The following is a 72089-nucleotide window of genomic DNA, read 5'->3' as shown; positions in this document are numbered from 1 at the left end:
AAAAGCCCACCCTTGACTGTTTTATTCATGTGCTCTATCTGCCAATCTGAAGACATTTGGAATTAAAAATGGAGTCTGTTTTTTAGTTTCAGTATTTTTGTCAATAACTACTAATTAACATCTGTAAGACACCCATAATGTTGATTTATGAAAAAAATCTGCTGGAGCTCTATTGGACTTCTATAGTAAAAAACATTTTCAATTCACTGAGGCCTTTAAAAAACGTTCTTGTTAGTTACAAAGGTGTCAGAATATGCTTAAGTGACATTTAATTTACGTGGAGGTGACAGAAGAAAAAGCAAACCTTAAGAGATGTGGAAGTGTTTTCCCCAGGAACACATATCTGACTGCCAATGTGCAGTGCACAGGTTTCACTAATGTGTGAAAGTGTCTTTGATTCTACATCAAAATTTGCCAAGAAACTTACCTATAATCAAAGATTTTAGTTAGAACTAGAGAGCAAGGTGAAATATATCATATGACTGCACAGTCCTTGGAACTATTACTTTCAAATAAACCTCTAGAATTTTTTTTTATATCCCATGCTGTGATTTATTTCTTGAAAAGCTTAACACATGTCACTGCATTCTTTCCCTTATGATCAGACCTTGTTCCTGAATTTCAAGTTTCAGAATAAGAAATTAACTACTCTTACACGACAGAAATGGTGGCAGATGAGATAGCTTTGCTAATTCAAGCCAATTATACATGCAATTTGAAAGAGAAAAAAATCACTTTGTAACCTGCACTCATTGAAGTCAATCACCAGGTAGATCTGTGTTCTGCTGAAGAAGCTTTTCACTGATTTTGGTGTAACCAACATTTATTTAATTAGCTTTTATTTATTTTAGGAAAATAAAAACTAATTTTGCAATATATTTAAAAGAATTCTTCTTTTAGAACAATAAAGTGGGAGTTGCTTCACATAACTGCATTAGTAAACAGATTAATTTACATTTTAATTCACATTAGTAGTGTAATTGATATCCTAAAGTGTAATATACAGGAAAGAATGAAAGTAGGCACAAAGTCCTCAAGCTACTAAAAGATACAGATACCAGGCTCCAATTAAGACATTCTTTTGTCAATTCTTATCTCTCAGGTTTGCAAGATTAATTTAAAATAAAATGACTAGCTTTTATCTGCCCTGTTATTGGTTTTAATTCCACAACTTAAAAGGATTCTTTTTGAAATTAATGTTAAGAAGGCAGTTTCTTCAGCTGTGTCTTACCAGTAATACTGTCCATCTTTCGGGATAAATTGCATAGTTCAGAGGAATTTTAATTTTGCCTCAGTGTCCAGTGTCATGATAATTTGTGTAAAAATTACAGTCCTGTCTCTGAAGCTTGAAGTGAATGTTTGTACAGAGCATACAACAGCAACATGAAAGAGCCTCCTTCTTAGTTCATTCATAGTCTTGCATCTAAAGTAACCTTAGCGAAGTCAATTAGCTCCTAGGAGAGTAGAAACTGAAAGGAAGAAAAATTCCTGCTCAGTAGTATAATAAACCTAAGGTGGGAAATTACTGGTTTTGATCACAAAAACGTGAATTTGACAGGTACCCAGAGGGTGCATAACAAATGACTCAACAACAAGGCCAAAGCCAAACAAAGTGTTATCCTGAAGACCCAGAACTACATATTATACTGATACCACTACAGACTTTGAAGTAGTTATAGCTTTTTTTGCAATAACAGAAACTAGATGTTCATCTGTGTAAATCAGTCCTTACAGGCCTAAGTCAGTTATCATACTTGAAATTCTAAAAAACCAAGGAGTCTAACTAAAACAGTTGTGCCTCAGACTGTCTTAATTCAAAGCTATTTTTAATCTAGAGGTTTTAGTAAATTTACTGCAGATGGATGTACATATTGTATGAAATACATTCCCAGGAAGCATGTCAAGTGCTTACACTGAATCGGTGTCTTACCAAGTTATTAGGATTATAATATTTTCCAAATAACTCAGTTCTGATTTCTTCTAATTGCTAACAACCTTACAGCTCTTTCACAAGAAGGGTTTTTTCTGAACAACAGTGCTTTGAATTTGACATTGTTTTTCTTTGTATTTTCATAGAATCATACAATTGTTAGTGTTGGAAAGGACCTTAAGATCATCTAGTTCCAACCCCCCTGCCGTGGGCAGGGACACCTTACATTAAATCATATCACCCAAGGCCTCGTCCAACCTGGCCTTGAACACTGCCAGGGATGCAGCATTCACAACCTCCCTGGGCAACCCATTCCAGTGCCTCACCACCCTAACAGCAAAGAATTTCCTTCTTATATCCAACCTAAACTTACCCTGTTTAAGTTTTAACCCATTACCCCTTGTCCTGTCACTACAGTCTCTAATGAAGAGTCCCTCCCCAGCATCCCTATAGGCCCCCTTCAGATACTGAAAGGCTGCTATGAGGTCCAGGCTGAACAGCCCCAAGTTTCTCAGCCTACCTTCATGCAGGAAGTGCTCCAGTCCCCTGATCATCCTTGTGGCCCTTCTCTGGACTTGTTCCAACAGTTCCATGCCCATTTTATGTTGAGGACACCAGAACTGCATACAATACTCCAGGTGAGGTCTCACAAGAGCAGAGTAGAGGGGCAGGATCACCTCCTTCGACCTGCTGGTCACGCTCCTTTTGATGCAGCCCAGGATACGGTTGGCTTTCTGGGCTGAAAGCTCACACTGCCAGCTCATGTTCATTTTCTCGTCAACCAACACCCCCAAGTCCTTCTCCACAGGGCTGCTTTGAATCTCTTCTCTGCCCAACCTGTAGCTGTGCCTGGGATTGCTCCGACCCAGGTGTAGGACCTTGCACTTGGCATGGTTAAACTTCATGAGGTTGGCATCAGCCCACCTCACAAGTGTGTCAAGGTCCCTCTGGATGGCATTCCTTCCCTCCAGCGTATCAACCGAACCACACAGCTTGGTGTCATCGGCAAACTTGCTGAGGGCGCACTCAATCCCACTGTCCATGTCAGCGACAAAGATGTTAAACAAGACTGGTCCCAAGACCAATCCCTGAGGGACACCACTTGTTACTGGTCTCCAGCCAGACATTGAGCCATTGACCACAACTCTTTGCATGTGGCCACCCAGCCAGTTCTTTATCCACCGAGTGGTCCACCTCTCAAATTGATGTCTCTCCAATTTAGAGACAAGGATGTCATGCGGGACAGTGTCGAACGCTTTACACAAGTCCAGGTAGATAACATCAACTGCTCTACCCCTGTCCATCAGTTCTGTAGCCCCATCATAGAAGGCCACCAAATTGGTCAGGCAGGATTTCCCCTTAGTGAAGCCATGCTGACTGTCACCAAGCACCTTGTTGTTTTTCATGTGCCTTAGCATGCCATCGAGGAGAATCTGCTCCAAGATTTTGCCAGGCACAGAGGTGAGACTGACTGGTCTGTAGTTCCCCGAGTCATCCATTTTCCCCTTCTTGACAATGGGGGTTATATTTCCCTTTTTCCAGTTATCGGGACTTTACCTGACTGCCATGATTTCTCAAATATGATGGCCAGGGGCTTCGCAACTTCATTCGCCAGCTCCTTCAGGACCCACGGATGGATCTCATCAAGACCTATGGACTTGTTTCAGTGAAGATATTTGCTTATCTTGCATAGAATATCTCAGTGATAAAGACTTTGTGAAGCATAATCATTGCCAAACATCTGGGATCACTGAGTATAACAGAAGTGGAAAACTGCATGAACAGTTGCTAAGATTGCAATTGTTTGTCGTGAAAGCCTCAGACAACCCTTAAAGAATTGCACAGAGCCTGGATGACCATGAGCCAACACTGTGCCCTTGTGGCTAAGAAGGCCAATGGCATCCTGGGGTGTATTAGAAGGGGGGTGGTTAGTAGGTCGAGAGAGGTCCTCCTTCCCCTCTACTCTGCCCTGGTGAGACCGCATCTGGAATATTGTGTCCAGTTCTGGGCCCCTCAGTTCAAGAAGGACAGGGAGCTGCTGGAGAGAGTCCAGCGCAGGGCAACTAAGATGATTAAGGGAGTGGAGCATTTCCCTTATGAGGAAAGACTGAGGGAGCTGGGTCTCTATAGTTTGGAGAAGAGGAGACTGAGGGGTGACCTTATTAGTGTATATAAATATATAAAGGGGGAGTGTCACGAGGATGGAGCCAGGCTCTACTCAGTGGCAAACAATGATAGGACAAGGGGTAATGGGTACAAACTGGAACACAAGAGGTTCCACTTAAACTTGAGAAGAAACTTCTTCTCAGTGAGGGTGACGGAACACTGGAACAGGCTGCCCAGGGAGGTTGTGGAGTCTCCTTCCCTGGAGACATTCAAAACCCGCCTGGACACATTCCTGTGTAACATTATCTAGGTGTTCCTGCTCCGGCAGGGGGATTGGACTAGATGACCTTTTGAGGTCCCTTCCAATCTCTAGCATACTGTGATACTGTGATACTGTGAGCCTGTATCGTGTGATAAAGTTGCAGAAGTTCAGACTTCTGAGGTCAAATCTAGCTTGAAAAAATTGATTAAGAATCCTATAAACAGATTGCTATAGTGCTGCAGACCTACATGAGATTTGTGCAGTGCCCTGCTATTGGCCAAGCACAATACCAAATGATTAAGAGGGCATGAAAAAATCCTGGTGTAAAAAGGCACACAGAAACTGAACTGCCATTCTAAGTCTCATTGTGAGTTCTGTCAAATAGGTAAGCTTAAACAAAAAACATAGTCTTATATATTTGTATCCACAATCTGGTTACAAATTTGGGAGTAATATTCTCTTTGGCTATTTCAGTGTCCAGTCTTTTGAATATTTTAAGGAATTGGTTTCATTAACTGTATAAGGCAGTCCCATGGTTAAACTGCAGTGAACATATGGATCATTATTGAGTTTTCTTCTTTCAAGTTCACTGACTGCTGCTTCAGCATTGATACAAAACCTGGTAGAGATACTTGCCATCTAATTTCTTAAGTGTCCATTATTACCCTACCTTGTTTCTTTTTTCTGCATTTTATATTTTCCATAATGTTCTAATACTCTATCGTCTACATTTATCTGATCAGTGTTTTTGCACAGTACTTGCTTTCACCATCACTTTCTGAAACCTCCACATTCCACAATATCTTATTGGAAGAGGGGAGATGGGGGAGGTTGAGTACTTTAAATAAGACTTCATGCATATAATGATGATCTTATTGTTCACAGCTTTTCCATTCCCACTGCATATTCAATAAAGGACTTAAAAAAATCATTACCTGGCTATAAGAAATAGTTTGATAGAAAACTTTCACAAGAGAATTACTCTCAATAGCAAACTCAGTTATCATAAGATATTAGAATTAGTTATCCCAAGATATTAGAATTAGCTTGCAAAATGAAGTAAGTTAACTGCTCTGCTATAATCCAACACTATCTTGAAATTTCTCTCTTCCGTTGAGTTAAAAAAGTGTAATGGTTAATGCAGTGTACTGCAGTATTGAGATTTCAATTTGTTTAGTCTTTAAAAAACACCTTTATGAGCTTTTCAATAAGGCTTAAGGCATGTCTTGCTTTGACTTAACCTTATTGACTCATGAAAAAGCATCAATGAAAAGAAATGCCCTGTGCAAAATCCAACTAGACTAAACTACAAGACTAAAGAAAAAATTCTAAGAAACTGCTATTGGCACTCATACTCTGCTAGCAGCATCTCCTAAGACACTTCCAATGTTTACTGTATTTCCTATAGTGACCTCAAATACTTTTTTCTTAGGCCATAAAATGGAATTAACTCATAAATCACACTGTGATACAAACCTTTCTCTTGGATAGTAAAACTTGATTTTTGAAGAGAAGTATTTAGATATTCTAACTTAATTAAATTCAAAATTCATCTGGGGGAATTAATTTTTCTGTATTTATGTCAGGCCACATTGCATGCTGGCTGCTCCCCAAGAGCCAGAATCCAGGTACATCTATGCTGGGCTGTCTGAGCAGGGTATGTTCCACCACCCCAACCAGGGAGTAGGGCAGCTGGGGAAGGTGGGGCAATTCCAGGCCCAGATGTTGGATACCTCCATGAGGATGGGAACAGCCTAGGCCCAGGGTAGAACATCAAACTACAGATCAGGCCTGGTTCATCAGGGCACAATGTAGCATAATGGTAGTGGTGTTGGGGAAGGACATCTTCACTGGGGCCAGACTTAGGGCCTTAGGGAATCTGACACGGGGTTGTGGGCTATGGACAGATGACAGATCAGGGCTAGTGCAGACTACGAGTGCCCACAGGGCCCTGAAGTTGGAAAAGGAAAGTCAGCTCTATTCAAAGTGCACATACTTGAGTAATTTTCCTTTTGAATTTGCAAATTTTTCTTTGGCTGTGGTGTAACAAAGCATGTATATGTATATTATATAAAATATTTAGTCATACATCTGTGTTTCTTTTGCTATAAATCTCTCATTGGCTTCTGACTTTTCAGTGACGTAAGAATATTTTTCTTGTGGGCCATTTGACTTTATCTGAATCTTATCAAGATACACAGCTAATGGCAGAAATACTATGTCATGCATGCATGAAACTTATACTAAATAATTCCTAAAAATCTTTGAAAAATTCTTTTTTGTATAATTCAAAAAATTCAATATGCCATAAAATAACTGGATTACCTGCAAGTTATCAAATGTGATTTAATCAGCAAATGAATGTTGGTATTATAAAATCATCATGATCACGTTTAGGCCTACAGTAGTTAGCAAACTAAAAATGAACCACTGAGTATGATACAAACAGCACTTGTTGATATAGCAACCCAGAGTCATATTGCTGAGAGAAGCTTTAAGTTTAATTTATTTGGAGTAAATATTTATTAGCTGTACATATGAGCTTACTTACGATTATTATGAAGCCTGGTCTATATTTAGTGATGCCTTGTAGAGCGTTGTGTTTAGCTGTAAATGTTGTAAGTGCAAGAAAGAAGTCGCAGTTCTTCAGGCCTCTGCACAGACTAGTACCTTTACAAGTAATCCTAATATATTTGAAGAAACAAGCGACAAAACAAATGTTACTTGACAAAATTTGATATGTTTATGAGATTTGTGTGATATCTTTTTATACAGAATGAGTTTGCTGTATTGGGTATAGCCTAGGTGACCTACAGACTCTCTTCCAGACCAGTGAACTGTTGCACAGTAAGCCTTCTTACCTTTTGTTACAGGTGATAGTTTCAGTAGGGCTTTTAAAGTGCTGCAAATAACTGTGTATTCTGGATGCTTTCGAAAACTTCCTTTGAAAAGTCATCTGTTAAAAAATGATATCTCCCTCTTCATCCCCAAGGATGTGAACCGTTCATTGAGCTTAACTTGGATACAGCATTATTATTTCATCTCTAGTCTTCCAGCTCTCTTTCCCATAGTAACCAAATACTTGATCATTTCATAACAGAACTGTCAGCCTGTTCCACTGAAATGTTGCTTAGGGGACTTGATTCTCATTAACTCTTCATGAGAGTCAAAATCTTTCATAATACATCTCTAAGCACCTACTGGTGTTACTTTGGTAAAAGTGTTACTCTATGGAACACAACTGACATACAGACATTGTTTGCAGTTTCCCTTATCCCATTACTCTTACCTCAACTCTGCTTTTACCTATGCTCTGGTGTAACAAATACTGATTAAGGTATTTTACAATGAGAAATAAATAATAGTTTACTTGAAATAAGCTTACATTTTCTATCTTGAGTAGCCTTTGAATTGTTTTGCAGTTGTGTGTACTTAAAATGTAATTGTCCGTGAACACCAAAGACTAACTTTATTATTGACTTCTAAAGAAAAGGAAAAGGTTCAAACACTAGACATTTCCTCTAAATTCTCATTCTAGTAAATCTGCTTTACTAGTATCAAAACTATTCCTCATGATTGCTCTCAAGTAGAACAAATCTTTAAATGTATCAAATGCCAGCATATATAGATACTAACAGTAGAAAGATTCATTCTCTGAGAGCCCAGAAAACTTTAACCTTTTCAGGTGCTAACACCCAGTATTAGTTCTGCTAACATAAAATTCATGTTTGTAACAAGAATTCGGTTTTTGTGTTACCTGCTTTTGAACGTAAAACTCTGGAAAACACCCCCAAAAAACTGTCATTTAAAGCTTAGAGCTTTAAATGATTTGTAAATGTTTATGTATGCTTAAATGTTTTTTTTAAACATCCAAATATCAGACCTAGTGTACAATCCCAGTAAGTGGATAAACAAGATCAGTCTTCAGATGGACAAAGAAAAAAGGAAATAGTCACAAACTCTATCCACCACTATGAGCCTGGGTTGAATGTTTCTATCATGATTACTTCAGCTATTGCTATCAAAACATCTGTTTTAAGTAATTCATCCACAAACTTAAAGCACAATTGCTGTATGCACAGATAAACTCTCACTAGCTATTTTCTAAATGACATTTAAATTAGGTCCTTGAAGGAGACAGTATGCACATAGAATCATAGAATAGAATAAAATAGGGTTGGAAAGGACCTTAAGATTATCTAGTTCCAACCCCCCTGCCATGGCCAGGGACACCTCACACTAAACCATATCACCCAATGACTCGTCCAACCTGGTCTTGAACGCTGCCAGGGATGGAGCATTCACAACCTCCCAGAGCAACCCATTCCAGTGCCTCACCACCCTAACAGCAAAGAATTTCCTTCTTACATCCAACCTAAACTTACCCTGTTTAAGTTTGGACCCACTACCTTTTGCCCTATCACTACAGTCCCTGATGAAGAGTCCATCCCCAGCATCCTTACAGGCCTCCTTCAGATACTGGAAGGTTGCTATGAGGTCTCCATGCAGCCTTCTCTTCTCCAGGCTGAACAGCCCCAACTTTCGCAACCTGTCTTCATACAGGAGGTGCTCCAGTCCCCTGATCAGCCTCGTGGCCCTTCTCTGGACTTGTTCCAACAGTTCCATGTCCTTTTTATGTTGAGGACAGCAGAACTGTACACAATACTCCAGGTGAGGTCTCACAAGAGCAAAGATGAAAAAAGTAAAAAAAGAAAAGTAAACATGAAACTTTAAATGTTATAAATATGACTTGTGAAAAGTATTCATCTGGTCTGTGCTGACTTTAAGGTTAAGCAAAGACAACCGGTGTTTGAATCAGTCCTACAAACTACTTCTGAGAATAGATTGTATCTCCTCAGAAGGGAATGGTAATGTCTGGAAAAGACTAACACCTAAGCTGAATTTAGAAGTGTTATTCACCAAATTCTGCAGCGGTAGAAGGTGGCTTTCATTGAAATTACTGGGAGATTAGTTTAAGACTGATAGTAGTAATTTCATATTCCAGAGTTGGTGAACTTCTGGAATTTCCTGGCACTAGAAGTAAGATAGCAGAAATATCATGTTCTTTTTTCAAGCTGCTGATTCTGTTAATGAACAGGTCTTTAAACAGATATGGGGGACAACAGACAGAAAGATGCCCTCTAGTATCGCTCATAAAAAGTTGTGGATGCTGTGAAAGTGTGAGTGAAAATGACCACATTTAGATTTTTATTTTTTTTTTGTACCTGTTTCCCTCCCCTCCCACCTAATTTTGGTATCTAATGACATTATTGACAGAGTTCAATACCGGGTTCTTTCACATATTCCATATATGGAAAGTATAATTTATTATAAAATTTAATTATTTGTTGCTATCTGGGCTTTTGGATTTAGCAGACTTATGTAAAATACACTGAAAACACAACTATAAGTAATACTTGGCAAAATATAGCAATTACAGTGTACAGTTCAAACACAATACCGGTGTCATGTCCATTAGCCGTCTCTATGATATGCTCGCTGTCATGACAGTGGGCATTCCCAGTCACCTGGAAGGAATTTAAAAAAAGCCAATTCAAGCCCCTTGCTGTCTTTGAAGTTATTCTGTAAGTTTTTCAGTTTTTATACTCTAGGTTGGGCTGAGCCACGTATTCATTCCCCCTATGCTCATTCTGGCTAACCCAGTGAGACATTCACACTCTTTAATGAACTCGGGGAGAAACAATTACACCACCAATTGATCCTATTCAACTGTTGATAGCTGTTCATCTAAAACAAAGGCCAACCTCTGATCCTGTTTGTGTTGAGATAAAGTCAACTCCTTTGCAACAGCTGTGGTCAGTCATACCCTGCATTATTCCCTGAATTTCACATTTCCCTTGCCGATTTCCTCTAAGCCTTATTCCATTATTGGCTGGTCAGAACTATAAAGAATTGTAGTTTTTCTCCAACACAGAAAATTTGCATAGAACTTTGGAAAAGATTTGGTAGAAATTTGTACTGTATCTGAATGCAGAAGCCGTTGATCACTCATCACTATTAGCCTCTTCTATATGGATTCAAAGGTTAAGTGATTTCAGAAGAATTATCCTGTTTTTTTTAAATTATCAGAAATACAGTAATCCTGGACAAGAACCAAGATTTGATTTGACCTGAAGAGGTAGGTAAATAATTCTCCAGTGGCTGCAAAAAGGGGAAAGTTACATCTGTTTTAAAGAACACTAAAAGGAAGGACCATGGGAACTAGCAACCAGTCAGCCTTACCTCCATGACTGTTAAGATCATGGAGCAGATTCTCCTGGAACATATGTCAAAACATATAGGACACAGGTAGGTGATTAGAGACAACCAGAATGGCTTCACCTCAGGCATATTGTGCCTCGTTAGTCTAATGACCTTCTGTGGTGAACTGAGTGTATCAGTGAACAAAGGAAGAGCTGCAGAGATAATTTACCTGGACTTCTTAAGGCCTTTGATATGATCCTCCATAACATTTCTGTAGCTAAATGAGTTCTGTGGATGGACTGCTAGATGGATAAGTATTTGACTGGATGTCCGTGTCAATGGCTGGGTGTCCAAGTGGATACCAGTAATGAGTGGTGTACCTCAAAAGTCCATACTGGGACCAACAGTATTCAGTGTCTTTAGCAGTGATATGGGTAATGGGATTGAGTAAGTTATCAGATAGTTTGCAGGTGACACTGACCTCATTGGTGGACCTCTTCTGGAGCATGACTAAACTACTGCTAGTTTGGCAAAGGAATCAAGTGCATCCATCACAGAAAAGCAAGTTGGTCTAGCAGAAACAAGGGTAGAATCTCCTGAGCCTTGCAGTCTGCAGAACCAGGTGTTCCCTAAATACTGGTGTGCCACAATTTGGTTCCAGATACATTGAACTGGAGTTTTAGTCACTGTATGCTTAGTAATTCTTATGCTTTTCAAAAGCAGGAATTGTCATAAATTCTGCCTTCAAAAAAGAAAAGGAGCTCCGTTTGAAAGTGTCATCAAAGGTGGGCTTTAAATTGTGATAAACCCTTAAAATGTTATTGCTTATATTGGAGAAGAGATAATGTCTGGATATAAATAACAAGCAGTTGTTGCAAAGATGAGGTTAATGTTGTGTAGATGAAATTACTCTGATAGTACAAAGTGCTCTAGTAGTTTGACATTGCCTCTCTAATTAGATTTAATAATCCATTTAATAATTTCAACGTAATGCACTCCACTCCAAAATATTCCAAGTGGTAATAGTAATTACATTGTTTAAATATAGTATTTAATTTATAATACTATATAAATTATATAAATTATAATGTAAATTTAAGCATAATAGAAACTTTATTACTGTATATTTTTATAACTAATGTATATTATCATATATGCATTATTAGTATTTATTTATATTATTATTTATATTTATATTACAGTTGCACTTGATGATCTTGAAGGTCTTTTCCCACCTAGTTTATTCTATGATTTACTTCCTTATATTAAAAATATTTACTTGGAAACACTTTTGTGCACTTCTGAGAAAATCATAAGTTGCAAAACTTGCAGACAGACCAGTTCAGTGAAAGATGGATATCATTATCAGTATTGCACTTACCTTACTAAAATAGAAACACATTTTATAAAATGACAGTCTATTACCTAAGCAACTAAAATATCATGCGTGATATGATGCGACTCATCTTTTTACATCTTTTGCTGTCCCCTCCTTTGCCAAAATCCACACTGTTACCTCTCCCTTTTTATTTTAGCAAGTCACTAATTCTGTCATTATATTCTAATTTAATTCATACAAATTCTACAGCTCATTTGATATTATTAATGTCAAGATTGAATGGTCTCTTACAATCAATGATTCATTAACATCGCACATTCATTATGATGTTTGTCTTTCTACAGAATTTTCATCATTTATCTATCAACACTAAAAGTTTGCCATGAAAATCTATTGTATATTAGTTCAGTGTTTAATAGATCTGTGAACACAGGCTTTTTTATTTGGTGGTAATGTCAGAAACAGTTCCTAAGCAGGTTCAGATTTTTCCAACACAAAATGGGAGCTGTCTGCTGATGCTTGATACTTATGTGCATGCTCTACTCATTCTTGCTTTCTTTTTCTTTTTTTTTTTTGTGTATTGCATTTCCTCTGTCTTTGATTAAAAAATGTAACTTAAAACATCAAAATCAAGGTTTTCATAAATTTAGAGGCTACTTATATCTATGTTGGGGCTGTTCAGCCTGGAGAAGAGAAGGCTGCATGGAGACCTCATAGCAGCCTTCCAGTATCTGAAGGGGGCCTATAGGGATGCTGGGGAGGGACTCTTCATCAGGGAGTGCAGTGACAGGACAAGGGGTAATGGGCTAAAACTTAAACAGGGTAAGTTTAGATTGGATATAAGGAAGAAATTCTTTCCTGTTAGGGTGGTGAGGCACTGGAATAGGTTGCCCAGGGAGGTTGTGAATGCTCCATCCCTGGCAGTGTTCAAGACCAGGTTGGGCAAGTCCTTGGGTGATGTGTTTTAGTGTGAGGTGTCCCTGCCCATGGCAATGGGGGTTGAAACTAGATGATCTTAAGGTCCTTTCCGACCCTAACTAGTCTATGATTCTATGATATATGATTCTAATTAGGCAGTATTGAGCAATAAGATCAGATTTGAATAATGCAATAGCTTTAGCGGGAAGATTTTACTTCTCTAAAATGTATATATTAAAGAGTCTTTATTTTGGTCCATCTCTATTCTGGTGATGTCAGATGAACGTCCATTAGTAAAGCACATTCATTTCACCCTAAAGGATATCTTGTGGTTACCTGCCATCTGAAGAGAATCCAGCCACCTGTCTTAGATACTCCACGATGTGAACTGAAAAACAGTAACTTGGGAGAAAACCTGTTCACTTGGAAAACACACTGTTAAACAGGAAGTAAAGGATGATTTAAGTGCATCTTTAGGGTCTAAGCCGCTATCAAAACTGACTACTTGTGTAGCTTATCAGTAAAACCTGAGGAAAAATTAAATGAAATGTGACTATGTCCTTTTGCTTTTCCCAGAACTATTGCAAAAGATACTAGCTAATGATAGTTAAGTGCATACATGAGTATCATCTATTGTTTTAAAGAACTTGCACAATTTCAGTAGCAAAAATCTATCACTTTACACCAATAAAATTCTATGTAATTTTAACTGGTAATGCTACTGAAAATTTGTGATTTTGTTAGCAAGGTGATTTCTCTAAGCATAGACTTTATTATTTGGGTAAGTCTAAAAATCTGTAGGTTAGAACCCAAACATTCTCACAGTTCACATTTTGCCAAAGCTCATTCACACTGAATTCCAGTCCTAAACCGTCTTTATAGATCTACCCTGTGTCATGGTAGAAATATTTTATGGAAGAGATATTAATCCTTGTTGACGTGGGAGTCACGGACAACGCAGAGACGATCAATGTGATCAAGCGATTGCCAAATTTATTACAAAGCCTTAACTCCTTATATACTATTTCTTACATGCACTTACAGTGATTTGGCATATTATGATTGGATACATGTCTTGAAGACCCTTAGTGACTAACATATAATTGGTTAAGCACAGGTGTGAGAACTTGACCTCAAAAGCTTGCCAACAGTCCACAGTTCTCATTAACTCAGTGAATTCCAGCTTCTTCTTATCTTGCTTGCTTAAGTTTCTTCTGGCCTCTCATGGCCTTGCTGTATCTTTCAGGATTATTCAGAGTTTATGTACTAATTATGCATTCTCCTGTGAGAACACTGTCTCCACAAATCCTCCTTAAAAACAGCTCAAACTTGAATTCTAGAAATAAACAAGAACTCTTGTGTTTTAATAAAAAAATGTTATACACGTATCTGCTATTGTAAAATCTGTCTCCTCAAATCCATAACAAAAGCAGTAGGCAGTCTTCCAGTTCTTCTGCAATAACAAAGAGCTACTGAAACCGAAGATTGTTTTACAAGGTGACGTCTTCTCATGAAAGCAGGACATGTCTTGGACTACTTAATACAATTGCCTCAGATTGGGCAAAGCCTGTAGTAATTTAGCACTAGCAACTTTCTTATAAAGTCATCTTTAAATACTAAATGTTACTCTATTTTGCTCATTTCTTAAAACAAGTATTAACTACTATCAATCTGAGCTTCTTATATGTATCAATGAAATGCTATGTGTTTGCAGTGTCTTCAACAGATGATTGCTTGAGTTAGCTACTCTAGTGGAGCCCTAAGTGCAATTCACAATCAGTTCTGAGCATAAAACACCTCTAACCAGTAACAGATGAGAAATTAAAGTCAAAATTAAGTGAATTATCTTTCTCTTTTCTTTTTTCTTTTTTTTTTAATTTTTATTTTTAGTCAGAGTTTATTGTAGACAGAAAGAATGTAATTTCAAAGGTATTATGGGTAAAATTACACTTTTGTTGTATTTTATCCAATCTGTACATGAAGGGCTTTTACCAGCAAAAACTGAACTGGATTAACACAACAAAGGAATAACCAATCTATTCTATTCAAAGTCGCAGTTCTTCCCCAAGTAGCAACTGAGAAAATCTTGTAGCTATCTGTGTAAGGGTATGTGGAAGCAGAGAGTCTGCTCTCTTGAACACATCTGCTCAAAAGCCTTTTCAATACAAAAAATGATAAATGAAAAGAAATAGGAAATAAACAAGAACATTCAGGGACAAACCCCTGATTATTAGCAGTGAACAGAAAAAATCGGTCAGTCACACTAACTGGTAAAGAGGTGTATTGTGAGAATCTTTATTTTTCAGTAGGATTATCTGGCAACCTTGTCAAATTGGGATTAAGGACAAAAGAAGGGAGACAAACACACAGAGACAGGAAACCTGACCTGACTTGGGTGCCCACTGTTCAACTAAGCCATTGCCTTTTAGAAATCACTACCTGATCTGTGGGGAAATATTGCCTTGTAACAAACTAATTCTCTGTTGTTGCTCACTTTCAGGACAAGATTCTTAGACTTAAGTGTTAAAGAGCCTTTGTGATAGTTTAAAGCTGATTGTCCATTGCATTTGGTGCCAGGCAGCTTAAAGAAGAAAGAACAAAAATCCCACGATATTAAGAAAAGACTGGTTCTGTAAAAAATGTTGGTCTTCCAATAGAATTATATAACTGTGAGTCATAGAATAGTTTGGGTTGGAAGGGACCTTAGATATTATTTTGTTCCACCAGTTCTAGAGGAAGGTGATTTGAACCACCAACAAGCCAGGTTGCTTAAACCTTGCTATGAACACTTCCTGGCATGTGGCATCTACAACTTCTCTGGGCAACTTCTGCCAGTATCTCACCACCCTCACAGTAAATAATTTCCTCCTAATGTCTAATCTAAATCTATTCTCTGCCAGTTTTAAAGCCATTCCCCCCTGTCCTGTCACTACATGTCCTTGTAAAAAGTCCCTCTCTGCATTTCTTGTCAGCCCCTATAGGCACTGGACGCTGGTCTGTCTTCCTGGTGCTGCCTTTTCCCCAGGATGAAGCAGGCCAGCTCTCTCAGCCTGTCTCCATAGGAGAGGTGCATCTGCCCTCAGAGCATCTTTGTGGACCTCCTTTGGACTCAATCCATCTCCATATCCTTTGGTGGAATGTTTAAAACTAATTCTATCATATCAAGAAGGGGGACTTTGTAAGATGTGATAAGATGTTAAGGAGAAGGACTGATGGTAGGGAAAAAAGAGAGATCATGGTGGGCTGGTGATGGAACAAGGATGGAGAATAGAGGGAAAAGGAGATAAAAGGGGCAATCATGTGCAGACAGGCTGCTTCTCAGGACACTAAGGGAGTCATCCCCTGCATTCCCAAATCCAACAAATCCAGCTACCTGTAATACTTTCCTGTGTTTTAGCTGTCCAGAACAAAACACACTTCAAGCAAAAGTTATTATTAACAGTGGGTCCCGGAGTTGAAGACACAGTGAATTAAGGGTGAAAAGTATAAGCTTGCATAATTTAAGAATAAGCTCAATATTGCTTCCTCTATCCTGCCTTGTAGAATTTTTCTCACTCCCATTTTCAGACATATCTTTTTGAAGCTGCCAAAGGTGTCAGCTCAGAGCCTTTTCCAACTCAGTTGTTTTAACATACTATCAGCATTCCCAATGACATTTTATGACCCTTATATCACTGGGAATTTTGGAACTTAATTTGTCCTGTCAAGACTATTGCTTGAGGGAAATACTTTAGAATTTATAGGGAAAAATCAGCTTCATCTTAAAATATGAGGTCAAAGAATAAACAATACTGTGTTGCTAATGATTAAGGAAGAGCAGGACTTTTATCATGAAGTTAGAGAGAATCTGGCAGTTGTTAGTGAAGAGCAGATAAATGTAGTCTGAGAATTTTCAGAATCTATAACATATTCTGGTATAAACAAGCAACAAGTTTTCAAAAACAAGATAAGTGTTCAAATTTGGGGTATTTTTTAAGTGTTAGAATTTAAAGAAAGAGGAGGAAGGACCTTTTCAACAGTCCTGTTTCAGAGCAGTTGAAAGAGCAAATACAATTTTAAAGCATTTTTTTTTAAATTTTTGAAGTTTTTTTTCCCCTCAAAAAAAAGTTCAAGAGGACTGATATTGATCACACTTAAAATGACTGGCACAAATCAGGACTGAGAAAAAAGAAAAATGTTTAGATATATGCGTATGTGTTTATTTTCCCCTCCCAGTCTGCTCAGTCTGGTTTTGTATTTGCCCTTCATTTCATAACAGAAGGCATTTCTCTTGGGATGAGCAACCATTAAAACATTTCAATATATGATATACTTGACAATTTTACTTTTTGGTAACAGCAGATATGGAATAAATTTATTTATATTCTTGGTTTTCAAGTTTGCATGTGTTGAAAATAAGCTATGCATCCATTTCTTGATGTTACTTTCTATTTCAGATTTATATTTCATGCATTTAACCAAAAAGAAAATGAACTACACTGAACAACTCTCAACTATCAGGAAGACTTGGAAATGGTGTTTGGCATTGCAAATTTTCTGCTTCATTAAATTGAATATTTAAATTCATTAAACTGAATACCCTGTGGACCAGCAAAATTGTATCTGGAGAGTGATACTCAGATGGCAAACATTTTCTTACAGTGTTCAGTTGCCATGAAGGATTCTGATGAGTGTATATAGCTCTACTTCAGTAGGGGAACTGTGCGTTTGAAGGACTAATTCCTTTTGCTGTTTTTTTTGTTTATTCTAAACTGAAAATAAGCCAATAGTAGGAAAGTAAGTATAGATGATAATTAAGTACTTATAACCTAATGTATCCAGACAAAAAGGTGAATGGAAATGTGATGTATTCCTTTTCAGGTTATCTATCTGTCTGTACCACTCAGAAACAGAATAGAAATTTTTACATTGGAGTTAATGAAAATAAAGAACAAGGGGTGACCACAGAGTCCAGTCAGTAATTTAAGATTTCAAGGAAGCAGTATGGGCAGTTTCTGGATATATGGAGACAAATTTGGTCTAGTAACCCTCTCAAAATTTGTGGCTGTACTTCTGCTCTAATAGTTCTTTTAATTTTTCTCACTTCTTGAATCATGGGTAATAAAACATGATGTAATCCCTGATGTAATCCATTAGTCCCCATGTGAAGGAAAGAAAAAAAAACTTTAAACTGCAATTTCAGAAAAAAGGGATTAGACTTCCTTAGAGCGGTTGCATTACCATTCCCGTAGTTGACATTCAGTAGGACTCTTCACACTGAAATGATTTGTGTACTGGTGGTGAGAGCTCAGTAACTCCTGCAGCACTAATGCAGTGGTGAGAAATGTGTTATTTGAGATGATGAAAGCTAGTTAGTAGAGCTGTAGAGAGCTACAGCAACTGAAATTTGACACAGTAGACTTAAGAGAGCTTTTTGCTGGAAATTCAGCATGTCTGTGTCCATGGAAGATTAACAATTTTGTGGCGACAAATTCACTTAAAGGATACATATACATAGACATATCTCCATGTGCATCTGGTAGTGTATACTGTAGGAGAACATGTATTATTTTTAACAGATGACAAAAACCAGTAATGATCATTAGTGCAGAAAAAGAAATAACAATCCTTAGTTTTGAGGATACACAGCAGCCTTGGAAACAGAAAGAGAGGAGTAAAAGTATAATTTGTAAATACTCTCAACTGGAATTTCATTGAAAATAGTTTCTGCATTTAGGAAAGTCAGATAAGAAATATTCAGACTGTCAGCACTGCTGAAAGAGGCAACAGGGTAGGGCACCATTTTTGTGATATTCAAACTGCTGGCTTCAGGTTGTTTTCTCATCTATTACTGCGCTAAATGTGCTTCATCTAGTTTGACTGCAGATAAGTCTTTCTCTGCACACTTCATGCAGTTATTTATTCCAATTTGTTTTGATTTCAAGGTAAGATTGATAGTATATTTGAAGCTTAATTCATAACCCACAAGAAAGGATTATAAAGTGATATAAGTCATATAATAAAAAGGGATAAAATATAAAGACTTTTTGTTAAAGAGCAAAGATGTATGGCTTCTGTAGCATAACACAGCAGTTAAAAGTGTCATATAAATGGAGAAACTGAGCTTGTAAGGAAGGAAACATGTCAGCGCTATTGTTTGCAAGACATAAAAAAAATACTGTCCCATCATAAAGTGTAATCAGAAAAACCTTGTTTCAGGTTATCAGGGAATATAGTTACTGCAGGAGCTCTAGAGTGTAGAAGAAAGGTGATTAGGTGTCTGGTATTTTATCATCTTTTTGCTTCCTGCAGCACACCTTGTTTGCACATAAATGCAATCACCACAAAGCAAAAATGTGAACAAGGAAGGGATTTTATTACATATATTAGTTTTCCACTAGTTTTCTGAAGTGAAAATCATGTGAATGGACAGCAACTTAAAAAAAACCCCTAGATATTACTTTGGGGTTTTTTTGAGAAGAAGCTAGGACTTTGTGTCTGGGATGCGGTAAGTTTTTACTTGACAAAGGACATACCATTTGTTGGATGGTTTTCTTCAGCATAAGGATTTGCCAAGGAAAAGTGATGAAAGATCAAGTGTCTACTAAAAGTTTAAAATGCTGACTAGCTTTGGTTCAGTGAAAAACACACTACCAGTGAATAAAATTGGTGGAGAAATTACTTTTGCTACCTAAGGCGTGGTAATACTCCCCTTAACAGCCATCATCCTTATAACTTGAGGAGAAAAGTGGACAACAGACTAGACATGTAAGTCAAGATGGCACATCTCCTTTTTTAGTACAATTTCTGGTGACCTGACACAGATTTGAGTTTAAATAAATATAAATATCTTAACTATAACTCATGGAAAAAAATGCTACAAATATTAATAAATAATCCCTCACAACAAAACTCTAGTAGTTACAGATGCTCATACTTTAATTGTAGCAAAAAAATAAATTGGAGATGGTGAGATGGTGAGCGCCACATTTTGTATGATATAATAAAAGCAAAGTAGCAGCATGATTTAATGTAATGTGGTTGCTGAGGTTCTTCCACTTCCTCATGCACTGGAAGGGAGCATTGCGGATTTGCACTGGTGTAGGTGTCTTTGAACATACTGGTTAACGTTTTAAGCATCTGTATCTACTTCAAGGAAATATTGGGTTGGCCCATGGAAAGCAGAGCATCTCAATCTAAAACTATACTGATGAGGTTCTGCTTGCAATTATATAAAGCTGTCCATAAAGCTTTGTAGCAAATTGCATGCAACAAGTCTATCATACTGCAAGATTAATATCCAGAAGTTTCCTAATTTTCAAAAACGTGCATGTCTAAGGCAGGTGGTTGCCTGAATAATCATATGTGAAAGTTCAAATCATAAATGTGCAATAGCTTTTGAACTCACAATAAATACATTATGCTCTGTAATTTTAAGCGGGTGTGAATAAAGCCTGGGGGTGCATTAAACAGCTTTATTTTAAGGTATGTACTCTGTATACAATGAATTATCATACAATGCATATCATGCACTCACTATTTTCTCAATATATGTATTTGATAATGTAATAAAAAATGAAAGCCTGCCCCCAGTTTTATATTTTGCTTCTTTAGTAAAAGCAGTTCTTCTGTAATTCAGAAGTGGGTTTGCATTCTTTGCAGTCTTTTATTCATGGGTGATGTGGGAAGATTTAGAAACAAATTTTTTCCAATACTAAAAATGTTATGAGAAAACTGATTTCTAACGAAGAAAGATTAAAAATATTCCAGGTGTGGTTGCTATTGCAACATTCCTTTCAGATCTGCAGTCCTGCCATATATATACATATACATATACATATACATATACATATACATATACATATACATATGTTTTTCTTTAAAGAAGAATATGAAGTTCTATATGCTTCAAAGGAACTTTTGTCAAATACATCAGGTAAGTATCAGACACAAATTCTTCCTAAAAATGAAAGTGTTTCTCAAATCCAGGCTGTTAGATGTCTTTTCCTATCTCCACAGAGGTCAGAAAGAAAGAAAGAACTTATGTAAAATCTTAGTTATACAACATAACAGCTCATACTTTTTCTCTATTTCTGCAATAAAGCTGTAAGTTTTATCACTTTAAGTGTCCAAAAACATTAAACCTCACAAGAATAACAGACTTTCATGCTGATGAAGAAATTCATGCCATTAGAATATTCCCTAGACCAGGTCACTGTCTCCTTGATTGCTGGCATATGTCCAGAATGGGATGAAATGCCATAATTCAGTTTGGGACAGATTTTACACTGTTCTTATGAACTGAAACTCTTTGAAATTTTCATTGGAATGATACAATTCATCTTCTGTCTTTCCCCTTGTCCTTTACCCTTGCACAGTTGACTGCCATTTAAATCTATGCCTCTTTAATTGATTTTAGAAACTTTGCTCAAGGGACACTGCTTTATAAAATCACTCTTTCACAAGGTGAAAGAGAAAACATGATATCTAGTGAAAGTTTCTTGGATGGGGATTGCTAACGGGGTCACTTTAGAAATTTAGATTAATCAAAATACTTTATATTTTTCATGGACATTAATATATTGGTCTAAAGACTAAAATTTTATATCTTCTTTGCCAGTATAATAAAAAGGCTGTGTTTTTAATATGAATGTCTGTAGCTGTATGTGCTGGTTGTTCTCTTTAGCCTTTTCTTCACCTAGGAAGAAGCCTAAAACACTCAGACTGGATCAGGATATGATTTAAGAAGCTTTCTTCCCTTCATTTTTCTACTCAACCAGATAATAAATCCAAAGTGCAAACACTGACCTAATAAATTATTGATCAAAGTTTTCTTTTTTTTTGTTCTAATAAAAAAATGCACCTTTTTTTTTCTTCCAAAGGAAGCATTGTCTAAATAATTTTGTTTTATAATGTGGGTATATATAGATACATATATAAATGTGTATAAACATAGATATGTATATTCAAACATTAATGTTTGTGAATATACATGAATGGATAAGATTTTTTGAGTTCAAAAGAAGAACACCTCTGTCCAGAAGAAATATCATTCCTGGTACAAAAGAAATGTCATTCAAGAAAATGAAAACCTGAGAGTAAATTGTCATTGCTATCGATAGTATTAAAATTATACCACCCTCACAGTAAAGAACTTCCTTACACTTAATCTAAATCTACCCTCTTTCAATTTAAATTTCAATTTAAAGCCATTACTTGTTGTCCTATCCCCACACATTCTTATAAAAAACCCTTTTCCAAATTTTCTGTAGCCCCTTTAGGCACTGGAAGCTGCTCTAAGATCTCCTCAGAGCCTTCTCTTCTTCAGGCTGAACAAGCCCAGCTCTCTTCAGCCTTTCTCCATAGGAGAGGTACTCCAGCCCTTGGAGTATCTTCATGGCCTCCTCTGGACTTGCTCTAACAGGTCCATGTTCTTGGTATCATAGAATCATATAATAGTTTGGGTTGGAAAGGACCTTAAGACCAACCCCTCTGTCACGGGCAGGGATGCCTCTCACTAGACTATGTCTCCCACGGCACTGTCCAACCCGGCCTTGAACACTGCCAGGGCTGGGGAATTCCCAACTTCCTTGAGCAACCCGTTTGCCACAGAAATATATGGACCCAGTCAGAGATCAGTATGATCAGACAAAAGCCATTTATTACAAAGCCTTAACTCCTTATATACTATTTCTTACATGCACTTACAGTGATTTGGCATATTATGATTGGATACATGTCTTGAAGACCCTTAGTGACTAACATATAATTGGTTAAGCACAGGTGTGAGAACTTGACCTCAAAAGCTTGCCAACAGTCCACAGTTCTCATTAGCTCCGTGAATTCCAGCTTCTTCTTCTCTTTCTTGTTTAAGCTTCCTCGGGCCACTCATGGCCTTGCTGTATCTTTCAGGATTATTCAGAGTTTATGTACCAATTATCCATTCTCTTGTGAGAACACTGCCTCCATACCCATTCCAGTGCCTCACCACCCTTAAAGTAAAGAACTTCTTCCTTATATCTGACTTGAACTTCCCCTGTTTAAGTTTAAACCTATTACCCCTTGTCCTACTGCTGCAGTCCCTGACGAAGAGTCCCTTTCCAGTATCCCTGTAGGGCCCCTTCAAATGCTGGAAGGCTGCTATGAGGTCTCCAAGCAGCCTTCTCTTTTCCAGGCTGAACAGCCCCAACTTTCTTAGCCTGTCTTCATAGAAGAGGTACTTGAGCCCCATTATTGTCCTTGTGGCCCTCCTCTGCACTTGCTGCAACAGTTCCATGTTCTTCTTACATTGAGGACACCAGAACTTCACACAGTAATCTAAGTGGGGTCTCACATATATATTTGATATACTGATATATAATGGATACCCTGGTATAATTTTTATGACAATGGAATATGTGCAAGAGAGAACTTTTGATTTTTCATTCTTTGTAAGCATACACAGGTAAAATCTATTTTTTTTTCTGTAACATAATTTACTGTGTTATGTTAGCAGAAAGAAAAACTAATAAGTATTTATTGCACTGGCTCTTCTAAAATTCTAAAAATTTGTAAAACTATTATATCTGTTTAATGTGATAAATCTAAGATCAATATTACATGACTCCTTAGTATAAAGTGGGTTACTTAATGCGGGAAAGCCTGTGGTGCTCAAGAAGAAAAGATTCAGAGGAAGAAGGGAAAGTTAGACACAGTTCATTTCCTTACATTGTGTTATTTTCATAGCACTTACAAACATTTTATTAGGGTTAGAAAAAGGTGCATCTGTGGCTATTTGCCCTATTGCCCATTTGTGCATCTGCTAAATGAATGGCTTTAAATGTTTTTTCAACTTACTGGTATTATTATTACCTGCCAATACTGATGCCAATACCAATAATGGTATTGTCTCTTTCTATCACCTCATATGGCAAAAATTCCCCTGCCTCTCCTTAACTGGATACTCTTGCTTCTACTTAATTGCAATCTTTTTGTCCATAGCCTTATATTTGCAGTGCAAATACTTTAAAATTGTAAGTAATTCTTGCACTGGATCACAACACTGTTAAGAACAACCAGGCTAACTTTTTGTTCTTGAGTTTTGGTGTCCTTTAATTTTTAACATTCCAAACTCTTTGAAAGATCTTAGTTTGATAAGCCTTTATTAAACTTAAATTAGTAATACCTAATAGAAATTAGTACTTTTAATTAATTAATTAATAACAATTAGTAATGGCTGTTTTTCATACTTTTAAGAATTGTTCTCAAAATCAGGAAGTCAGGGGCTGTTCTGGGTTCAGCTATAGCAGTCATTTTCCTCTTTCTTAGTAGCTAGTGCAGTGCTGTGTTTTTGACTTCCAGCCTGGTAACAATGCTGGTAACACCAATGTTTTTAATTGTTGCTAAGTAATGTTTACTCTGATCAAGGACTTTCTCAGTCTCATGCTTTGCCGGGGAGGAGGGGAAGCTGAGAGGAAGCAGAGACATTCTTTTCATTGTTAATGGCAAACTACTTTCTTTAATCTTTTTTGTTTGTTTATTTTTATATACTCATTTCAATTAACATTTTTTGTGTCAAAAATGACTGTAAACAGCTATTCTCTGTTAATGATTTTTAGTCCTTCATATCCTTGTCTTCTGAGAAGGATGAGTTTAATCTGTTACTCTTTGTGCAGAAGATATTTCATAGCTATGATTTTCCTTGCTACCTTTTCCAGTACATTTTCTGTTTCTTAATATGAAGCTAATAAAAACCTTACTCTGAGTGTTTTAGAATTTTCAGATTACTGTACAACATTCTGTAGAAAAAAAAGCAGTTGTGGAATTTTTTAAAGTCATAACATTTGTGTAATTTAAGAACATGTATTGCAAGCATGACCTAAACAAAAAGGTTATTCCCTGCTTTTACTACGCTGTAAATGCTCTTATTAGTTTTTGTACTTTTACTTGATGTCTAATAAACACGTTGAATATTGCAAAATTTCAGTCAGACTAAATACATTTTAAAATGGAAATCATCAAAAGAGCAATTTCAGAGAAAAACAACACCCCACTTATAATGAAAATACTCCTTATACCATTTGGCAATTCTGAGGTCTTTATCAGAAGATGAAGGCTCTTTTTGAGCCTTCTGCCCTTGTTAACTCATCTTTAAAAATTACTTGAAAGATAGTAAATGTAGCTGATCTCTCAGTTATTATAGTAATGGAAGCCCTCTTTTTACAGTCATTTGTTTTGATATAATTTTCATAAACTATATCACAAGTAGACTTTGCAGGTTTGGCATGTCAAATTTACTTTAATCTTGCAGTGATTTTACGCCTGAAAGACCAAACAGCAATATTCAGTATTTGCTGCGATTTTTATCCTAATCTATTCTTTCTTACAGACATTTCTTATTAATTTGGCAGTCTTAATATTAACAGAAAACACACCACCAACAGTCTTAAATGGGAGCTGTATGATGTGTATTATCTACAAGAAACAGTTCTTTATCTTTTATTAAATATGAAATGATGAAATGTAATATTATTAAAATAATCTTGCTTTCTACGTATAATGTTTGAAATAATACAAAGACTATAAAACCATATAATGATTTGCAATGCTAAGTACATATAAATATATGTGTATATAACAGTTTAAGACATATGAAATATGTCTTGGATATAAGAAGTAAATTCTTTCCTGTTAGGGTGGTGAGGCACTGGAATACGTTGCCCAGGGAGGTTGTGAATGCTCCATCCCTGGCAGTGTTCAGGACCAGGTTGGACAAGTCCTTGGGTGATATGATTTAGCGTCAGGTGTCCCTGCCCACGGCAGGGGGGTTGGAACTAGATGATCTTAAGGTCCTTTCCAACCCTAACTATTCTATGATTCTATGATTCTATTTATGTATGAAAAGATATATATTCAATTTAGCAAGGCAAATATGTTATTCCATTCATATACAGATTTTGTTATGCAGCCCACTATTGCACAATTTCTGTTATTTTAAACATTTGTCTTTATGTATTTACGGCTACATCTTGTTCAAAACCTATGTAACAGACTGTAGATATGAAACATAGTGCTAAGTGGATTAAGAAAGAATTGGAGTGAAAACCAGTGATTTAAAGTGTGGACAACTGGGATTAGTGGGAAATCAATGTTGCAAAATGAAGGATCCTCAAAGGGAACTCAAATTAAGAAAGTAGGTAGACTGAACGTGAGATCTTTAGAGACAAGAGACTGTACAAAAGCTGGGATAGTGGAAACTAGATTAATTTACATGTGAACAATTAAAGTCTTAGAATGAAAAAGTCAGAACAAGAAGGATGAGGGGTAAAGAAAAGTTTGAAGATGGAAGAAATGAGCCATGGTATCAACTATTCTCCACAACATAAACTGTCTAGAAAGTGACAGAGACTTAACTGAACAGTGAAGCAGCCATAATATCCTGAAGCACCTCTAGTACGTCTCAACACAGTTCTGCAGGATCATCTTTTAACCATCTAAGAGCAATGTAGTCATATCTCCTTGAATTTTTTGGACAGTTCTGAAGCTGCCATGAGCTATTTCATACGATTTTGTCATGCCTCCTACCCTGTCAATATAGATATGGAAAATGGCTTTTGCTTCTGTATTTCTCATTCCAGTCAGGCTTACTAGCCATGAAAAAAATGGACTTTCAGTTGAAATGGTGTAGATGAATCATGTAGTAGCCAATACGTGAGAGGATCTCCAGCCCTATTTCCATTATAAAAACAAATCTAGGCATTTTCAGTATGATTTCATCTGTCATTTACTGCTAGAGAAAATCTAACATAACATAACTGAATAAAACACATACTTAGAAAAACTAAACTGTGTTTAGCTTTTAGACTTCTGAAAGACAGGAAGTGACAATTCATCTTCAGTTCAGATAGTTTTGTCCATTCAGAAGCCATTCAGGATATTTCTTGGAAAAATTTTTACCCATAAGTGTATATTTTTGTCTTTAAACTTAACCCTTTGAAGTGGACAGAAGTCAGTACTAAGGACATCTACTGATTTCCTGGAAAAAAAATATTTTTATAAGTATCTGAGGTTAAAAATATTTATCTTTAATAAATAATGGGAATTTTTGCAGTGAATTCAGTCTTTCTGTCACTGTTGTACCTTCAGAATTAGGGACCATACATGCCCCAGGAAGAAGCTTAAAATCTTATTGCAGATGGACATATTGTTTGCAAAAAATCTTGGATTTCCTTTAAACAGCAGCTTTGGAAAGCTAAGACCTATTCTATCCTTAGAGCCAATAACAAAAAAAAAGTCATAGCCATGACAGGACCAGTACCTGGTGGAAAAAGGAAATATCCGTTTCCATGAGTAAAATAGAGTGTAAAATCAATCATGTAGGTTTTAACTTGGATTTTAACTGTCTGATGGGTAGGTGGAAAACAGCTGTTCACAGGAAACTAAGGATATCTGTGAAATCCAAAAAATCAATCAAACACCTCTGAAGTATTGAAAGATTTTAGGCCACAATCATCCTGCAGAAGATTCAAAATAATATCATATTCAATATTTACTATTCCTTTAAAATATAGTTTTGCTAAATTTAGTAGACAGCTTCTGGCACTTAAAACTTAGGCAATAATATCTGTAAAAGAGTGGAAAATAAACAGCTGCACTTACTGAATTTCAGGTTATTTCTAATTATTCCCTTTGGAATTTATTAGTCTTGTGTAGGCAAAATAAAACTATAATTTAGAGGAGGTTATAGAAGGCCTTCCCCTGATAGCTGTAAAGACTCAACAGTTCCTGTCTAAGCACTTTAGGAAAGGCTCTGCTTTTAATTCCCCAAAGTCAAATTACAGCACAATGCAGTGTTTTTGTTCCAGTTTCCAGTCTTTTAAGTAGCCTTTCCAGCTTTCATAATATAGAATCATAGAATAGCTGGGGTTGGAAAGGACCTTAAGATCATCTAGTTCTAACCCCCCTGCCATGGGCAGGGCCACCTCACACTAAACCATGTCACTCAAGTCTCTGTCCAACCTGGCCTTGAACACCTCCAGGGATGGAGCATTCACAGCTTCCCTAGGCAACCCATTCCAGTGCCTCACCACCCTCACAGTAAAGAACTTCTTCCTTATATTTAATCTGATCTTCCCCTGTTGAAGTTTTAACCCATTACCCTTTGTCCTATCACTGCAGTCCCTAGCGAAGAGTCTCTCCAGCATCCTTATAGGCCCCAAATTCTGGAACTCTCTTCAGTTTCAGATGCTAAGTAATTTCAAATCTCTGAATACAGATGAACAGACACACAAGAGAAAATTTTAGATTCAGGTTAATCTGTCCACTGTAGCTCCTCATGCATTCCTCATTAATCTGGAAATTTTTTATTCTGTTAGTTAATCCTTTATAAAGTTCTAAAGTTCTTATGTCATTATTTTAAGAAAGTTAAATACTTTTAAACAGAATGAGGAACAAAAAATTTCTAATTCTATTATGCTGTAAGAAATAGCTTAGTCTCAAGATATTTGCTTTCTTTTTTTTTAAGTAAGTTTCACAATTTTGGATAACAATTTAGTCCTGTAATATCTAAGAAAGTAAAAAGCAGTAAAAAAGTCAGTTACAAGTTATGAAGAGTTTACAAACATACCCCATAAGCAGCTGAAGCCCTCTCAGTATGCTCTTCACACTCATATCAATTCTTTCACCTGTTCAAGACCTTGAAAAAGTTATTGTGTGCATGCATAAGAAAAGGCAGAAATTAATCTGTCAGAAGTTGTTTATCTTAATTTCCCATCTAATTATATGTTTGATTGTTATAATGTCCTCCATGATGTGTATATGCCTTTAAAGCAATCATTATAAAAATATCTTTGTAATATTTTAAGGTGCATTATAAAACACAAATTAGCAAATATAACTCATCATGCATCATATGTGCATCATTGCATCATTGGATAATTTAGGTTGGAAAAAAGCTCTGAAGATCATATAGCCCAGCTTCCTTCTCAAAGGAGGTCAATCTAGATCAGGCAGCTCTGAGATCTGACCAGTCAAGTTTTGAAACTTTTGGGGATAGATTCTACAACATTTCTGGGCAACCTGTTCCAATATTTGACCATTTTCATAATTTAAAAAAAAAAAAAAAAAAAGAGAAGGAGGAAATCCTTATACTTAATTAGCTGCCCAGCAAGATTATGGAGCAGATTGTCCTGGAAACTATGCTAAGGCACATGGACAGTAAGGGGGTGATTTGTGACATCCCATGTGCCTTCACTAAGGTCAGAGCATGCCTGACAGATCTGTGGCTTGCTATAAGGTTACAGTTGGTGGAAAAGGGAAGAGTAACTGATATCATCTACCTGGACTTGCACGAAGCGTTCGACACTATCCTGCATATCTTTGTCTCTAAACTGGAGAGGCATGGATTTAAGAGATGGTAGATGAGGACTTGCAGGATGGTTGCACTCAAAGAGTTGTGGTCAATGGATCAAAGTTCAAGTGGAAACCTGTGATATCTGGTAGTCCTCAGGGTCAGTATTGGGACTGGTGTTGTTCAACATCTTTGTCGGTGACATGGACAGTGGGATGGCGTGCACCCTCAGCAAGTCTGGCAACAACACCAAGCTGTGTTGAACTAGATGATCTGTAATAGTTATTCAAACAAACATATGAGTTTATCTAAGTATACATTTTAAGTGAATTGAATGTCATAACACTAATGCAAAATTTAATCTTGAGGAAGAAACAAAATGGTATTTTATATATCCTGATTAACGGATATAATATCCATTATCTAGGACAGAAATCTTTCACATGTGCACCCCAAAATTTGTTTTGCGGAGGAGCCAGAAAAAAAATAATATCTCTTGTGTCAAAAACAAGGATGATTGGAATCTACACATTTGTTATGATTTTTGATGTCTTCTGTTTTGCCAAATATCTAAGTACATGTTGAAAATCTCTTCTGATTACTGTGTCCTGATGACAAAATTGTGAGGACCACTCTAATTATAAATGATAATGCAAAATAAATACCTCAGATGAGAATAAATGCCTCAGATGAGAATGTTCATCAGTTCTTGTGAGAGAAGGCCCAGACTAAATGTTTGAGTTGTTGTCATGATTATCAGGGCTAATATACCCTCACATTTCTAATAGCAAATCTAGGCAAAATTCTCAGCAGGTAAAAAATCATTCTAGTTCTTTTACTATAAAGGGGTAGGCTCGGTTGGGTGATTGGCTTTACTTTGTCTTAGTACTTTCAGTTAAAGAACATTCTATACAATGAAATAACGTCTATTTCCTCCTTCAGTACATCTCCCCCCAGTGGTTCTTTTGAGTAGTGTATTTGAATATGTGTTTTGCTCCAAAACCAAATCATTTTCTAATACATCATTTTACAGGTATTTTCAAATAGGTACTTTTAAAGGCCTTTTCTACATTATTTTTGTCATCTTTGGCATAGCCAAACAACAATGTGAAAAGCCTTAATTTTAAAGAAGGCAACAAAACACAAAGATCAACCTGAAAATTCTGTTTTACCTGTTGAAGTTACTGTTAAATCAAAGGCCAACAGAAAATCCCAAGTGTAATACGTGGGAGACAGTAGTATTTCTTTTGTTAAACCAGCAGTTCTGTCTTGCTGGGAACAGAGACAAGGTGTTTTGTGTCTTGCTCAGTCAAGCATTGAAGAAAAATGACTCAATACATTTTCAAAATCGGTGTGCTTTCTTTCCAATTATATTGTGATGTGCCTTCTGACAAATTGTCAAAAAGGAAAGTAGACTTGGCTTTTACAGGTAGCTGTGGCAAGCCACATAAAGCTCTGAATGGGAGAAATACGTTAAAAGGAGTGTGGAAAGGAGGTTTCAGAGCAGAGCTGATGCCAATCTGGAAATCAGGGCAGGAAGCAAATGCAGGAAGTGGTGACAGTCCTTTTCTACATGTCTTCCTGGTGGGAAAGAACTTCAGATCCAAGCAGAAAAGCAATTATTAGTACAGCTTTTATAAAGAACATATATAATCTGTCCATAGCAAAGTCTTCTAGTCTCATGATGATTCATCCCATAACAAGGGTCTGTGTATGCATTTTTAAGTATATATTCTGATAATTCAAATAAAAAAATAATACCCAAGTTAAATGAGTACAAAATGCATGGAATTTGCACTGGTTTCATGTATTACAGAGATATATGTTTTATGTGTTGTGTCCTACATTCTTACTGGGAAATCAGAGCAATAGGAAAATGGCACAAGAAACATGCATCTCACATGGACACATCCTTTTGTTTTTACCTTTCCATATTTATATAATTCTTTCAAACCCCTGTAATACCTAAATTGTCAGAACTTAAACATCAGATTACATTTTGCAAAACCAAAATTTAGGGCACAGACATGAATTCCCAATGCACTACCTTAGGTAAGGGTGCTTTCTGAATTAAAGTAATCATGCTGCCCTGCTGTAAAGCAGACAGTCCTTTTAGAAGAGGTTGAAACAGAATACAAGAGATCAGTGTAAAACTATCCCTGAATCACCTGGAAATTCCCTGACAGTATCTGCTGAAGAAGAGGCCATAGTGGAGAAGTATCCTGAATCAGTGAAAGGGAATATCTGTGCAAAACCAGCAAGTGTCAGAACCACATACATGTGTATGAGAGACATTAAAGCAAATTCAGCTTACAAATTTTGCATTGTGTGCTACATTTTTACTGAATTTCTCCCTTGTTCTTAACAGCTTATTTTTTTTCCTCAACTGGACTCAACACCACAGACAGTCTTTGTAACTATTCTAGCATGTTAAGAAGCAAGCTACTTAACCTCAGATGACAATTCAGATTACAGTTAAAATGCTTACATTTCCTATGCATCTATTTAGAATCATAGAATAGTTAGGGTTGGAAAGGACCTCAAGATCATCTAGTTCCAACCCCCCTGCCATGGCCAGGGACACCTCACACTAAAACATATCACCCAAGGAGTTGTCCAACCTGGTCTTGAACACTGCCAGGGATGCAGCATTCACAACCTCCCTGGGCAACCCATTCCAGTGCCTCACCACCCTAACAGGAAAGAATTTCCTCCTTATATACAATCTAATCTTCCCCTGTTTGCGTTTTAACCCATTACCCCTTGTCCTGTCACTACAGTCCCTAGTGAAGAGTCCCTCCCCAGCATCCCTATAGCCCCCTTCAGATACTGGAAGGCTGCTATGAGGTCTCCACGCAGCCTTCTCTTCTCCAGGCTGAACAGCCCCAACTTTCTCAGCCTATTTTCATGCAGGAGGTGCCCCAGTCCCCTGATCATCCTCATGGCCCTTCTCTGGACTTGTTCCAACAGTTCCATGTCCTTTTTATGTTGAGGACACCAGAACTGCACACAATCCTCCAGGTGAGGTCTCACAAGAGCAGAGTAGAGGGGCAGGATCACCTCCTTCAACCTGCTGGTCACACTCCTTTTGATGCAGCCCAGGATACGGTTGGATTTCTGGGCTGCAAGCGCACACTGCAGCCAGCTCATGTTCATTTTCTCATCAACCAACACCCCCAAGTCCTTCTCTGCAGGGCTGCTCTGAATCTTTTCTCTGCCCAACCTGTAGCTGTGTCTGGGATTGCTCCGACCCGGGTGTAGGACCTTGCACTTGTCATGGTTAAACTTCATGAGGTTGGCATCAGCCCACCTCACAAGTGTGTCAAGGTCCCTCTGGATGCCATTCCTTTCCTCCAGGGTATCAACCGAACCACACAGCTTGGTGTCATTGGCAAACTTGCTGAGGGCGCACTCAATCCCACTGTCCATGTCAGCGACAAAGATGTTGAACAAGACCGGTCCCAACACCAATCCCTGAGGGACACCACTCGTTACTGGTCTCCAGCTGGATATTGAGCCATTGACCACAACTCTGCGTGCAGCCATCCAGCCAGTTCTTTATCCACCGAGTGGTGCATCCATCAAATTGATGTCTCTCCAATTTAGAGACAAGGATGTCATGTGGGACAGTGTCAAATGCTTTACACAAGCGCAGGTAAATGACATCAACTGCTCTACCCCTGTCCATCAGGCATTTCAGCTTATAAAGTTCTTTTAGTCATTTCCAACACTGTATAAATGTCAGATACTTTTTATTATTGAAAAGAAAGGTTTCAAATATCTATAATGGGTTTCTATATAAGGCTAAGAGGTTTTAGATAGAAAAAAACATTGTAAATATGGCTTGATAAAAAAAATACATGATTTGATAAGCTTGTTATAGAAAGTGACTAACAGGAATAAATAAAGGGGTAGAGCATGTCTTGTTCATCCAACAGCATTTTGCATGTGCATTTTGGTATACATTAAAAAAAAAAACCAAACAACAGTCCATCGCATTAGAGTTTTCACTGTTCTCCTTCATGAACGGAAGACTAATATAATATGTATGACTTCTATTTGACCATTTGCAATAACAGTAGAGTGCAATTCACTTGGAAGACAGTTTGACTTGTGTGAAAATGTTAAAGACTTGTCCCTAATGCCTGGACAAGCTTCTTTACCCCATGAGATAACAGCAGACAAAAAGAAGCTGTGCACATAGAAGCCTCAGGGGTTACTCACAAAAAGGGCAAAGAAATTTTTCAAAATTGAGAGAAAGTCCTCTGTACTTTCAAGAAAAGTGAAATCTTGCATGACAAATTGAGTCTGTTTCGAGCAATGTAATTGAACAGGGCTGCTCAAGTGGAACTAAGCCTGTTCAAAGGGCATATCATACAGAGCGAAAGACTGACCTATGCATACTGTATTCAAGGTAAACATGGAGGCCTGTGCTTTAAAGCTGAGTGAGTCTGGTTTAATGGAGATATGATTAGAGTTAGAAAATGTAATCTTCAGAGGGGAAAAAAAAAAACAAAACAAAGAAAACTGAAAACCAACAGCAAAAAAAAACCACCAAAAAGTCAGGCTTGTATGGGCAGTTTCAACTCTTTTAAGGACAAGTTTTGAGGATGTCCTGGGTTCAGCAGTATCAGTCATGTTTCTCCTTTGTGGTAACTGGTGCAGTGCTGTGTTTTGACTTCCAGCCTGGGAACAGTGTTGGTGAAACCGATGGTTTTGGTTGTTGCTAAGTGATGTTTGCCCTGACCAAGGACTTTGTGAGGCTCATGCTCTGCCAGGGAGGAGGGGAAGCCATGAGGAAGCAGAGATGGGGCGCCTGACCCAGGCTAGCCAAGGAGGTATTCCATACCACAGCACGTCATGCCCGGGGTGGGGGGTAACTGGGAGTTACCTGGAAGGACACGGGCTTCCAGGTGGGACTCTTTCTTGGCCGGTGGTATCATATTCTCTTCCCTTGTTATTTTCTCTTATCGTTGTTGTTGGTGGTAGCGGTGTTGATTTGTGTTGTACATTGGTTGCTGGACTGTTCTTGTCTCAACCCGTAGGAGTTGCACTCTTTCGGTCCTCCTCCCTGTTCCTCCGGGAGCGGGGAAGGGGAGAGCCCCGGTGGGGGGAGGGGGGGCCCTCGATTGCTGTCAGCCCGGCACCACTCACTGGGAGTGAGTGAACAAGTTGCCTGACTGGGTTTAAACCACAACAGAGGATTACATTGTCATTAAAAATCACATAGCCGTCTACATCTTTCTTTCAGAAAATAATGTGTCTTTTCATTTATTTCTAGATAGTTTCATCAGGCTTTTAGTGATTTAATTTTTTTAAATAAAATAACAAGTACTAACAGATCTATAAACAGAAGTTGCACCAACACATGGTACATTTTACAAGGTTTTCCTCTCAGAATACCAATTGACACAATCTGTCATTTCTCTAAATGCAGATACATAAAACATGGCAAATACTAGAAAGATTTTGTTTTCTGCAGAAACAAAAATATGCTGGGGAACAGATTTCTTACTTAGCTAGGCTTGCCGAACACAGCAAGGTTTTGAATTCTTACCAAATTATTCCACTTTTTGCCTGTTTATTTTGGCAAGTGAGAGGTCCTCTAGGTGATGCCAGGTAGCTTTTTCAGTGTTCTGCTCCATTCCCCAGAGTGAAAGTAATGACCAAACTTATTTGTTTGTTTTTCCTCTGCTGCCTACCCCCCTTTTCCCCAGTCACTATAGGTTATTGGTAGATCTCTGGTGTCTTCAAAGTTGCATGTGTTGACCTTTGAGATAAGCAGCATTAACTCTTGCTCCTTTTCTAATAATCCTTTTATTTTAATTCAGTGAAAACTGGGCATGAGTAATTTTCTCTTCCAACCCCCCCCCCCCCCTTTTTTAAACAAATTTTGGAAAAAAAAAAAAATAAACAGGAAATACTGTCCTAGGGCATAAGAATATTTGAAGCCACAGTACCAGTTCAGGACAGCATAGTGTGTACAGATTTTCATGAGTTTCCTGGTACAGAACTTTTTGGGTGAGTGAGAGGAGTGATCTAAATTTTATGCTATTTGCAGACAACAGAGCAATGATGGAAGACAGTAATAACAGTTGATCTTACTGAATATTTAGCTTCAGGAGGAATATTATATAGTGATTTTTTAAGTCATGTCTTATCCAGTTTGCAATATATAAACAGACAAATATCAATAATATGACAGCTTATTCAAAGAAAGTGCTGTTAAAGCATCAGGTAAAAATTGGCATCTTTGTTTAAAGTTATCAAAATATGCAGGAAAGCAAGTTTTATTTAAATATAGCACAGTGCAAATGGGAACAGATGCTTTTTCTTTCAGAACAGCCAGTCACCTGCATAGTCATAACCAAACCACAGCATGTATTGAAAGAATGGTGAAAAAAAAAAAAAATCAACTCTGTGACCTTAATGCCATAAAATTCTGGGAGGATTTGTCTCAGAGCTATCATAACTTGAGAAGAAACAGTCAGCCAGTGGTACTCGGTTTCCTAGAAGTCTAATACCTCGTTCTTATCTACAATGAAGGAAAGTATTAGATGTCATGGTTGTGTGCATTCAGATGTTTTGGGAAGTTTACTCTTGTATTGTTAATGTTTAATGAATACCTAGGACATCTAATCTGAGTTCAATATCTAGTTGGGATGGACATATGAACCTGTAAGACCTGAATGATTTTTGGTGATTCAAAGAGCATGGATTTACCTTGTGCTGGCAGTGATATAAATTATAATAAAAAATAAAGATGCCAGAAAAGCACACAGTAACTGAAGCAGCGCAGAAATTCTGAGGTTTGGGGTTTTTGTTGGGTTTTTTTTTGGTGTTTTGGGATTGGATTTTTTTCTTAGTTTTTTTTTTTTTTTTTTTCCTCAATAGACACTTGATAAAATATAGGTAGGAAATATTTGATAACACTTTTTATTAATTTACTATGAAAAAAAAAAGAAAACCAAAAAGCAACCCCCCCAAAACCAAACAAACAACCAAACAAACAAACCAAACCACAACAAAAAAAAACAGAACTAGGAGGTTGTTAAGTTATTCGTTAGAGTAGAAAAAAAAAAAAAAAGGGATCAAACTGACACTTAAACTAATTAGCTTCAAATTAAGGAACTGAAGGACGACCAAAGTATACTAGTAGTGTAGTATCCCAGTTTCCCAATAGCTTTTACTTCATAAACTTTCATTCCCAAATAAAATTGAAAAAGGCAGGTCACATGGTCATATACCTCTAGAAAAGGCAGGTCAGATACCTCCAGTAAAGGGAAGGTTGCACTTTTAATCCAGTGATAGGGGGAAAAAAAAAGTTTTGTTTTAGTCAATAAAGGAATTGCCTTAAATATAAAAAAATCCTGGAGAGAAAAGTTGAAGAGTGTTGTGGTTTAAAACCAGGCAGAGGTCTCCTTCATTCACTCCCCCCCCTCGTGCCCTCCCCCTACTCCCAGAGTGACAGAAAGGAGAATCAAAACGAATGCAACTCCCACGGGTTGAGATAAGAACAGTTTAGTAACTAAGGTATAACACAAATCACTACTGCTACTACCAATAATAATAATGATAAAAGAAACAAAGAGGGAAGAGAATACAACACCTCACCACCAGCCGACTGATAACTCGCCCCCCCAGCCTGACCAAGCACCCACTGATACCTCCTCCAACCCTGCAGTCTACCAGCCCTTCTGGGTAACTCCCAATTACATCCTGGGCATGACGTGCTGTGGTATGGAATACCTCTTTGGCCAGTTCAGGTCAGGTATCCTGTCTCTGCTTCCTTCCGGCTTCCCCTCCTCCCTGGCAGAGCATGAGGCTCACAAAGTCCTTGGCCAAACCAAAACATCCTTGTTATCAGCTCTGTTCCCAAGCCAAAAGTCAAAACACAGCACAGCACCAGCTACTAAGGAGAAAATTGACTGCCACTGCTGAGCCCAGGACAAAGAGAAAGAAATTGCTGGTTCAGTGGTTTAAGTTATTGGCAGGAAATACCCCATAAGGTAACCTAAACGGGGGAAGTTTAGATTAGATAAAAGGATAAAAAATGACTAAAAGAAATGTCAGAGAAAAGTCAGAAGCATACCGGCTGTCATGGTTTGAGCCCAGCCCAGTTAAGAACAGTTCAGTAACTAACGTATAACAGAAAACCACTGCTGCTACCACCAATAATAATAACGATAAGGGAAATAACAAGGGAAGAGAATACAACTGCTCACCACCCACCAGCCAATACCCAGCCTGACCCAAGCAGTGATCTAACCCTTGAAGATAACTGCCCCCAGTTTATATACCGGGCATGACGTGCTGTGGTATGGAATACCTCTTTGGTTAGTTTGGGTCAGGTGTCCTGTCTCTGCTTTCTCCCGGCTTCCCTCCTCTGTGGCAGAGCATGAGTCTCACAAAGTCCTTGGCCGGAGCAAACATTACTGAGCAACAACTAAATACATCAGTGTTATCAGTGCTGTTCCCAGGCTGAAAGTCACAGCACTGCACCAGCTACTAAAAAGGAGAAAAATGACTGCTACTGCTGAATCCAGGACACCTGCATACTTAAAATTATGCCCTTTAGTTTTCTGTTGTATCTGTGCTTTTTCTGGAAAAAAAAAAAAAAATTGCAAGGAACAAAGTTTTTCTAGAAGAGTTTATAACAACATTTGTGGAGCAGAGAAGGTGACCTTTTGGATGAACATTTGTTGGAAGGGTTGGTGGATTCTCTATTTGATATTTTTCTTCCAGTTTCCTTCTAGTATAAAGTAAATTAATTTTTTTTAGGAAGACCCTCTAGCTTTGCATAAGTTTATTTGTTCATTGTCTGTCAAGAATAGAGTGTTCTAGAGAATAACCTAAAAGCTTAAACTCCCATATATTTTCAAATGTGTATCTACCCAGTGCCTAAATCAATATTTTTCTGGTACTCTAAATCTAAAGGGTCAGACATTAGGTAGATGAATATTCCAATTAACATACCAGGATGATGTTTTAAATTTACTGCAAAGAAAACAATTTTATTTTACTGCAATATCAGCCCCTAGAGCAAACGAATTCTGACATCTTTCTATGGGCTGGGAAATATATTGCAGCAGATTATGGCTGTTTTACGAATACCTTAGGGTGCCAGACATCTATGAACTTTTTTCCAAATGTTCCTCTGTTTTAGCTGGGACTGAAGAAAAAGCTGGTTACATAAAGCAGTAATATTACACTAGCAGTAAAAACAAAAGAAGGAAGCAACAGCGAACAGACAAAATTTAAGAGAACTTTTTTGAAATTATTCAGGATACTTAATTTTGGCTGGTTGAACAGACACTAAAGGTTTTGTTTTCAAGAAAATTCAGGACTCAGACTGTTAACAAGAAGCTCCTTTGAAACAATGCCTTCTGAGAATTCTTTACAAATTAGATGCCTAATTTTCTGTTCCTTCATGCTTATATTAAATAAAAAAGAATAATAATAAAAAAACAACCCAAACCTACAAAACCAAAAACTAGCAGCAGTATTTCCTGAAGTAAAAAATAAACAGATTTATGGAAAGGTGAGTTGTGCTGAGTGTTTTTTCACTCTATCAGGTCAGTGCAGCATGCCCAGTAACACAGTAAAAGAAAACAAGTAATTTCTAATTTTTAATTCTTTATCTAATTTATATTGTCATTACTTTCTATGTTGTTGATTTTCCTTGCAACATAATCCAATTTATCCAGAGGTTGTGGACATATATTTTTTACAGGTTAACGTAAATCACTTCAAATAAAAATAATGTTCCTTTCTACCATTATTTCAATTTCTGTTCCATAACCCATCACTGCTATTTGACCTTTTCAAATAAATATCAAATTATTTCAGTCCAAATAGTAATAAACTTTGGTTCTACTACTGGGGGAGAAAAGTGACAACTTGTAATGCTGTCCTTTTTATGCATTAATGGTTAGTGGGATAGTTTCAGTCAGTGAGTTATATTTATTTCTTATGAATTACAGATTAAGCATTAACATTGAGCTTTCCATAAAGAAGTTAAGATACATAGAAAGTGATAATGCATCACTGCTGTCTAGCTGTAATTTATCACTACCATTGTGCCTTCATGTTTAAGAAATAAATGCATTTTTTCCTCCAGAGATGTAAACTAAGGTATGTGATAAATTGCCTCAGCTTTGACTCAAGGATCGACATTGCTTTGGATTGTTTTATTTTACAAAGGAAATGATTCTTGTTCATATCATCTCACAAGACACAATTGTATTCATTATATTTATTACCTAATAACTAGAATGTTAATTTACTTTAGTTACCTGGTGAGTAAAATCCCACAAATAGATCTTTAAAACTGCATGTCTTTTTTTCACTATATGTGGATCATTTAGGTCTTGATTCAGAAAGGCAGTGCAGCTTCTTTTTGTAGCCCTAAGTATATGATAAAATATCATATACTTATATAAAAAAAGCAGAGCCTTCACAAAGAAAATAAAATTATCTATTTCTTTCTTTTAAACAGTAATTGCTTTTAGAAACAGAATGAAGTATTCATTAGCCCACCACCTATATGTTCATGACAGTACTTAAATACATGTATCCCTCTGACTGAGTTATATAAGTCATTCCACTAAATCTCAGTTGGAAAAAAAAATCCAAAAAGCATCTTATTTATCTTCTTGGAATAAAAAAATGTAATCCAAAATCATTACTAGGAAAAAATGTTTTCTGTTTGTATTCATGGCACATATTTGATCCATAGTCTGAAACAGATAGGAAAGCTTGATGCTTAAATGAAGATCTGCCACTCTATGCACTGAGTCCATAACTCCTTAGAGTGTAAGACTCTGGATTGTGGTGGCAGTCCAGATTTCGGATTTCAAAGCAACATATACAATACAGACACACAGCATTTATTCTTTAGTTAATTTTTTAGAGCTACTAAGACTTAAGGCCTAAAGAAGTAATTTTCTGTAATGAGATTCATTTTTTGGTTTCTCCATTGGGCTAAAAAGTTTATGAAAACTATAAGGAATATAGCAGTAACTTTGTGGTGTTTATATCATTCCGTAGGAACTTTGCTGACCTGTATCAACATATCATGTACCTTACTTTGGTCAGCCAGTTTTCCTTAATATTGCTTTTTCCTTTTCTCCTACTCTTTTCACTTACATGCCTGATTAGTAGGAAAACTACTTATCCTGTGAAATAGCTACTTTTTTTTCCAATAATGGACAAAAAATACAGACCCAGTGTCTTAGTAGTTCATTTAGTTTAGCTACTGCAATTAAAGCAGGATGTTATAGTGAAAGTCCAAAGAAAGAAAATAATTACAGGCTTAGAAAGGCTTATAAGAGAAACTGATGATGCTCCAGCTTTAATTACTTCCAGAGCAACTCTACCAGGCAACGTAATAAGAAGAATCCTGCTATCATCAATGGGTTTCTTCAGAGAAGCAATGCAGTGCCTTAATATGAAGAGTTATAGTACTGGATTTTGTGGCTATATAACCCGAGAAGAAAAAGAACAGGTAAATTAAAGACAATAAAAATATTCAGTAACAAAAAGCATTAAAGAACGATAGATTCTGAATAATTAAAATAGGTTATTTGCAATTAATAGGTAAATTCATTACTATGTAAATAAAAATACTTGAAAATATATGGAATTGATAACAATAAAAAGAATACAATTTTCAAGCACATCTAGCTCAAAAGTTCAGTATTATATCTGGGAATAAATCAATTATTATATCTAGGAATATAAAGGCTTTGGCGTCACTGTAGGTTTCCCCTTACCTTACTCATTGACAGATAAGAAATACTGGGCAAGACAAAACTTTCCTGTAACATGTTATAGCAATTCCATTGTTCGTAGGTCAATAAAAGTAAAAAAATATTATAGATTTTCTGTACTCACCTGCAGATGAGATGCTTGGACCTTCACAGGTATTGGAAAGATTTTATAGAAACACAGCACTAACAACGTACCTTCTGCAACATTGTCTTATTGACTGAAAAAGAGGCAGTGTTTTTTTAATGCACAGACAAAAGCATGCTTAACAATAAATCACAATATTTGACTGATTATTATGCTGCTGTATAATGCCTATTCAACTATTCACTGTCAATAAATTTATTACTCCATGAGGAAAATATCAAATTCAGACCCACTACTTTTTACATTCCCATTGAAATTGACTTCCCAGCAACAATAATTGTTTTATATTTTATGCATTCTGTTACTATTATACAGCATTCTTTCCTTACCTTGAAAAGGGAGATATTTACAAAAGTATGCATTCGAGAAGGGATTCTGCTCTAGAAGTCCAGTTAAAAAGTATACGTCCCCTGACACAGAATCATAGTATCATAGAATCATAGAATAGATAGGGTTGGAAAGGACCTTAAAATAGGATCATAAAATAGTTAGGGTTGGAAAAGACCTTAAGATCATCTAGTTCCAAAATCCTTGCCATGGTCAGAGACACCACAAACTAAACCATGTCACCCAAGACTGTCCAACCTGGCCTTGAACACTGTCAGGAATGGAGCATTCAGAACATCCTTGGGCAACCTGTTCCAGTGCCTCACCATCCTTGAAGAACTTCTTCCTTATATCTAACCTAAACTTTGCCTGCTTAAGTTTGAATCCATTACCCCTTGTCCTCTCACTACAGTCCCTAATGAAGAGTCTCTTACGTGTACTGGGGAAAATTATGTACACTAGAACATGTTAAAAAACATAACTATGATATACCTGATTAGATACTTCCTCATTCTGCTTCCTCAGTAGTGCTTATATAGATCTTTCTTATATCTCACACATAATTTTTGTCAATACTTGAAATTATTACGGTTTATAATTTTTGGCTGTTCATTCGTTCATTCATCCTCTTGGGAAGATCCCATGCTGGTGTGATTTTTATAAAGCCAAAGCTCAGACTGTACATGTATTGTTTCATGTCTTTATTAATGTCCAAGATGATGGAATGAAATGCTACAACCAAAAGTTTTCAAAGACGGTTGAGTGACTGATAAGTGCTAGGGCAGGATTGCTCAACATGGCACAAGAGACCTGAACAGGATAAATGGGCTGTCCACAGCCTCATGAGGTTCAACAACAGCGAATGCGAAGCTGTACTGCCATGCAGACCTGGTGCTGAACAGCTGGAAGGCAGATTTGAAAGGCAGGAACTGGGGGTCCTAGTGAAGAATGTGTTTGGACATAAGCCAGCCATGCACTTGGTTGTATTTGCAACAGTGTAGCCAGCCAGTTGAGAGGAGTGATTATCCCCCCATCTTCATCACTTGTGATACTACATATGGAGTGCTGCATCTAGTTTGGGTCTCCCCAGTACAGGAAAGCCATGGAAATGCTCATGAGAGCCCAGTGGAGGGCCAAAATGCTCTGGAGGCTGGAGCACATCAGATACAAGAAAGGGCCAAGAGAAATTAGTTTGTTCCATCTTAAAAAGAGATTGGCTAAAGGGAGATTACAGCTGTCTTCAGCCATAAACTTCATAATACAGTTGGCTGACTGTGCAGTAGCGAAGTGGATATAAAAATACCTTCCTGATTCAGTTAACACTATAAAGCCAATGTCATTAACTACCAAAGTTATGCATCAGATCATAAAATTATCCAGCTGTTTTAGAAATTCAGCTATATCATTTGAATCCTTGACCTCCAGCTACAGAGAATTTCATAGACTGACTACAAGATGTTGGAAGAATTACTTAATTTTAACTATCCATTTTCTTCATCATTGGGTTTTTAGTTAATAATTCACAAAATGTACCACCTATCATTGTCTCCTTCTTCATGCTAAATCCCATATTTTTTTTTCTTCTGCAATATTTAGCTATTTGAATGTCTGTCACTGAAATTGACAATTGGATGATGGAATTCATCATGATAAAAGGTAGGTAAAGGGCCAAATGCAACCCATAAGTATTAAATAATATGGGCAATCTTTAGACAAGAGGAGAGTATTAGTAGTATTGATATGGGTATTAAGGTTATTGCATTTACACTGTGTTAAAAACATGTACATAGACAATTCTGACAAGCAGCAGGTAACCATTTTATCCTTGTTCACTCTATGATTCATTGGGCCATATCCTATGTTGTAGCTTAAGTTTGTAATCACTAAGAGGAAGATTTAAAAGTGTTGTAAATGACGTTCATAGAAGAGCTCTTTGTAATCTACTGAAGTACAAAGAAAGGGGAGCTAATGCATAATAGCCATTTTCTTTGTATAGTTCTGTAATTACAGTAACATTTTCTTATTACTACAATATTTTGCTCAAAGAGAATCCCAATGTAATTAAAGCCTAAAGCTTTCAATGCACTGTTAAGAATATAGTGAGAACATTCAGGCTTCTTAACAAAACTATTTCCTGTGGATAAATTTGTGGACAAGCAGGAGAAGAAAGGGGAGATGAAAAGCTTGGAGGTGGGATGAAGTTTAGGAAAGAAGGAACAGTGCTAGAAGGAGCACCAACAGATTCTGCAGGGAAGTTTCTTTTTTTTTTTCTGTCATTTGTAAATCTTGGCTTACCACTCAACAGGTCCTGCCACAGCTCAAGTGAAGGCCAAATAGACAACTGGGCAATTCTGCTTCCCCTGAGAGTCTAAAAATCTTCAGAATCACTGCAATGAGTGTTTATTCTTTGATGTTATTTGTCTGTGAGTTGAATTCAAAGTGCTGTTAGGAATTTTGTATTTAATGTCTAGCATGCTTCTAGGTGGAACAAAGGACTATCCCTAATATAGGTGAAAAAAGAATCATTATCCCTTAGTGCTGGATGTTTATCCTTTTCCTCATGTTTTCAAGATAAATAAATCACTTGTGAAACGAAGTCAAAGAACCTCAAACACACTTCTCTCTTGGTAGCCTGCAAATATACCCACTTACATGCTGTAATTTTTAATAAGTGACATTTAAAGACAAGTAATATAATAGTATACATTAGAGAAGAGATTTAAGTAGAATTATGCATTAGGAATGGGATATATGCTATTAAGAAGATAGCCTATAATGAACAACTAGGGAAATAATAACACAACTTGAATGAAAGGTGGCTAAAACTAAAGGTGGACTAAATAAAAACATTTGATAATAACTCACATGAAATTATTAAAAAAGATTCAATAAAGAGATAACATTATTCTTAATGTTGAAAATGCTTACATTAGCCAAATATTTTTTCTATGAAACGAAGGCATTTAGTTGACTTAAAGATTTATAGAACGAAGAATGCTTTCTTACATTTCTATGACACTAACTGCGAAAAAACCTTGAAATAAGTAATTTCAGTTAAGAAATCTTTCAGACAAAATAAGGGGGTTTGAGTGTAAAAAAGTGAAGTTAAAATTTATGTATTTCTTACTTTTTTCACCTCAGAAAATCTTATTCTCTCAGGTTCTTTTTCTCATTGAAAAAAATCAGAAATTAAATTCAAAAATAGGTGCAAAACACTTTTAATGTCAAATTTTGTTCCAGTTTGCAGGAATAGCTTGCAAGAAATCCTGGTTTTCTGACAAGAAAGACTCAGAGCAGTCTTCCTCACAAAGGCAGTGCAACTGAAATTACTGTAAAATAAAACTAAGAACATTTTTTTTTTCCCTATGCAATTCATATTTAAGCTGTTAAATTAGTTGGTATATTACAATTTGAGTAATAGGAATTTGCATATTTTCAAAAAATAGTATGACATATTCAACCAAAAGCCTGCTAAGACACCACCTCTGCTACACCTACAGAATGGTGGAGGACAACAGTGAATATGAGGGAAAGAGTACTTGGTACTTCTCTGCTAATTTACTCTCCCTTAAAATATGCTGCTGACCTTTGTCAGGTTGTCAGGTCATAGAACGAGCTAAATGACTTATTTCCTAGCAAGTCATTAGGATTATTTTTGTAAAATATAGGGAGACAGAAATTCAAGTTCATCTTTCAAAAAATCTTGTTGAGCATATAATAACATGACAGACATTTTGTTAAGACTGCAATAATATGTTTTCATGAAAAATATCTGACATCGGGGTCAAGGGATGAAAATAAATTTCCTGGTATCCAAATTAGCTGCTCTCCAGAATTGTTGTTACTGCAATTATCTTTGTAAATGAGAAGGTTGATGGATTTTCTGTTGATAATTATCCTGTAAGGTTGCATAACCTGCATAAGACAAGTAGTGAGTTTTTATCGTTCTTGGAAAACGGAGTCTGCTGAAAGTTTATCAATCTGCACATACCACAACAGAGTTATTAAAACTTTGAAAAATTTGTGGGTCCATTGGAATTTCCCTTCCATGTTTAGCATACTCCAGGAATCTTACAAGAGTGTCAGCATCATAAATTTCTCCAATTAATCATTTCATTTGCAGTGGGTATTGATTTTTGACTCTTTAGAGTTCTAAATTACAAAACCACTAAGTAGTCAGGTGGGGAATGGAATCAGCACATAATCAATGAATAGCCCTGCATCTGTCACCTTGTCTTTCCTTTATTTTAGCAAGGACAGAAAGCCCTTCCCAAATCTTCGCTCGTGAAACCAAGCCATCACCATATATGAATTTAGCAAGGCAGATATAAGACATATCTGCAAGAAGACACAGATATATAAGAGATAGAATGTATAAAAGATAATTTATAGGTGAACTATATATACAGAGGACAGATGGATAAATCTGTAGCTGTGTGAATACACAGCTAGAGATATTTAGTTACCTTGGGAACATGAATGTTAAATATGATTCTGGTGTTTCCATTTAAAACATTGAAAGTGAAAGAAACAAACAGAACACACTGGAACAGAAATGCTATGGTTTTTTTTCTGTATATGGCGGTCTCTGACTACACTTTATGTACAACAGAAACACATACAAAGTGGCTAGGTCCATAAAGGCATTGAGGAGATGTATCTGTCTCATAGAACTGAAGTGACCTAATATCAGAAGCTTAGCTTCCTTCTGATTATTATTCCAACTCAGCCCCTGAACATCATACCAGTGTGGTAGAACTGCAGAGCTACAGTGTTAGCTAGATTTCTATATACTAGAAATAGGTAATGCTTCTGTGGGTCAGATACTGAATTAACTGCATATCCTAGCTTGTTGGTAAGGAAACTTAATAGGAATGTGCACCCACTGGGATCTGTTATAGTATAGATATAAGTTTGCTATGTTATATTGCATCCTTATAGATAAAATGACAAGAAACACCTAGAAGAGAATAAGCCAATACAGCAGATCTAGACATTTGTGTGTAGGAAGTACTATCCCATGAAAATTAGGCAGAATGCATAGAGTGCTTAGATCAGGAAACAGTAGGAGAGAAGTTTCTTCAAAGTTGATTTTCTTGAGATGTTGACAGGGACTGACAGAATCTTTCACTATCAGAAAGTGCGGTGGAAAAAAGTAAAGACATTTGTTCCAACAAAAATAGATGAATTCCAGATGCTAGCAGCAAATCTTTGGATCACTGTGTTGAGACTATGAGAATCCATGAGTGAGTTAAGACAGCCTAATATCACAATATTAAAATGCCTGATTTGATCCTTCTTTAGTCTCTTTGAGGTCCACTGACTTCACAATGAAAATATGTGGATATAAATAATAGCAAAATTTGTCCTACTACAATGATTTAGTAGATGTACTGTGATGATCATGCTTTACCTGGAGTTATAGCAGGCTTTAGTTTGCACAAATGGGTTTGTTCTGGTAAGGAATTAAAAAAAAACATTTTTACAGTGAAAAATAAGGTGAAATGCTCCTTCAGGATGTTTCCAGAGAATGCTGAAGAGAAAAAACCTACAGTATAGCTGATTTCAATCTAGATGGGATTTCTAGAACATCTCATTCATCAATGAAAACTTTTGTAGATAGCAACTTTCTTAATAATGAGATTAATAATATGTCACATGTAGACTATTAAAATTTATGATAATAGATAAAGAAACGTTAAGTACTGACCTTTAAATGCTAATTGCTTATGGATTAGTGTTAGTACTTATAAACTACTTAAATATAGTTCATACATACAAATCATAAAACAGTGAAGTATGTGTCCATTTGGAACATTAAAGGAACTGATTTGCCAAACCTTCAGGTTATGTTCATCATAACAGTCTGGGAACCTAGGTTTGACATTGGAAGTGTAACAAAATAGTAAAAAAAAACTATAAAAGCACATCTTGATAGATGTCCAAAGGTTTGAAGCCAAAGCTATCGCAATATGTAAAAAGCCCAATTGTTTGAAAGAAGATGTGGAAGATGTTTAAAATATCTTCCTATGGCCACATGTAAACTGTAAAGGAGAGAGAATGTAATGAAATAGGGAAGAAATACCAATAATGGATTTTGAAGGTAGCTGCCACACTACATTTGTGGTTTTAAATCTTAAAAACCTTATCTTCATCTTTGTAAGCCTACCATCTTCTACAGAGACTTACAAAGTTCTCAGGTTAAGTAATTTTCTCTGACTTTAGCAAAGAATTTGCTTCCCTTAAAGGAGAGGCATCCATTATGACTACTATAAAACACATCACCTCCCTGAACTGGAGAACAGAAGAATTTGAAAGTTAGACTGTGGAGAGTGTAATTGGCAGCAACTATCTCAGATGTAACCTACTAGTCTTCTCATGCAGAGTAACCCAATTGAGGATGACGTTTCTTTGAGTATGAGTTGTCTTGCTGCCTGACTAAAGGCTGCTCATGTTCAAAACAAAGACTTGCCAAGGAACAGAAGAACAAGGTTGGAGAAATGTTAGTGACCTAAGGTCACCTAAAGATTATTGACCTAATCAGTGAAAATTGGTTACTTTTAAGGAGAGGGATTCACCCATTCTGTCCTCTGGGACACAAACCCAGCAAGGATTCAAGGGAGAAAACTCTCCCCAGAATTATACACAACAGGGTTGTGCTGGTTTAGTTGGAATAGGGTTAATTTTCTTCCTAATGGATAGTAGAGTATTGTATTTCAAATTCAGTCTGAGAATAATGCTGATAACACAGCAATATTTTAGTTGTTGCTAAGTAGTGTTTTCCCTAATCAAGGACTTTTCAGTCTTTTCATGCTCTGCCAGCGAGGAGCGGAATAAAATGCCAGGAAGGAGCACAGCCAGGACAGCTCACATGAACTAGCCAAAGGGATATTCCATACCACAGAGCGTCATGCTCAGCATATAAACTGGGGAGGTGTGTTGACTGATCACTGGGCATCAGTCAGTGGGTGGTGAGAAATTGTATTGTGCATCACTTGTTTTTATTGAGTTTTATTCCTTTCTCTTTATTTCCTTTTGTTATTTTTATTATAATAATGTGGGTTTTTTTTATTTTACCAATATATTTCACTTTCTTTCAACTATTGAACTGTTATCTCAGACTGCAGGTTTTACCTTTGTCTGATTCATTGCACTTCATCCCACCAGGGTAAGGGGAGGGGGGTGAGCAAGCACCTGTGTGGTACTCAGTTGCTGGCTGGGGTTAAATCACAATAGGATTTTTTGCCTAATGGTGTATGTTACACAAAGGAAAGAGTGATGGTGTAAAATTCATGTGACTTCTTTGAGGAGTTGTGGAATTATGCACTGGGATCCTTAGAGGAGGAACCAGAGGTGGATAAAAGGAAGGATCAAGCTGGATAAAATAGATGCCTGATACCAACAAAGGAATCTGCACCATACCTGTGAATATTAATAAATTTGGATTAGTAGGAAGACAGGTCTGAATGCTAGGTGCAGAGGTTCTGTCATGAAAGCTATTGTACATCAAATTTGTAGAATTATAAAGTAGGAACAGTAGAAATTGTGAATACGGTATTTTATTTCTAAGAACTTCCCTAAGAACTCTGAAGCCAACATTGCTGGTGATCCTCTCAGCAGTCAGGATGTCTGCATTGTGCTGTGCCTAGAGGTCTGTTGATGCTGCACAGCTTAGGGTTCTTACCATCTGACATTATCTCTGCTATCCCCTATTTTCTTCTTATGTTGTTTCAAACAAATGGGAATTTAATCAATACTTTATGGAATCTGAGTGCCTTTCTTACTGGGATCCATACCAAACACTTGCACCACTGCATTACACTAACTTAGAATATTTTACTTTTCTCTTGATAAATGGAAATAGTCCAGCGAATAATGGGGTTTATAAATCAGTAGGTACAGGAAACTGAAGTCACTCTGCTCACTAATCAATATTCTTTCTAAATAAGAAATCTCAACAGATCCAGCACCTTCTACCCCCTTTATTTCTAGTCTACACAGTTCTTTCTAATATTATTTTTCAGTGGATGTCATGAAATGTACCCTCTTGCCTGATGGATGGCACATCTGAAGTGCTGGAAACAGTGGCAGAACTCTGTAGATCAACTGTAGAAAAAGGAATGAAAAGTTCAAGAGGATGACAACTCAGGAAGCTACTTCATCTGGAGAACAAATTGTCTTCATTGGCTAGAAACTGAATGCTATACACTCTACCAAGTTCACAGGGCCTGTTCAGAAGATGTGAAAATACGAGCTCTGATTTATAAAGGTTAACAAATACTAGTCGAGATTATTTCACTGTCCTCATCCACCCATCTTCATCCCGTGAACAGACATTCACAGATATTATTTCACAGCACACCAAGACTTTCATAGTCTTTTATTCTTCAGTTATGCTCTGAAATTAAAATGCTTAACATTCTTTTGAAAGTATTTTTAATTGCATTCTGTAAGTCTTGCATTCAGAGAGTTCTCTTTATTGTGTTTTCAGTAGTTTATATGAACATGAGGATTGGCAAGTTGGATTAAAATCTTCAATGTTTATGTGAAAACAGGAAATATTTTAATAACCTTTTTGTTGAATAACATTTTCTTTTACAAGCGTTACTTACAGTGCCTCATTTATTACATAGCATATCTCTATATATGTTTAATATAAACATAATTTTAAACATAATTATAAATATAAAAGAGCTTATATCAGGGTTCTTCTCCCACACTTTATCAAGGACATTGAAAAGCAAGATGAAAGGGAGTGAAAAAATCCTCTGTAACTTGTTCTTCAATAACCATTATTTCACCACTGTTGCTGACCTGTCAGTCAGTCCAGGAAATGGTACTTCTCTAGTGGTCGAGGAGGAATATAAATCTTTCAAAGTACACAATAAACATTTCACAATATCACCAGCATGTAGGATATGTTACTGCAATCTTTTCAGACATGACTGAATTCAGCATTTTATAGTTTTGTCTACAGTGCATCCACTGAGTTTTATAAATTATACTTAGATTTCAACTTGTTCAATAATAGAATCATGTAGCTATTTTACTAGAGTACAAATCAAATCCATTTGATGCATATGTTTTTCATAATATTCATAAAAATCAGACAAGTAAGCAGAAAATCCAAAATTTCTTGTATTTGGTAACAATCTGCACACTTAATATGCATATGCAGAAAATTCCGTTAGATGATGATCTTTGTTTGTATTTATTTAGGCAGATGAAAGATTAAAAACACAGGTCTCCTACATCCTTGAAAAACCCTATTCTTACTCTGTAGGTACTGGCAGTGGCAAGTTCTTTTCTGGTAGATATCATGAGTGCAGTCTCTCTTTCTTCTGTCTATTTTTCACTGAAATTCAGTGATTTTTGTACAAAATAGCAGTATGCAGGAGGAAAAGGGCTGATAGATAGGCTTATTTTGCTGAATGAATTAAAGTAACAGCCCTAGTGTTCCATACTTATTCAAAGTTAAATCTCCTTAAAAACTAAAATAGAGCTCTAATTTGAAAATATTTTTTTTCATATTTTCAGAAGGAAAAACACCAAATCCATGTATTTACGGACATTTTGTATTTTGTGATTTTTGCCATCAGTCCTATTCTGCATAACAAGATTCGTGTTGGTAGAATGCCAAAAAATATTAAATTGTACCAAGCAGCTTTTCTGTGCATATCCTGTTAGCTTTCCTGGTATCAAGAATTATCATTTGTTTTCTAGAATACTAACCCAATTGTAGAAATGTACCTCAGGGCCTAGCAAAAATATGATTATTTTTTGTGCTATTTACAATGTCTTGTGTCTTTTAGGTTACAAAATTGCAAATAAAGAAAAGACAGACTGTTAAACCCATTTTTCAAAGTTCTGAACTAAAAAAAATACAGTCTAACATTAAATAAAATCTTAAATTTATGTTCAACTTTTAACGTTGGCTTTGTGAGATGTAGATACCACCAAAATCTTCCATTGCTTCTTCTCACTTTCCATTCTATAGTATATCATATCTAATCCAATAAAGCTTTATTTATAAATAGAATTTTGATATTTAAGCCAGACATGATATCTCAAAATAGAGATTTGTCTTTAGGGATTTACCGGTAGGACACTCAATACTTTGTCCACAGCATCAGTTTAGCATCAATTTAAGTCTTTTAAACTGATGGCAAAACTCACTTTATGAGGATGTCAGCAGTCAGCATGTGCCCTATTTGTCAAAATCTATACACATTTAAAAGTGTTTCATTAACAGTTTCCCCTCTATTCTTATTCTAAGAACTTTACGGTCAACAGGTAATATATGTATATATTATTTTCAAGTTATTCAATTTCAGGTAAAATTGTTTCTAGCTTTAGAAATATATAGGTTTCTGGTCCTCTCTATAAAGTTCTAACATATACTAGTATTTGCATACACTTTTTCTTGTTCTGTTTTCATTTATCTAAATAGCAACACAAAAGAAGGACTAAACAGATAACTTGAAGCAAAAAGTGATGAAAAAATGGAAAGATATTATACCCATCAATAAATTGTTGGGTTTTTTTCTTTCATCCTCCCTAAATGTATTCCTCCATGCTAAATTACTGAGTCACACATTTATATTACATAAATATGTTTGAATGTGTCTTGTTTTTCTAATAATAGAAAAGTATAATTGGAAGACTAGAACAAAATACTATATATTCAGTAAAAAAAAAATATCAAAAGCAAAAAAAAATGTTTTCCCAATCTAATCCAATGGAAGGAAAGAATAGTCAGAGCTTGTCTGTGAGCAAGTTGTACTTCTATTATTTTCACTGTTACTTTTGATGTTACGTGAGGTCTTTTGCTGCTGAAGCATCTTTCTGCCTTTTAAAGGAAAGCCAAATACTTACATGTTTAATAACTGTTTTAATCATTATTCATTCACTTGATGAAAATTAATATCAGCAGAAAAGACCAAATTTTCTCTTTATCTCCAGAAAGAGAAGAGAGAAAGACCCACACTAATTAGATTCCTGATGACACTCACAGTATTGATTTCTGAACATCAGCCAACTTAAGGGCACGCTGCTGGACTTTTCAACTGAGACAGCTTGCTGTAAAAGATTAAAATATAGCTGTGAGGCTCTTGAAATTTGGAAAATTCAAAGCAGAATCTATACTGTTTGAAGTGGGGAAGAGGGCTAAGAAAAAGTATCGCTTGCCAAGCTCAGCTACTCCTGCTGAACAGACAAAGCCTTAGTTTGACAGATCGACACAGGGAAACATCAGTCTTAGATCAGGCATCAGTCCACCTTTTGCCCTGCACCAAACCTTAAAAGAGGCTTTTATACTGAGAAAGAATCTGCACACAAGCATAAACTCTCTGTTTCAGGCACAACAGATAATGCATTGTTGTTGCTCTTAGAGGAATGTACAATCTTCTATTCCTGTTTTACCATGCCACTCTGCTTTTGGACAGAAACTGTTTCTTTAATATTTGGGAGATTAACCTAGGTAAGGCTATTATTCACAGATAATTTAACAATTTAAAAAATGGTAGCATAAATGCTACAATAACTTTTTTTCATAGAATCATAGAATGTTTTGTGTTTAAAGAGAGCTTCAGAAATTATCTAGCCCACCCTGCTCTTGCCATGGGCAGGAGCACCTTTCACTAGGCCAGGTTGCTCAAAGTCCTGTCCAACCTGGCCTTGAACACCTCTAGGGATGAAGCAGCTACAACGTCTCTGGGCAACTTGTGCCAGTGCTTCACCACCCTCACAGTATAGAACTTCTTCCCAATATCTAATCTAAATCTAGCCTTTATTAGTGTAAAGCCATTCTTTTTTAGTGTAAAGCCATGTCCTTGTAAAATGTCCTGTTTTCTTGTCGTCCCCTTTAGGTACTGGGAGGCTGCTATAACATCTCCCCAGATATTTCTCTTTTCTGGGTTGAACCGCATGCTCTCTGTTGTGTCATTTTTCCATTGTTGTCTGAAGTTTGAAAACTTTGCTTGATTAAATAATTTCTTTTAATAGAACCTTATTTTCTAAATATGAGATATGTCAAATTCTGTGATATCACTGACATTGCAGTCTCTTTGCTTGTAACTAGCTTTACATTTGAATACAGGGATTACTACAGAGATATTTCTAGGGAATAATTCCATAATTTTCCATGAAAACTAATAAGCAAATGGTTACCTGTGCTTCACTAGTGACATTTAATAAAAGTCTACAGTTTTATTTTCATGACTGCAGCAAGCATAAGGACGTATTGCTTTCTGTTCTCCACACCAGAAGGTAGTTGGACAGAACATGGCAAGTAAAACAAGGACCATCACTTACATGTCCTCAGCATAGAACATGGTTCAAAAACACAAGGAATTGAATAATTAATCCTAAATTGAACATAATGTGAAGCTTAAAGGTCAGCTGAGATGATAGGCATGTTTCGCAGCATAAAAATTTCTGAAATTGTATTGAACTTCTGTAGGTTACACACTGCTAGAAATGCCAAGTACTAGCTTGCTGTTGAGCTTCAGCTTTAAGTTTTTGAAGTTACACAAATTAAGATTAGTCATGCATGGCAAGGAACATTAAATGATTTTCTTTTTTTTTTTTTAGAAAAAAAAATCTGAATTTTTAAGTTCTCCCTGTTGTAGAAGACTTAATCATTTATGCCACTGCTAATAGTAAATTAATTCTTTAAATGTCAGACCATTGTTCGGTATCTTTCTCACAACAGAACCAGTGAAAACTTGCTACTTGTAGTCTGGCATTTACCAGCTAAGAAGGGAGTCGACAAGCACAGTTTTCCTTGCTGCTGATCTGGAAAAGCAGTGCTCATGCAAGCCTCATTCTTCAATAATTAATACTTCATTCCACCCCACTTGATTTCATAGACCGCAATTTTCTCAAAACAAATACCCAAAACTGATTTGACCAAAAAGTTTAAAACACTGGCACTGGAAAATTAATTTGTCCATATTAACTAGCATATTAACAGTATATTAACTAGACAAAATAAAAATGCTTGAAAATCTGAAAATAAGCAGTCTCATTGTTTTCAGTGATGTTAATATTGTACATTTTATTAACAATAAACTCCCTGGTAACAAAAAATAGAGAAGAATTAGCATTCTCATAATGACTGGAACTGTCATTTAAAAATACAGAATAAAATATGAATGCCTCAAAATTATAGAATATGAAACTAAACACAAAAATCAGACAGAAGAAAACATTTATTTTAAGTATACGCCATATATAATAGTAGATTGAAATATTACAGCAAGTCTTTTTTTCCTGATATGAGATACAACTTTCTAAACAGCAGAATCTCATGAGGAAATATGACAGTTTTGATAGAATATATTTTGAAAAAAAAAGGTAGTAATTTTAATAAAAATACACGACATTCTAATTTTATTCTTATCAAATAAAAATATGTGAATTTTTAATTTCTAAATTATAACTTTGTTTATGCAAGGAATTTCTTGTTAAATAAGCAACATCAACCCAGAAATTGAATATTTTGATTCTATCAAAATAGAACGTAATTTCTTGAGAATATTTTTTTTTTTAGCTGTTGAAAATACATTTATTTAGAGCTTTTGACAGTCTTCCTGGTTTTATTTTGGACAAATATGTTTATCAATATTGCACTTCTTCAGTATCAAATTTCAACATGTTCAAAAATCATCCTACAGTGTGTGAAGGCTGAAGCCAAAGTTTTCCTACTTGAACCATCTAATGACTTCACATTCAGTCTTTAGAAACCTCACCATTATAAGCATTACTTTATTAAACAAAAAAAATAAACCTAAACCCAAACATTAAGAAGCTTAGTTCTTCCCTTTCATTTGATTCACATCATTTTTCAAACGAATTGTTGAATACAAATCTTTTACTCATTCTTTGAGGCAGCAACTGCTCTGTTAGTGAGACAGCTTATTTTGCTATTTCTTAAGCCTAATGCAGTTCAAATAAAAATCTAGTAGAATTATAATGTAATTTAATTGTATTCATCAAGTCAATGAGGTAGTGTTCTAATAAATCTAATCAGTTCACTCTTCCTTCCTGCAATCACGTCTATCAGTGTGGTCTTCCTTCCACCACACAGAGCTTTATCCCAATTAATCAGACCGCTTCAGCTTTTCCTCACTCCATTTAAACCTTGTGCAAATGCCGCCTACATTGTGTCATAAGATTTATTGCCACAAATAGATGCACCACTTCAGCTCATTACTACTGAACTTCAACATATTTTCACATTAACACATTTACTTAGGCACAGGGCCATGGTTATTAAGCTTCCTAAATGCTGTAGGTTGGTTAAGGTTTATGGCTACAGTCTGCGTATTTTGGGAATACTCACTGCATTTGTGTGCTAAGGGTTAAACAGGACTCATATCTCCTCCATAGGTGACAACACTTCTAAGCATTGCTTTCTCATTCATTATTATGCTTTACCAAAACTTCCACTACAGCAGCAGTGAAGATTCACATTTTTGTGTCTTCCATTTGTCAGCAGGGTAATTTTGGTTTTCAGCACACAACTACGTGGAAAGGAACATTCTTGCAAGTTACAGCAACACTGGTCATCCCACTACCTGGTAGTTTTATTGGAAGTCAAGTTCATCACACTGACTTTTGTACTAGTGTAAAATGATGTCACAGGTGTCATCACATGGCACCACACAGATAACAGAAATGAGAATAATCTGAGGATCAATCTGTAACTAAAGCCCTATATCTCTCTAAGGATTGTGATGTTTCCCTCAATATGGCCCAAAAGTGTAGGTGGACTCTCTGAAGTTAGAATTTTCAGAGACATGTAGCTCTATTACTAAAATAGCTATAGATATTATTTGAATACAGTCCAAAAATATAAGGCATAACATCAGAAAGTTGTTAACTGAATTTCAAAAAACCTTATCACATTTAACTTAATCATTCTGGGGAGCAGCAAATATCACATTAATGCATATACAATGACAAAAAGCAAAAGCAAAGTACTCCCAGTTAATATAATATTTGAGGAGGATGAATTTTTTAAGAAGTGAAGAGTGCTTCAGGAAGTGTGAATATTATACGGAGTATAAACAGTAAATTAATAAAATCATTACTCTATCTTCACAGAACTAATTGATAAAATTGTAGCACTGACTCATCTGACCATGTTTCAGTAATAGCAGCCATATCTAAAGGTTTTTCATTTTTATTAGTTTTTTTTGTTTGCTTTGGTTAGCTGGATTTTAGTTTAGAAATGGCCTTTAAAAAACTGTTCAGGGTCTACACAATCATGTTTAGAAAATGTAATCTCGTTTGTACCTGCAGACTTTCTTTCCTGGGGGTACCAAAATTGCTCACTGGGACATAAAAATATACATGCATTTGTGGTATGGTTATAACGCAGATGTGCCTACATGTACTATGCAAACATACCGTTTAAGGGGTGAACAAGCTTATGATGGAAACTGGTTGTGAATCTATGAACCTGGTCTAGAGAGAAGAAATATAACTAAGTTACATTTTTTTCCTTTTCTGTATACAGCCTGGTATGATGAAGGGAAAGTTTGCTCAGACTCAGTGGGCTTTGGGTATAATGGTTTCAACTGCAAGCATCTCTCACATACAGATACCCTCCAAAGCAAAAGATGAATGAGGTTTTATAACATGATGGCTATGGGGGATAACCCTTATTGTGTATTAATTTTGCACCTACTTGAAGTTAGCCTAATATTCCTCAGCTGGAAAATAATTAGTCTTCCCATTTAGTATTTTCCCCACATACCAATATTCACTTATTTTATGCTCTCAATGCAACAGATGATTTCTGTTGCTTGAGTTTCTTGAAATTTTTAAGTGTATCCATGTGAACCTCATGAGGCTCAACGAGGCCAAGTGTGAGGTTCACACCTGCCTTGGGATAGCCCCCTCTATCAATATAGCCAGGGAGATGAAGGGATTAAGGGCAGATTTGCAGAGCAAGTCTGGGGTCTTCTGGCTTTTGCTTTGCCTGTAGACCCCACAGAGGAGGCTGATGCAGCATGCATGGAGGCTAGCTGTGCCCAGGCCACCACTCTCCAGGAAAAGCCCTTACTGGGTGAGGGCTTGCAGGGGCTTGCTTGGTGCTTGTCCAGTCCCTTGCCTTCAGCTTACCTTTCCCTGCAGGCAGTTCTCTTCTGCACCCCCTGGCTCACCAGTAATGGCACTCTAACGACAGGACGGCCTGTTGGGCTCTGTGCTGGACTTTCTCCTGAAGCTGCCTCACAGGATGCAGAGAGCAGCAGCAGCCCGCTGCCAGAAACAGGCAGGTCCCCACAGAGGGGAGATGTGGAGGCATTGTGATGGATGGATGGTGTCTAAGGCAGTTAGCTGCCCCAAGAACATCCTGCTGCCAGCCTCAGCCCATGTTTCTACTCTAAGTAAATATTTGGGCAGGTTGGGACATCCACTGCCAGGTATTAGGATTAAATCTTTCATGTAGATATTAATTGCTTATAGTATCAGTAAGAAATCAGAAATACTTTCTTATTATGGTGGGAGGGAGGCCACACTGCATTATCTATGTACACTAATCTCACCAGTCCCACTCTGTTGTATCATCCTACATTAGCTAAACTCCTAATAACAACTTTTTCTAAGAACAAAGAAGGTATGACAAGTAGGAGCGAAGTTTTAGCGGAAACTAGTTTCAACCTAGTTAAAGACTGTACTGCTCAAATTTATTTCACTAACACAACACCAAACACTACACTAGTGAAAAGAGATGCAGCAAGTTTCTTTTGTCATATTTTGTAGCTAAACTTAAGATATTGACATGCATATTTAATATAGGAATACCAAGAAAAGCAATATTTCTGTAATGAATTTGGTGCCTCTGTTTAAGGAAACCTGACCAGAGATATTCTGATGTAATAATTGTGATCTATAATGAAGTTGATAAAATAGCAACTGAAATGGTCAAATGAGCAAGTTACAAGTAAATATTTGTTTTGAATTTAAGTGTCTTCAGATAAAATGCTGAAAGGAACAACTTCTGAATTTGTTCTAAATCCAGTCTCTTACTAACTGCAGTCAACACACTGCATCCATTGACCATATATTGGGCTTGTACTGGCTTGAATGTTCCTTGTGGATTTTTAAGTCCTTTATTTTACCACATCTTGCTATTTCTTGTTGAAAAATACAGGTAATACATAAAAAATGACTGTTCAGTACAAAATAAAATATCTGGTGAAATTGGACTAAGTCCATTGCTTTCCAGTGAGATACATTGTTTTTTGAGTCCGCTGCAGTACATCCAAACTAATGCTAAATTTTTACTTTAAGGTTTGAAACTGACTTCCTTACAGGATGAGTAGCTTGTGTCCTAGATTTGTCATATTAACTTTTTCATAGCTAGATTAACTTTCTCCTAGAGCTTTTTTCTAGACCCTGTTTATTATTACATATAATTATTTATTCATTTGCATAGATTCATGCTCTATGATAAGTAATTCATGTATGTTTGGCTTTTGTGATTTACATTCATCCTAGCAGAACTTCTTTTTCCAGTGGAAGAAGCACGGAGAGACATAAAAGTCAGATAGCCCAAAGCCTCCACAGTTTTCCTATGTTTAATTTTCCCAAGCTGCTTAAGAAACTCATTGGAGGGGAAAAAAAAAAAAAAAGAAAGAAAGACAAGGAATTATTCATATTATATTAAAAAACCCAGATCAAATAATAAGAATTTTCAGAAAACTAAATTAAATCCCATTCCAATAAAATAAAACAGATAGCACCACAGTTCAGAACATTATGTAAAAGAGAGCATTTAAAAATCTACAAAAGGCAATAAGTCTTTAATCTGTAGCAATATAAACAAACAGCATGAATTCAGTTTTAAATTTTTGTTGTCTGTCCCAAGGGATTGTTTTGTGACATTTGTTTTCCTGCTCATTTCATTTGATACCAAGTTATGGACCTATATATAAATTCAGCTATGGTAGTGTAAAGGACATAAAAAATCAACACCCACTTCAACCCAACCCCAAAGTACACAGAAAAAGTCTAAGCAAATGGGACTTCCCAAAATTCATGCTGCTCCAAAGAATTGTATGAGAATTTAATTGTAAACAAGTGTGCCTTCTTAATAATCTCTACCAGGTTATCCATGTTCTTAAAATTAATATATTCACAGACCAATGCTAATCACCTTAAAGCAGAGGAATTAATTTTTGTTTTAATAAAAAGGTACTAAAAATTTTGTTTGCACTTTCAACCTCCTGGAAATTATTGTAACGTAGTTCCCTTGTAACAAATGAAATGCAAAGAATATTCTGCTTCTCTGAATATGAAGTTCAATTGCCTTAGTAGAAATTCTCAATCTACAAAGAAAAAGCATGTCAAATATTCTCTGCATCCATTAATATCTGACTAAGCAGTAACACTGAAATATTGGATGAAATTATTTCTCCTTTAAAAATTCTCAAGAGGCTTCATGAATAATGTTTCCTGTATGGGAATCTATATGAAACATTCTTAAACAGAAAAGAAAGGTATTAATGAAGACTCAGATGCCCTGTAGATGATCCTTTTGTGGACTAAGAAATGAATGTTCTTTATCATATTATAGGCCCCTGTTACCAAGTTTCTCAGCCTGTAATCATGATGGCAGTCCATTTCAATCTATCTCTTTCTCTAATAAAATAGTAAAAACCCACTGTTGTTCCCTTTCATGGTATTAATCTCGTATAAAGTGCACTGACTCATTAGGGATAGTCCTCAAAAGATGAAAGTATGCTGGGTTCAGTTTGGCACCCCTCACTATAAGAAGGATGTTTAGGTGCTAAAGCATGGCCAAAGAAGAGCAACAAAGCTGGTGAAGGGTGTAGAGAACTAGTCTTATGAGTGACTGAGGGAACTGGGGTTCAGTCTGAAGAAAATCAGTTTGAGGAGAGACCTTATCGCTTTCTAAAACTGCCTGAAAGGAGGTTGTAGTGAGGCAGGTGTCAGTTTCTTCTCCCAAGTAACAACTGATAGGACAAGAGGAAACAGCTTCAAGTTGCTCCTGCGGAGGTTTAGATTGGATATTATGAAAAAATTCTTTTCTGAAAGATTACTCAGGCATTGGAACAGGCTGCCCAGGGAAGCAGTAGAGTCACCATCCCTGGAGGTATTTAAAAAGATGTGTACGTGACACTTACAGACATGATTTATTGGTGGACTTGACAGTGTTAGGTTTACAGTTCGAGTTGATGATCTTAAAGGTCTTTTCCCACCTAACTGATTCTATCATTCCATGCTTCTATTGTGGTGCAGTGAGGAAATGTTCACTTAACAAAAAGTCAGAGAAATATTTTGAAAGAGGTAAGATGCAAGATGGTCTTTGCCTTGGAGGAAATGCTCCTGTGGTATTTAATATGAAAGCTGAAGAAAGAGTATACGTTTTCTGAGTAGAAATTTAACTTGTAGATGAGGGAGAATAGTTGCACATTAAACTCACTAATCAGAGAACAGTCAGTAGAAATTAGCATGATATTGCTTATGTCAGCATGACAAAAAAGATCAGAATTTAACAGTAAATTAATGTTGATTAAAAAGCGAGAAACTGATTGCAATGAAAATAGAAGTCCCTTCTTCATCCATGGAGCATAAGCACTGCAAAAATTAATCATTAAAAAAAAGTTCAGCTACTGAACTATTTAATATGAAATAAGTGGTATGCAGCTTCTTCCTCAGAGCGAAAGAGTGGCTTTCTTTATCAATTCTGTATTTGCTTTGCTTATATAACCACTAAGAACCATATTGATGACACTGAAAAGTGTGTAACTGGACTTCTTTCACAATGTTCCAACCACTTATTCATGACAAACTGGAGCACAAAGCTCTAGGATAAATGTGAACTAAGAAACACTAAGTCTACTCCCAATAGGGGAGGATATGGACTATCTAATTAAATATTATAGGGAACACACTACGTCTAATTTATTAACCATTATTGAGGTGCAATATGCTGCATTATTTAAGGCTTTTTTACATTTCTAATTCTACAGTTATTTCAGATAGGTTCATAACTGTTGGCATGTGGAGCAGTCATTATTCTAATTAGGAAGAAAAATACTGATGGCTGAGTACATCCTCTGACAAATCAATATTTAATTAACAATATGTCAAACCTGAAATGTCTGTAATTACATTTTGTGTAGGTTAGATGACAATACCATTCTTTACTGCTTTTTTTGTATATACTAAGATATTAGGCCACATAACTGGAACATTTTCACAGTGCATTCAGGCAGGCAGTTTCCTTTTTAATATATCCTCAATTTTTAGCACATATAATGTAATATTGCTTGGTTTTGTTTTTTTTTTTCCTTAAAAAAAAAAAAAGGCTTTAGATTTCGCCCTTAACCCATATTCTTATTAGTTGCATTGAAGAAAAAGTTCCCTAGAATATTGGTGTGTAAAGACCTCTTGCTATGAGACGTCAAGTACATTCAGCTCCTTCAGTGTCTGTGCTGTGTGAAATTTGGAGCAGAGTTAATCTTCATTTCAATCACTATTCCCCCACTGGAGAGTTTGCAATAGATACTATGTAAATGTAATCTATAATATGTAGCATAAGAGGATAGCAAAGTTCCTGAAGAAACTTTGGTAATTCTTCTGTAAATGCCTTATCTCTGTTGAAACTGTTTTTCAAAATTTCCGATTGAAACCATTAATGCAGTGTGAAAAATTAAAGTGGGGCAAGTTTTGCCTCCCGAGTATGTCTGAGGTACTAAGTAATTTCAGCTATATTCCTCTGTGTTGGTAAGTAAGTAGAATGTTTAGGAATATTTATTTACTAGGAATATGATTCTGCAACAGTGTGTATGGAAGGCAAAAGAGGATGTGTATGGAAGATGAGAGAGAAAGCAGGATTGAGAAAAGCATACAACTACAGTCAAAATAATATTAACATAGAAAATATATTAACATTAAGAATGTCTAACATATTATCAAATATTAGAAATATTACACATTTTCTAGAAACTCATTTTCCTAGGGAGAAAATGCAATCAGTAATTTTTAAGCATAATTACAGGATAAATTATATTACTAATAAAGCAAAATTCTGATTTTTTTTTAAGCTAATATCTGCCCTTCTATTCACTTAGAGTCGATGGATTTGTTGTTCATTCATGGTTTCTTATTTTTCTTTATCTTAAAGCAAAAAAAGAATCTGGGTCCTATGGTAAGTTTACAGTTTTTCCTAATCTTGGTGGAATTTAACTCTTTTAAAAGCCCTGAGGGCTTTTAACTTTACAGGTGGTAGCAAGTTAAGCTTCCTCATGGTCTTCTCCTTTTCTCTGATATATTACCATCAGGCAGGATATAATCACTGTAATTCCTTCAAAGACAATGAAAAAGATCAAACATAACTTTTCCCTGCAATAATGTAGCAAATTTATATGTGAATTTTGAGGCTCACTGAGGCCACAGTTGCATGTGCACCAAGGTCAGTAATAATGTGGATCAGGGTTTACCCTTGTCAAAAGACAGTGAAGGAGCCACTCTTGCAATGGAGCTTCGCCTTTCTTACTAAAAGGAAAAAATATTTACTTTTTAGGAGTGTATTAATATCTGTAGCACAATATTATGACAAGCTTTTGTCTGTAGAAATAAAACTGTTTAGGGCTTAGTACTCCATAGAAGTGTTTTGTCTAGAGTGGATCCAATTCTGAATTCCAAATCTGTTCTTCAGCAGAGCTCTAAAATCATGTTACAATAATGTGTTTGTAGGATGGGCTTATAGAAGCATATTCTACAGAAGGATATGATGCAACTTTGCTAGATCTTTTACCCAGTTTTGCAAGTTGCTTTCTTGGCAGTGCATTTAAATTAGTTGAAAAAAAATCTCATCTCCCTCTGTTAATAGCTTCATAAGTTATGCTTAAGGTTATGGTTTCATGTGCGAATGCTCAGAGCCACCATCCATTTTTCTGAGTGTTTTCAGAGCATCTCCATTTTCCAATAAATTTCAAACTCCTCTTTTGACCCTAACATATAAAAACTGGGGAAAAATATAAATTACTTTTGTATTAGGTAACCTTTAGCTTGGTTGGTTATCTCAGAATCTGGATGTGAACTGGTCTCATGCAATGAGTTATTCATTCTTCCTGAACAGGTGAAGCAAAGCAGGTAGCTTGTGTCCTGCTTCTGGCTCTTTTTCCTTTAGATTGTAGCATGGTGTCCAAGCCTGTAGTCAAAGAGGAGGGAATAACACAGGATTCAAAGGACCACATTTCAATCTATCGTTTTAAGTTTGAGAGAAATAGACTGTAAGAGAGTATCTTATCCTTTAATTAGTATCACAGTACTTGCAAAACAGAGAAAAGATGTTTGATTTTATTTGAGACACAAACCAAGAAAAAAATCAAATTCTAAATAGGTAAACTATTACCTCAGGGACTGGCTGGTGACTCAGTCTGTGCCGTACTAATTAATATACATATAAAGTGCTTATTTATCTTTTTGTCTTGAAAACATAAGAGTGAAGAAATGAAAACAGAAAAATAGGCTCCTGAACCTGATCATCTTGTCTTTCAAGAGAAAAAAGGTGATCAAAATCAGAAATTGCTCTTTGTAGTACTGACATAAAAAAACAACTGCATGTGACTGTTTTCCTCTCTGTTGCCAAGATGAAAATTGTTATAACACCTCTCTGAATGAAATCCAAACAGTAGAATAAGAAATGCTCTGTATTTCAAGGATTTTGAAATATTATGTATTACTTAGATAAAGGTATGCTCTACATTTAAACTCTTCTCCCACACTCCACACCCCTACCTAAATTACTATTCACCTCACTTATAATTTTCAGTAAATAAGATATCTCCAGGCAACAGTAGCAAATTCTCAAATGCTGTTTTTTATTCTTCATAGTACATTGATGCACAAAAATAAAGGTTCTCTCTTGATATTTGCCTTCCTAAACCCATATAGGACAATGCAAACATCGTCTGCAAATAATCTCCTTTAGATATCTTCTTAATATAACTGAAAACTGCTGAAACCAAAAAAACATTCAAGTGGGAATCCTTAAAGGTTTGTACATGTGTGTCACTCTGATGTACATTACATACTACTGCCTGTGGTGAGCATAGTTTTTTTGCTGCCTGAAATACAATATCTGCATTAACCCAGGGACAGGACTGGTGTCCTGGGTTCAGCAGTATCAGTCATGTTTCTCCTTTGTGGTAGCTGGTACAGTGCTGTGTTTTGACTTCCAGCCTGGGAACAGTGTTGGTGAAACCGATGTTTTCAGTTGTTGCTAAGTGATGTTTACCCTGACCAAGGACTTTGTGAGGCTCATGCTCTGCCAGGAAGGAGGGGAAGCCAGGTGGAAGCAGAGACGGGGCGCCTGACCCAGGCTAGCCAGGGAGGTATTCCATACCACAGCACGTCATGCCTGGGGTGGGGGGTGACTGGGAGTTACCTGGAAGGACACGGGCTTCCGGGTGGAACTCGTTCTCTTGGCCGGTGGTATCGTATTCTCTTCCCTTGTTATTTTCTCTTATCATTGTTGTCGTTGGTGGTAGCGGTGTTGATTTGTGTTGTACATTGGTTGCTGGACTGTTCTTGTCTCAACTGGTGGGAGTTGCACTCTTTCGGTCCTCCTCCCTGTTCCTCCGGGAGAGGGGAAAGGGGAGAGCCCCGGGGGAGGGGGGGCGGGCCTCGACTGCTGTCAGCCCGGCACCACTCACTGGGAGTGAGTGAACAAGCTGTCTGACTAGGGTTTAAACCACAACAACTGGGAAGAAAGTTCTGGTTGGCCCTTGTATAGCTATGTATACGTAGGAGTAAAAATTGACTATTTTCTTTTTTTATTCCTCCAGATATCAGTTTTTCTGAAGTAAACATTACAGGATAAGGGTGCGTATAAAAATATGAAGAAGGACAGTGCCTTGACTCTGGATGGGTACATATGCAGAAATGATGACCTAGAAAGGGAGATTTTCCATGTGCAGGAAGGTTTTATTATTAATTCAATTGCAGCTGTAATCAAAATCTAACCTGTCACAGTCAGGGACAGGTGAATAAAAGCAATACCATTTTCAAATATCTGTTTATTTATGAATCTGCAATGCATGTTAGTGTTGGGTCCACACCACCACAAAAATGTCTTTGATACAGACTTCTTCCAAAGAGGTGGATCTGAACTCTCATGAAATTCTGGTGCCTGAGGCTAAAGACTGTGCAGGTCTTTTATCAGTGAACCTTCACATTTACTATCTAGCCTTTAGAAAAAAAAAAACAACACAAGAATGGTATTGTTATCACCTAAAGGAGTTTTATTATAAGTTGAATGATTAAAACCTGTGCTTTTAGAAGTGTGAGTCAGGCCTTTATTCTTCATACACCAATTATTGTGCAATTTGTCTAACTATTGTTCCAGTTATCTGTAGAATAGGACTCCAATCTTTATGCATTGGATTATAAAGAATGATAATCTTCTGTGAGTTTTTAACTAAAGAGACAGCTAGCTCTAATTTACAAATAAGTCTAAGCTATAAAACAGCTTCAGGTTGCAACTCGTTTCTTCCTTTTACTGTCTCTCAAAGCAGAAACACAGACATTTATTAGGATTCAGACTCAGGATTAGCCAATTATATAGAGAAAAGCCTGCTGTGAAATTCAGGTCCTTCTTCACACTACAAGAACCTTAGGTTGGCAGACTTGAATGTTGTTTTGGATATAACACTCCAGATTTTGTTTGTGTCTTAAAACCCCCCCACCAAGCCCTCCTAAACTGCTAAAAAAAAAAAATTTAATTCTTTTCACTAACTACCTTCAAATTTTAAATGAAAATTTTATCTATTGATATTTAAGTTAATATCTATTTTTAAAATTTTATTCTGCCTTATTTAAGATGAAAATAAATCATGCTAAAAAATAATACTGGAAAGAATACTTTGGGACAAAAATTAAAAAGAAATTGGTAAAATGCTCTTGAGTTAATGAAAAAAGAGGGCTTTTTTTTATACATCATATACCCAGAAATTAACATGCTCACATGTTTATTGCTATTCAGAGTTTTGTGAAAAAATGTTTATTGCATTTGAGTGTATCTAGTACTGCAAAATCTTCATAAGAAGAAAAAATAACACCAGATCTCAACTGCTCAGCTTTTCTCTTTCTAATATATAACTAAATTTATTAATGTTGCATATTTTCAATACAAGTTGTTTACACTGCTTCTGAAATGCATCCATGAAAATCACTGTAAACATGATTTCTGCTTTAAATCAGATAATCTTTATTCCAATCTTCTTGTTCCTTTTAGCTCCAAGCATATTTCTTGGCTACTGTTAATCAATCCAGATTTATTAGAGTTAATGCTTTGCATTATTTAATGCACCCTGTATTGCACTGCTCTAGTATATGTTATTCAATGTCAGCTTTTAAAACTTTTTGAATTATTTGGCATTTGTATTAACTCTTGTAAAATGAATGTTAAGATCTATGAGTCTGTTTCATGTCAGAAAGTAATTCCAGGCTGTTGCAGGCATAGAATCATAGAATCATAGAATCATAGAATCAGAATCATAGAATCGTTAGGGTTGGAAAGGACATTAAGATCATCTAGTTCCAGCCCCCCTGCCATGGGCAGGGACACCTTACGCTAAATCATCTCACCCAAAGCGTCGTCCAACCTGGTCTTGAGCACTGCCAGGCATGGAGCATTCACAACCTCCCTGGGCAACCCATTTCAGTGCCTCACCACCCTAACAGGAAAGAATTTCCTCCTGATATCCAACCTAAACTTCCCCTGTTTAAGTTTGAACCCGTTACCCCTTGTCCTGTCACTACAGCCTCTAACGAAGAGTCCCTCCCCAGCATCCCTATAACCCCCCTTCAGATACTGGAAGGCTGCAATGAGGTCTCCACGCAGCCTTCTCTTCTCCAGGCGGAACAGCCCCAACTTTCTGAGTCTATCTTCATACAGGAGGTGCTCCAGTCCCCTGATCATCCTCGTGGCCCTTCTCTGGGCTTGTTTCAACAGTTCCATGACCATTTTATGTTGAGGACACCAGAACTGCACACAATACTCCAGGTGAGGTCTCACAAGAGCAGAGTAGAGGGGCAGGATCACCTCCTTCAACCTGCTGGTCACACTCCTTTTGATGCAGCCCAGGATACAGTTGGCTTTCTGGGCTGCAAGCGCACACTGCCGGCCCATGTTCATTTTCTCATCAACCAGCACCCTCAAGTCCTTCTCCACAGGGCTGCTCTGAATCTTTTCTCTGCTCAACCCTTAGCTGTGCCTGGGATTGCTCCCACCCAGGTGTAGGACCTTGCACTTGTCATGGTTAAACCTCATAAGTTTGGTATCAGCCCACCTCACAAGTGTGTCAAGGTCCCTCTGGATGGCATTCCTTCCCTCCAGCGTATCAACCGAACCACACAGCTTGGTGTCATCGGCAAACTTGCTGAGGGCGCGCTCAATCCCACTGTCCATGTCAGTGATGAAGATGTTAAACAAGACTGGTCCCAACGCCGATCCCTGAGGGACACCACTCGTTACTGGTCTCCAGCCCGACATTGAGCCATTGACGACGACTCTTTGCGTACGGCCATCCAGCCAGTTCTTTATCCACGAAGTGGTCCATCCACCAAATTGATGTCTCTCCAATTGAGAGACAAGGATGTTGTGTGGGACAGTGTCGAACGCTTTACACAAGTCCAGGAAGATGACATCAACTGCTCTACATCTGTCCATCAGTTCTGTAGCCCCATCATAGAAGGCCACCAATTTGGTCAGGCAGGATTTCCTCTTAGTGAAGCCATGCTGACTGTCACCAAGCACCTTGTTGATTTTCACGTGCCTTAGCATGCCTTCCAGGAGAATCTGCTCCAAGATTTTGCCAGGCACAGAGGTGAGACTGACTGGTCTGTAGTTCCCTTGCTCATCCATTTTCCCCTTCTTGAAAATGGGGGTTATATTTCCCTTTTTCCAGTCTTCAGGAGCTTCACCTGACTTGTGCACGTTCAGATTTTTAAGATGATCTCGAACCAGTTCATCTCCTACAGTGAGAGCATGGTCTTCATTCTCAAAGTCCCTGCATCTGCCTTCCAAGACTTGGGTGGTGTGGTCAGAGCCCTTGCCAGTGGAGACAGAGGCAAAGAAGTCATCCAGAACCTCAGCCTTCTCCAAATCCTGTGTAGCCAGTTCTCCTGAGAGCTTCCTCAGGGGGGCTACATTCTCCCTAGTCTGTTTTTTATTTGCTACATACTTGTAGAATCCCTTCCTGTTATCTTTAATACCTCTTGCTAAGTTTAATTCTAACTGGGTCTTAGCTTTCCTAACCCTGTCCTTAGCTTCCCAGAGAAAATCCCTGTACTCTTCCCAGGCTGCCTGTCCTTGCTTATTATAAGCCTCCTTTTTCATTTGAATTTTCCTCAGCAGCTCCTTATCCATCCAAGGAGGTCTCCTGGCCCTCCTGCTGCACTTCCTTCTGGTTGGGATGCAACACTCCTGATGCAACCTTGTAGCAGGTGATCCTTGAATATCAACCAACAGTCTTGGGCCCCCTGCCCTCTAGGGCTGTAACTCCATGGAACCTTCCTAAGCAGGTTCCTGAAGAGGCCAAAGTCTGCTCTTTTGAAGTCCAGGGCAGTGAGCTGGCTGCATGCTCTTCTCACTGTCCTGAGGATCTCAAATTTGAGCATCTCATGATCGCTGCATCCAAGGCTGCCCTGGAGCATCATATTTCCAATGAGCCCTTCCCTGTTGGTGAGCACGAGGTCAAGCACGGCACCTCTCCTTGTCGGCTCCTCTATTACTTGCAGAAGGAAGTTGTCTTCCACACAATTGAGGAACCTCCTGGATTGCTTGTGCAGGGCCGTACCGTCCTTCCAACAGATGTCAGGGTGGTTGAAGTCACCCATGAGAACAAGGGCCTGTGAGCGTGAGGCTTTTCCTATCTGTCTGTGGAGTGCTTCATCCGCAGGTTCTCCATGATCAGGTGGTCTGTAACAGATCCCCAGAGTAATGTCTCCCATAGCTGTTTTCCCTTTAACCCTGACCCACAAACTCTCTGTTAACTGCTCACCTGTCCCCAGACAGAGTTCCATACTCTCCAGCCTATCCCTAACATAAAGGGCAACTCCCCCTCCCTGCCTGCCAGGCCTGTCTTTCCTAAAGAGCCTGTAACCTTCCATTCCAACACTCCAGTCATAGGAGCCATCCCACCATGTTTCTGCGATGCCTATTATATCATACCCCCGTAGACGTGTACACATCTCTGATTCCTCTTGTTTGTTCCCCATGCTATGGGAGTTTGTATAGAGGCATCTGAGCCGAGCTCCGAGGCCGGTTCATTGGCTGGAGTGGCTGGGATATCTCTACATTGCTCCGAGCATTTATTATAGGTGCTGGCAACTGACTGGGTGTGTTGGGATGGAATGATGCCCCCCTCCCCCAACACATCTATTTTAAAGCCTCCTTGACCAGTCTGGCAAGCCTCCTACCAAAACTGCTCTTTCCTTCCTTCTCTTGAGAAAGGTCTCCTGGATTCAGCAGTAGCAGTCATTTTTCTCCTTAGCTGGTGCAGTGCTGTGTTTTGAACTTTAGTTTGGGAACAGTGCTGATAACACACATGTGTTTAGTTGTTTCTAAGTAATGTTTACTCTGATCAAGGATTTTCTGAGTCTCACGCTCTGCCAGAGAGGAGGGGAAGCTGGGAGGAAGCAGAGACAGGACACTTGACCCAAACTAACCAAAGGTGGATTCCATGCCATAGCATATCATTCCCAGTATATAAACTGGATGCAGTTACCTGGGAGGCCTTTATCGCTGCTTAGGTCAGGCTGGGTATTGGTCTGTGGGTGGTGAGCAGTTGTATTCTCTTCCCTTATTATTTAACTTATCATTATTATTATTGGTGGTAGCAGTAGTAGTTTTGTGTTATACATTAGTTACTGGACTGTTCTTATCTCAACCTGTGGGATTTACATTATTTTGATTCTCCTCCTTATCCTTCTGGGACCAGGTGAGAGTGAAACGGAAGGAAGTGAGCAAGCGGCTGCATGGTTTTGGGTGACCTGCTGGGCTTAAACCATAACAAAGGCTACATGGAAAGCTATGTAAGCTTTCAGGAAAAAACAAACAAACAAAAGAAAACATATTCCAAGGCAAATAAAAGGTGTATCTTTTTAATGGGGAGGTTGGAAGATGACAGAACGATTTTTTTTTTTTTGTGATTACTTACTATCTTACTTACTTTGTGCCACTTACTATCTCCCTCCATTGTATTCACATACATGATAAATTTACATTTCAAACATGATCACGAGAATCCCCACCAATTAATTTCAACAGACTTCATGTTAGAAAATACAGCTGTATTATGTTTCCACTTCCATATTAATTTCAAGAGTTAGTAATTTGTTCTTATTTCCAGAGCCAATGTGCTCTGAATGAAAAAGTAACAACAGTCAAAACCACAGGGAGGTGAAGCAAACAAGCTCACTGGCTCCTAATCTGGTCTTTTAAACTAGGTTGAAATACCTTAAAAGTATGAAGACTACTATGGACAAAGAAAACTAAAGTGATATATTCTGGTTTCAGTTAAAGTTGAGATTGTAAATTCTGACGTAATACATACAGTACAATTTTTTAATGGTCACTGAATCTGTACTTTGAAGAAGTGATTGGGAATAAAAGAAAATTGCCATCTGATGGGTCTATGCATGAACATCTGACATATCTTAATGTATGATTTCTCTTTTATTTTACTAATTTTATGTATATAATTGAATGACTAAGTCTTTTCAAACTATGTTACTGAAGTATTGTATCCAGCATTTATTGACATCAGTAGTTGTTGAATTGTTAAATTCCTGCCTAACAAATAGTAAAACTGGTAGAAAACTAGACAGAGAAACAAATGAGTTAAATGAAAAGAGATAAATTATCTGATTTCCTAGCTGGCCCTCCAGATAATTTAGAAACATAAATCTAAACATGTCCTTTACAATGAAAATGTACAGCTCTGCTTTTGAGCTTATAGACAAACAAGTTTGTAGTGAAAGCCAGAGGGACTTCCATTTTGTGTAGTTTCAACAGTTTTCTAGGATTCACTCAGACACCATGTTTCAGTGATTTCTTAAAAAATAAATAAATAAAAAAAAAATCCAAACCAACCAAAGAAAACTAGCCAACCAACCAAAAAAATCCTCTTGATGCCCCATTATGAGACACACCATTTGTTAAGTAAGAAAATTCTCAGGCTCTGTGATGAATCACTTTAACAATGACCCTCAACATTTCTTTATTTTTTTCCCTGTGCTGGGGTAGTGCAGCTGTTGAAGGCACAACAGAGCAATGGGTGCCATATGTAGATATAAGCTCCAGCTTTAGTGTTTGCTTTCCACCCTATTTGCAAAGCACCTTTTAATTTCTCTCTTATGAGAAATTTTTATCTTGAAAGTAAATTGAGTACATTTGACAGTAAGATTGTTCTACAAGCATGCAAAATAACTACATGGTTTGACATTTCTCAGTGTCTACCCCAAACATAGGTTGTTTTGAATGTTTTTTTTATTTTCATGGCTTATTATAATGGAATTAGTATGCATGATATTATGTATAGTTATTATCACAGTATCACAGTATGCTAGAGATTGGAAGGGACCTCAAAAGATCATCTAGTCCAATCCCCCTGCCGGAGGAGGAGCACCTAGACAAGGGTACACAGGAATGTGTCCAGGTGAGTTTTGAATGCCTCCAGGGAAGGAGACTCCACAACCTCCCTGGGCAGCCTGTTCCAGTGTTCCGTCA

The sequence above is a fragment of the Pezoporus occidentalis genome, unplaced genomic scaffold (genome assembly GCF_034315485.1).
Source record: "Pezoporus occidentalis ecotype Australia unplaced genomic scaffold, CSIRO_AGI_Poc_V1 ctg95, whole genome shotgun sequence".
NCBI classification, from domain to species: Eukaryota; Metazoa; Chordata; class Aves; order Psittaciformes; family Psittacidae; genus Pezoporus; species Pezoporus occidentalis.
Note: the sequence above shows the minus strand (reverse complement) of the source record.